Raw genomic sequence first — 72,089 nt, 5'->3', positions numbered from 1 at the left:
GTTTTTTGAGCAACTCGATTTTACTGACTCTCTCGCTTCAGAGCTACTGCCTTTTGCTTTTCCATCCCCACCCAACGCCACGCTGTATGTCTTGCTATTCTTGCCCTTCGGTAGTATATCTCTTTCGTCACTGCTTTCCCAGCTCAGCCTTTCCTCCAGATTTATGCATACCTCTTTCTCCTTATCTCTTGTTGTAGTGGCCTCTCCTCTGCCACTGCTCCCTACTGCTGCTCCTTTTTTCTTCTGCTTTCTTTTCACCAATACCTTTTTTTTGTTTTTCACCTCTTCTTCAGATTCTATATCCGCCTCCACCCACCCACACTCTACCTCGCTGTTCACATCCTTTATCCTCGAATCCTTCTTCTTCTTTTCTTTGATGTCATCCAGCGCATCTAGTAGGTCTTCTTTCATCTCCTCAAGCTTCCCCAGCCACTTCCGTTCTATCTGCTCCAATTTAGCTTTCATATTTTTGCAGCATTTACAATCACATCCCGCGCATGTCGCTGCTTCCAACTCCTTTAACGCCTTCCCGTCTTCCTCCCATCCCGTTCTTTCCGCCTCCACCCTCTGCCTCTCGTTGACGGGCCCAGTCGTCACAACCTCTCGGAACCAGTTTCCTTCCCCCCCTTGCTCTGCCACTTGTTCTTTTTCTTTTTCCTTTTCATTTTCGTTTTCACTTTCGTTTCCGTTTCTATTATTATTTTTCTCATCCTTTTTTTTTTCATTTCATATTCATTTTTCTTTTTATTTTCTGCCCCGCTTTCTTTTTCAAATTCTTGGTTACCTTTTTCTTCTTCTTCCTTCTCATTTCTCTTCATCTCTTTGCCCGTCGGAGTTCTGCTCAATCTGTCCGCTACCTTGAAGGACTCTCTGTCATCATTGCTTGTCAACAGACCCTCTCCTCTGCCCCTTTGCCCCACTCCAACATTAGTCTGGCTCTTGGTTCTTGTTATTCTCTCCAGCCCCTCCTTCGTAGGTGAACCTGCACTCTCTTTTACCGACAGCTGGAAAAAATTTTTAATATTTTTTGTCTTATCTACCTTCCATTTGACCGCCTTTTTTCCACTTCCTACTGGTCTTCCTCTTTTTTTCACGATTTTTTCCGCTTTCGGCTCGGATTCCGCGCCACCCACTTCGCTTGCTTCACCTTTTCCACTATCTTCCGACTCACTGCACCACTCCTCATCCCACTTGTCGTATTCCTCCTGTGTGATCACGTTATCATTTCCCGCCCATGGGCTGCCGCTTTCTCCCACCTTCCCCCTCGTCTCCACACCTCTCTGGCCCTTCGTTGCACCTGGCGTTCCCCCTTCTAGGTTAGCCGGCTTCTGCATGATACAGCTGTACCCTGATTCTTTTTGTCGACTATTTACACCTTTCCAGTTAAACACCGACTTTATTTGCAAATGATTCTATCTTTTTTAAATTTATGATTCCACCAAACACCACAATTATACCGCAAAAAGTACACACCAATTAACAATACGTCTGCACGCTTTGCTTGCCCAGATGGCGCTCCGTTAAATTTATTATTTAATTCTAATTAGTTTTAATTAATATTAATTTATTTTTAAATAATTTTAATTTACTATATTTAAGTTACTATTTATTTATTGAGATCAAGACTGCATACCGTCGAAGATTGGGGTTGAAGGTAATTATACAATACTTATATTTATTTAATTTTACAGTATATTTAGGAGGACAAAATGGGGTACTTTCAAAATTTTATTTAAAAAAAATTTTTTATTCTAAATGGTTTTTAAACATACAAAAATAACTTTTGTAAATATAATTAAAGGTTATTTAAAATTTTTTTTTTGTTAAACTTTTTAAAAAATCAATTGTCAGAAAAAAATTTGACCGTGTGTAGATTTTTTTTAAAGAATCTCGTGATTGTTCAATGTACAAAATGAATAAGTTCGCATGTTAATAATTGATTTGTCTAATTCAATTTTTGTCTAATTAAATAAACAGTTAAATTTAAATTATATATAATATACAAAAAAAAATGACTTTTTGGCGCAAAAAAAATTTTCTACTATAAAATGAAAAAAAAAAAAAATCTTTCAGGACTCAACTAAATTGTTTCGCGCCAAGAAATATTCTCTCGCCGCGAAAAATTTTTTCTTAACTAAAGAAAACTTTTTCTCGCTCCAAGGAAATTTTGATTTGAAATTTTTTTAGCCTAAAATGTCTTAGGGCAAATAGAAATTATTCACGCCAAAAAATCATTTCTTTCTGTGTAATTTTTGATGTAATATTCAGACAATCATGTCATAACTGTTGGTCGCTCGTTAATATTATTAATATACTTCTGTAATGATACACTGTCAAAAAACAAGAATGAATTCGGATTTAATGTTAATCCGAATTCACTCTGCCACTCGGAGTTCCGGAGTTTTAAAAGAAATCACTTCGTATGCAGAGTGAATTAAAAGTTTTTTTAAACTATTAAGCTGTGTGTGTGCGAGTGCGTGTGTGCGCAAATATGCGCGTGGTTTCGGATCTGTGTGTGTGTGTGTGTGAGTTAGTATGTGCGTGTTCGTAAATATATGCGTTCGTGTGTTCGGATGTGTGAGTGCGAAAGCATGTTTGTACCAATTTGTGCGTGCGTGTTTTCGGATCGGTGTGTGTGTGTGTGTGTGTGTGATTATGTCCGTGTGTGTAAATGTATGCGTTCCTGTGTTCGGATGTGTGTGTGCGAGAGCATGTTTGTACCAATTTTTGCGTGCGTGTTTTCGGATCGGTGTGTGTGTGTGTGTGTGTGTGTGTGTGTGTGTGTGTGTGTGTGTGTGATTATGTCCGTGTGTGTAAATGTATGCGTTCCTGTGTTCGGATGTGTGTGTGCGAGAGCATGTTTGTACCAATTTTTGCGTGCGTGTTTTCGGATCGGTGAGTGTGTGTGTGTGTGTGTGCGTGTGTGTAAATGTATGCGTTCCTGTGTTCGGATGTGTGTGTGCGAGAGCATGTTTGTATCAATTTTTGCGTGCATGTTTTTGGATCGGTGTGTGTGTGTGTGTGTGTGTGTGTGTGTGTCTGTGTGTGTGTGTGTGTGTGATTAATTCCGGAACTTAGAAAACATTTGGTTCTGAAATTGTGCAAGGTCAAAACTCGATTAAATCGTGGTCTTAAGGTAAATGTCTCAATACCGGAACGACGAAGGGTATATGACTGATTTGTATCGTTTTAAAAATATTCAAATAAATTATAAACCAAAATGATTTATTACATCATATAGAATAGACATTTACAAATTTAAAAATAATCAAGTAAGGTCATTTTTCTTTAATTTAATATGAAAAAAAAAATTTTTTCTATGACACTTAAAAGACCCAATACCGGAACGCTGTAATAGCCTTGTCCCAATACGGGAATTCGGTTGTCCTAATACCGGAACAGTAAATTAAACAAGTTATTTTTCGCATTTATTCGTGGTGAAAATATTAATTATTATTAAATAATATTAATGTAAAACGAGTATGAATGTAGCAGACATCAGAGAACTTTAAAATTATAAATAAATAAGTAATTAAAATAATAATATTTACAGAAAAGCACTATTAATTTCAAAATTTTTTGAATTTGCATTTTTTTAAATTTTGTATTATCAATTATTTACTCGATTCATTAAGAATTTTAAATTTGTCTGATGTCTGCTATATCACACCCATAATGTAAAAGGTATTTAAAATTTTGAAATGATTGAATATTAAATGAGAATAAATATTTTGAATTAAAGAATAGAAACAAAATAAATCATTTGAGGTTATACTAGAAAAATCATTAAAAGAAAGAAACTAAGAACAAAAATTTATTCTTTATGATTTAAATTAGAGTTTATCTATACTTAATCTATTTTTTCTAACAATTATACATACTGCATTAAATATTAGGGCTCCAGTAATAATTAATATTGTACTTGATTTAGCCAGTCAATTAAACTCACCGTTAATGTCTATCGATAATATGATCGGCTGTTCCGGTACTGGGCACGGGTTCATTCCCAGGTAGGAAATTACGACGGGCCCAGCCTAGGCATGAGCTTGGCACTAAGCTGTTTTACCTTGGTCCAAGCTTGTAAACCAATCTTGGACCGTTTCCAGCGTTACTAGGGAATGATAACTGGGGACCTGGCTTGGCTATCAAGACTGGGCCATGCTTGGAATACAAGACTGGGCCAAGCTTGAAATACAAGATTGGACCAAGCTTGAAATACCAGACTGGACCAGTCGTGTCTCTGAGACTTAGTCCCCAATTATCGTTCCCTAGTTCTACCAAGGCAACCCAAGGCTTAGATTATCGTTATCTAGTACCACCATAGACCAAGGTTGAATCATACTCTCGGAGTATGAGACTGGACTCTGTTAAAAAAGATTAATGATAGGATCGAACATAGATATACGTAATAGTTTGTTATGAATCCATTTTTTTATTATGAATCTATAAATATAAATTCCATTTAAATATTTATTGCTTGGAACAGTAATGATAATAGTAAGAATAGTAATAGTTATATTAAAAATAATAATAGGAATAGAATAATAATGTAAATAGAATGTTCACGTATCATAGGCTAAGTAATAGGGTATTTAAATATTATCAAATAATTTCTGGTTGATTATTTTGCGGTTTCCTTTCGCGCTGTGCTCGACCATCTTCTCTGTCTTTTGCGCCTGATAAGAAATTACTTACAGCCGTAAGTATTTTTAATTTCTCCCCACTTTTTTCATACTTCTGAATCAGAAAATCTGAAAATATAACGTTAATTCAACTAGAAAATTTTAAAATTGTGTTGCTTAAGATAAAAAAAATTTTCTTTTCATTATCAACATACCGCTCATGAATTTGAATACTCGAGTATTTTGAAAGCTGCGCTTTCCAACTTCCTGAACCTTTCTACCACAACCGCTGTATTTCAGTTGAACATCTTTGGTAATTATTTTTTTTATGATTGCGGCAACATCATTGATATAATTATTCGATCCAACAGTAGCGACTCGAAAAACATCTTTCTATAAATTATACAATAAATGAGTATTTAAATAATACAAAATAAAATAGTTTACTCTTATTCTATAAGTAAAAAATATAGTGCATACCAACGCATTTTGTGTGGATTCATCAGATTCTAAACTTGTCTCAAACTCTAAAAATTCAGTTAAATTGTTAAATGGTAAGTCTGTACCAATGACTTGCCAATAATGCGGTCGGTCAGAGTCATGAGGATGCTGGGTTACAGCTATTGACTTCATTTCATCTAGATTCTGTTTTAATTCATACATGATGCTTTTCTTCATCTTGTTTATCTCTGATTGGAAACATTTTTTTAAATCGTTTAAGGCTTCCAATAAATCTGCTGAATCTATAACAATGTTTCAATGAAATTAATTGTTCTACAAATTAAATTTTAGTTTGTTAATTAAAAATTTTTTAATTAAATTTAATTTTAATAATTTCAGTTTGACGAAAAAAATTCAACAAATAATTTTTTTGCTTACAAGAATAAATTTATTGTATAAAAATTAAATTATCAATAAAATTTCAGTTTCAAATTAGAAATATTGAAGTTAAAATTTGTTTTTAGTTAAAAACTTTAATAAATAACATAAAAAATGCCTATTTTGCTATAAAATAATTTGTTGAATGAACATTTTTTGGTTAAAAAATATAAAATCAAAGATAACTTCATCATCAAATAATTTTTTTATTGAATAACAAAAATTCATCAATAAATAAGATTGTAATTTGAAAATTGGTTATTTTTCAATTTAATGTTTTTTGAATTATAAGTAAAAAATTTTTTTTTTAATTATATTAATAATTTTTTTTTTATAAAAATAAATTTATATAATAAAAGTACTGTATCAATAAATAAAATTTTAGTTTGAGCACCAGAAATTTCTAAACTTAATTTTTTTTAAGTAATATAAATTATTTTTATTTTGATTTAATTATCTTTGAACTTTTTGTTTTTATTTATAAAAATAAATTTTTCTAATTAAATTAATTTTTCAATCAATGAAATTTAAAATCAAGTTCTAGAGGTTTTTATTTTAAACGCTAAAAATTTCTTTAATAAATATTTAATAAATGATGATTTTTTTAATCTAATATTTTTAAATGAAATTATATCTTGATCTATCAAATTATATCTAAATGAAGTGAGGACTGACGATTACCTAATTTTATCCTAAATAATTATAATTTATTGTTCCGTCGATAACGGAAGTCTGATGTTAATTGTCATCTTATTAACGTAAAATTCCAAAACATTTAAAAGAGTCACCACCTGGCGGTACGTAATTTAAATTCACCACCACGTCGAGTCGCACCGCAAACGCGCGCGCTCATTATAGCTTCGGTTTCGCTATGTCTCATCGTCGCACTTATGCCTTCAGCATCTCTCTGTCGCACGGTTGTCTGATTTTTCCGTTTGGTCGAACCAACGCACCGGTGTCACCGCGTTTTTCTGCATCAGTTGACTACGAGTCTTACTACCGAGCGCACACACTGTGAGCATTTTGGCTATAATTCTCAAGCTAACAATTCTAATTTCATTAAATAAATTAATTATCTGTTATAATTTAACTGCATCGTAAAGAGATAAGTATTCCTTGACATCATCCAGGTATTAATTGGACTTATTTCATAAAAATTAACCCATATTTTTGTCAATCTCAAATTTCCGTGGTTACTGCGTCGTATTTAAAACAAGTCGGAACCTGTTACGCGTGGGTCCGACCCATTCAACCCGGGATTCCTTTCGTGTTTCATTGATTAGTCAATTTAATTGTGTTCGGCATTTAATATTAATATTAATATTAATATTAATATTAATATTAATATTAAATAACAACAATACAATTAACAGTGACTAGTTAATAATTATACATCATTCATTATTATTAAACATTTCAGTATATCTTGAGGTGAAATTTCCCGCGTTCGTCATTATTATCATTGTTAATGAATATTCATCCGTGATCAATTACTTAAGTTCAATATACATTCAAGTAACGGCCTAGTCGCCAACTAATAATCGGTCAATTCTAATTGATCAGATTCAATTAACTGCAGTAAATATTCGTCTCTGTCACGAACATAACTAAGTAATCTAATTCAATAGATTTGATCTAGACATCATTCCATTCAACGACTAGTCGCATCACATTGTCCATCGGCAATAACATTGAATTTCCAAATTCTACAAGCTAACTGCAAGCTATCAGCATTCTGCGCGATTCGAATCGTAAGACCGATCTGATCCGTCGGTAATCTCGCCTCTGCGCATACATATATTCAAAGCTTTCATCAATTAAACGGTCTCTAGTACCAAATATTATCCAATTGTTCCCCAGCGGACAATTGGAATTCTTGCTTATATACAGACGTGTATATCTTGCATATAATTCTTACAACGCAATACGACGATCCAGCATCGCGTAATACCTAACTGTATACGTTCATACATACATCTAACACGCATACACTTATACATATACGTTGTTCTTGTGTCAATTGTTCAACGAGTTATCATCATCCTTCTGATATCAATATTTTCATACCGTTCATTGTAACTTCTTCAAAGGGTTTTATGCCGTAGTGCTTTCCCTAACTTTTTGGGTCCAAATATATCCTTCAATTTGATACCCAATCACGACTTTTATTTAATACTACCTAATTCACCCATTCATCCTCCTTACAAATTAACTTAAACTAGAATACCAATTCAATTTTATTTCAGATCATTTAGATAATTAATAAATAAGTTAAACAATAGAAAAAAGGGATTAATTTCCCACTAACATTTTGGTGCCTCCTGTGAGGTAACTCGATTGGACAATTTAAACATACACCAATAAACTTCAATTACCAAGCGTAGCTAACAGATTGATTCAACACATCATTTAGTACCGACCGTTGACACCGCCGCATCTGGAGGATCGTCTGCAGTGATACCGAGCTAAGTTCACATTTTATTTAACACTATTGGTAGTATATCTAATTTTCTGTCAAATAATTATTTAGTTTATTTTATTTATCTTATTCATTTAAATATACTTTGAATTTTATTTTATTATTTGTCCATTTCGAATTGAGTTGTGCAATTCTGAGATTACATCAGTGGTTTGTCGCAAGACTTTCAACTGTTGCGATCGGTGAATTGTTCAAGTCTTCGAAATCTCAATTTAATTGAATTGTTAGCTAAATTTGAAATTTCTGAATCGATTGACTATTCTGATCCTATCAATTATTTAATCTGAGGATCATTGGATTGTCGTGATCATCGAGGTCACTCGATTACAGTAATTAACTATCTTTTAATTTATTCGCGATTAATTGAGGAATTGGATTGTTTGATTCTTGGGATTACTTCAATTGAGTGATCTTGTCGCTCAATTTCGGTGATTTGCGAGTCACTCAGTTGAATTTCTTTCAGTTCTCTTATTGCCGGTTGTGTTACATCTCAATACCCGATACTTCAATTTTATCTAATTATTCAAAATGTCAGAACCACCGATAATAGACGTAAACCTCGCACTGATCGTGAAAAAACGTAATATCTTAACACGGTATTTAAACAAAATAGCCGGTTTGGTGAATGCCCAGCAAATATCTGATCTACAAGCATCATTACGATTCGAACGAGTTAAACCCTTGTTTCGCGAATATGAAGAACTCGTCAATGAATTGATCGAGGCTCAACCGACATCCGACGAGTCCGAACATTTCGATCAAGTATCAAACGCGTATTATGGACTTGAAGAACATCTCACGCCCGATGAGGCAGAAGTTCCAGCACACAACAGCACGACTATAGGGAATACGACTCAAACTGAAAAACAAACTTTACAAAAACTACCAGTCCCACAACTACCTACCTTCTCGGGTGACTATAACGAGTGGATATCTTTTTCAAATCTCTTTCGGGGTATTATTGACAAACGTGACGATATCGCCAATATTGTAAAATTTCAATATTTGAAAACGTGCGTGAAGGGGGAAGCCGCGCAACGGATTATACATTTACAGGCCTCGGATGAAAATTACCAGGTGGCTTGGACCATCCTGAAAGGAACGTATGAATTAAAACGGGTGTTGAGAAACAAACACATCGGTGCAATATTTGAGCTCAAAAAACCGGAAACGGCCAACCCAGCCACCCTTGGACACATATTGAACACAGTCAGACAGAATTTGACATCCCTCGAAACTCTCGGAAGCCAACCAGCTCATGATTGCTTTATCTGGCATCTCGAAAGAATTTTACCCGATTCCGTTTCAGAAAAATGGCAGGATACTCTCAAACCAGACGATTCCCCCACTGTCGAGGATATGTTTAAATTTTTGGAAGCAACAATCTCGCGTATGCACACTAAATCCGCGTCCAACACAAAAAATAGTAATGCTAACAAACGGACCTTTACCGGTTTCCCAAATCAATCGAAGACTTTCAAAAACGCGGATGGAGATCGCGCACTTGTCATTGCTACAAAATTTTTGGGTCCAAATATATCCTTCAATTTGATACCCAATCACGACTTTTATTTAATACTACCTAATTCACCCATTCATCCTCCTTACAAATTAACTTAAACTAGAATACTAATTCAATTTTATTTCAGATCATTTAGATAATTAATAAATAAGTTAAACAATAGAAAAAAGGGATTAATTTCCCACTAACATTTATTGATTAACAATGTTTATGAATTACCTTTATTAGAATTTGTCTGTGATAATGGCTCGGGTGAATTAGCTTCAACATTAATACCGTCATTCTCATCTCTTTTCTCACCGTTGCTACTTCTTTCTTCATCGTGGGACTCATCATCTTCCTCTGACATGAATACTTTCTCTTTCATTTGTCTTAACGTCGTTTTCTTAAATAATGGACGCGACGTTGACAAAGCTTTGGTCACAGCCGAAGATTTCAGTACTATGGGTTCTTTACTTTTCATTGACTGTGATTCACTATCTTCTGAAGTATTAACATTTTTTGTTTTTAATGATCTTTTTAATCGTCTAATTCCTTGATCATAATCATCTGAAAAGTCGAAAAAATTAATGAAAACGTTAATTAAAAATCAAAAGACATATTAATAACAAGATAAATCTAATGAATTAGAAATCCAGTGTATAATAGTAATATAATTCATAACGGATATCAATTATTTTAAGTATAAATTAAAAGTTATATTAGAATTACGTTAAAACGATAATGATTTCTATAATGATAACTTCACTGTTTTGAAACTAAGTTATGTGCTATATTATTTAATTAATTTCAACGGATTTTTATCTATTAACTTGGCATTATTTAAATTTTACGGCATATGACACTGCTTTAAATATTATATTAATAATAAATAATGTATGTTACTACTTACCAGTTGTTGAAAGAATAGAAACCTCATACAATGTCCAATTTTTCTCAGGTGCACGTTGTTGTTGTACCAATTGCTTAATATATTTATAGTTTTTCTTATCAGGATAGTAACACATGTCATCATCACGTAACCATGAAATTGGCACTAATTCCACACATTTTTTGGACTTTACGAGTTCGTCAAGAAACTCTACCACAGCATAATTAGGTTCATAATCCGACATAATTCATAAATTATTCTCAATAAAAATCACAAAGGTACTGTTCACGACAAGTACTCAGACGTGACTGAATACAAAAACTGTTATTTAAGATCAACTTACTTAAACAAAACACTAGAGACAAGTTCACGCAGGTTCAGTTGTATACTAAATAAAACACGTGTCTATAGTTCAAACATAAAGTCGTTATTTTACTAAGCTGACTATTGATGCATAGTATATGGATCGACTTTGTCACTTCACCGGAAATAAAATAACACAAAAAAATATAAAATAATAATTTTTATTTACAGAAATATAAATATTTTTGTATTAATTTAAAATATTTTTTTTTTATTAAGTTAAGTTTCTTAGAAAATATTAAATATTTTTGTATTAAATTAAAAAAATTCAAATAAAATTTTGATTAATGAAAAAAAAATTGATCAGAAAAATAATGAAATTAACGAAATAAAACTAAATTTTTAAGTTAACTTATCAGAACTATAGAATAGGATTATATGTGTAGAACTCGCGTTCTATTATCTACATAAATTTTCTGTCAATAAAAAAAACATTTTATTTAAATGTAATTGCAAATAAAATTATGTTTTGAAGTATATAAACGCTTATGAAAATTTCAAAATTAAAAAATTGATTTATATGTTTCTAATGAAACTTTTTAAGTGTAATTATTCCATAGTTTCTGTTTGTGATAACTAAATTAATGTAGTAGTGTTATTGCGTACTGTCTATTATTTATATGTAATAGCATACATTTTCGTTGCACATCTTCCATTTTTATTATTATATTATCCTGTTTCCATGAAATTATTTCCAATACACCAACATCTATTGATGAAGTGGGAAAATCAAATGCTTCTTTTCTGTGATTTTCTAAGACACCATATATAAACAAATTGTCAATATTTTCTTCTATTAAGCAATTTTTATTCACATTTAATAAGCTATTAATCATAAATATTTTACCACTCTTCAGTTGTATGACATTGTTTGGAGAACAACAAGAAAGTGTAATTCCGCGTAATTGAATTTCTTTAATTCTAAAATATTGTTGCTCATTATACTCAAATAAATCAGTAGATGATTCATACTTGCATTTGCACAAGATTTTTTTTCTTATCTTGATGCTATCATCTGATTCTAACTCGTACAAACGATTTGCTATTTGAGTAAGTGGTTGTTTCGGTGATTTTACTAAATGTTTAAACAATCCAATATAATTTTCGCCCCAAAAAGCAGATATTTCACTTAATGGAGCTTTAAAATAGCGAACGTCATCTGGGATATGAATCATATAGTGCATGCAGAGTACTTGTGAATCATCACCATATTCTGATGGTAATAATTCGAAAAATTCTTTTAACCGATCTTGAGCATAATCCACAAACTCTTCTGCTTTGATATAATCATTTAAGATTCTGCATGGTACATATAATAATAAAAAATGCCTGTATTTATTTTCACTCAAAACATTTTTGAAAGCTAGTGCCCCAATGTATAATAAAAAGAAACGAAATTGCGTCGCTTTCCATTTAGAAACTTGATCAAGGTCATAAATTTTTCTCTCAAATTCACAAGGTATATTTTGATATTATTTAATGACCAACAGCGTAGTTTTTCAACTAATGTCTTTTCAGATGGAACTTCTTCAATAATTTCAACATTTTGTTGTAAATTATTGGAAGAATTGTTTATTATTTCTTCATTATTTTCATCACTTAGTTGAATTGAATTATTTGGAGAATTAATTTGATTATCACTGCCTGAACTGTTACAAACATCACTATTCACTGTTGAGTCATTAAATCTTACATCACTCGAACCAGTATTTTCACTTGAATTATTCTTATCATTATCAGCAGGTTGACTTTCATCGCAAACATTTGAACAATTTTGTTCACGAAAGAGAGCATCAGCTTTCTGTAAAAGACGATGTTTTTTTAATTTACGATAAGCGTTTGACATTGTAATTACAGCAGTAACGAGACATGAAAACAATAACATTCAACAAAATAAACTTTACTATAGTTCAAAAGATATCCTATTGGGTCGCTGTTCACTATATAAGTGACCACTATTATACCAACCACCACTCCACAATTATTAATCAGATGTAATCATTAACAATGATTCAAATTATATTATACAATATAACATAATAATAATAATAATAATAATAATAATAATAACAATAATAATAATAATAATAATAATAATAATAATAATAATAATAATAATAATAATAATGATAATAATAATAATAATGATAATAATAATAATAATAATAATAATAATAATAATAATAATAATAATAATAATAATAATAATAATAATAATAATAATAATACATGTTTCATTTGTATTTGTTAGTAGAAGTTATTCATAGCTGGGTCCTAGCTAGGGTCTACCGTGGAAACCCAGAGCTCGGTGATCTAGTTCTGGTTCAAGCTTGGGCCAATATTGAAGAGCTAGAGCAGGGTTACCCATGACTGGGTCTCGTTTGGGGCCAACAGCGGAGAGCCAGCGCTAGGTTGCCCACGACTGGGGCTTAGCTAGGGCCGACACTAGGAAGCATGAGCTGGGCTTACTAGTTCTGGTTTAATCTCGGGCCAAGATGGAAAGCCAGCGCTAGGTTGCCCACGACTGGACCTAAGCTAGGGACGACATTGGGAAGCCAGAGCTAGGTTGCCCAGGACTGGGCCTTAGCTAGGGCCGACACTAGGAAGCCAGAGCTGGGCTTACTAGTTCTGGTTTAATCTCGGGCCAAGGATGAAAAGCCAGCGCTAGGTTGCCCACGACTGGACCTAATCTAGGGCCGACATTAGGAAGCCAGAGCTAGGTTGCCCAGTCCTGGGCCTTAGCTAGGGCCGACACTGGGGAGCCAGAGCTGGGTTACCCAGTCCTGGTTCGTGCTTAGCCCCGTTGTCAGAGCTTGTAAGTTCCTACATGGGTTTTGGTGTACCAATGGACGAACAGAAAAATTAATATAATCATACTATTTTTTTCATATTTTTAATATGTTTTCTTAAATTTTATGTCATTCAAGATGAATATACAAAAAAAAAATTATTGAAAAGTAATTCTATGCATTTTCTACAAGCTTAAGACCATTGACTGATTTTTTAGCAAAACCATTAAGAGACGTGAAAAAGTCATGAATCCGGGACTATTGCTCTAATTAACATTTTTTTTTTCATATTTTCTAAAATCTATTTTATATCTTATTTTTTAACTGAAAAATTAAGGTTTCAAATAAAAAAAGTATTCTAAGATCTAGAATGAATTTTTTTTTGTTTACTATTTACTTAGTGTCTTTTGTTTAAAAATGTCGACAGTTAATGATTATTTGAGAGCTATATTTTTTAGTTGTCTTGATAGAATATAAATAATATTTAACGTAAGTAGTCAAATTGCCGTTAAAATCTCAACAAAAATTTCTTCAATTCACTGGATAAAGTCGAAAAATATTTAGACATTCAAAACCGTATCAAAATATTCCTCTGTGATATTGTAATACGAAATAGCGACAGCGCGTTTTAAATATCAAAAAAATTTAAATAATCCTCTATATCTAGATGCTCCTGAATCACTTTCCATGAGCAGTAAGTTTGATTGAACTTTATTCATTCTTGTTATTTTTAATAAATCATGTAGTAATTAATTTTGTCCATAAATGGAAATATTAATTTCTTTTTTTATTAGTTTTTGAATTCAAATTTATTGCTTTCATATAACACTTTTATTGAAGCAAAGAATTGAAAAAAAATTTGTCACGTAATTTTTTTTTTTTAAATTAAGATTACTCAGTGTCGCACAGTCTTTGAGTTTCTTAGAATAATTCATCCATTAATGGCAAAGTCTTTCACCATTTATTCTTTAAATTAAGATTCTCTTTTATTTTGAATATAAACTTATAATAATAAATTTCTGTATTTATAAAAATATCTAACAGATGATGATAAGGAACTGAATGAATTGAAGGTAGAAGCCAGAGGAAAATAATTGATTTTTCTCAGAATGTATGTTCAAAACAGTCTCAGTTACTAGGATGCACTATCAGGAGAAAAGAAGGAGGATGAAATTAAATTTTTCTTAAGTGATGTCTATATGTTAATTGAATCTAATTTATTTATTAAATAAATATTATTTTATATCAATGTGTAAAAAAAATCAAACTTTCATTAATTTTTTGTTTTTTTATTTATCATTATAATTATAAAAAAAAAATTTTAATCTTTTTTTGATCGAATATTGATCAAAATCAGACTAAAAATAATTGACAGAAAAAAATGGATTTTGAAGTAAATAAGAATAAAAACAGACTAAAAATGATTGAAAATAAGTCTGAAAATAGTCTAAATAAGGAATAGTAAGGAAAAAACTAGATTAAAATTTACATATTAATTCAATATAAATATGTTCAGTCACGAGCTTGATTAATTTGAATCAAGCTTCGTGCATTTCCGCTCGGTTCGGGAGTTGCCGAGCTCGCTACTGACTGAAGGTCAGAATAGTGCCGGGTCACTCGCTATTTGGGCCCGGCACATACAATTTCTAGCCCAGGATCGTGTCAAGACGTCCTGAGAACCCGCTACAAGCTGACTAATCACAAAATTCGTGTTATATTGGTCAGCCTATGAGAGAGCTCGCTATCAACTGATACCTGTTGGCGCGCTTTTAAGCCAATAGAAAAATTCGTTTTATGCAGCAAGGCTGCCACGTCGACACCAAGCTCCTCGACGATTCAACGACGCTACCAATATTATTCTACAACGTGTCTTTGCTACTTGCAACCTCGTGCTTGAACCGCTTCAGTAAATAATTTGTGTAAAATTATAACTAAATCGCTACGCTAAATTATCCTCAAATTTTAGACAGTACATCAAGGCTGCTATTTATTGAGAAACAATAAATTGTTCTTGTGACAATAATTAATTGTTAATTAATTATCATTGAATTAACCGCTATTGACCACGTGTCAATTTTATACGTGAATAAAATAACTGTGAGTATGCATTCGCTATCGCGTATAAATTAACTAGTCGCATTTGCTATTAATCATAATTCTCATAATTTTTAAGTGTAAATAAGTGTAAATAAATCTATAATTTATTTGTGATGATATCTGAGTAATTTTTAGTTGTTTAACCAACCTCGCCTAAACCACATCCATTTAGTTTATTCGCTCATTTTACAAAATAAAAAATAAAATTCAATAAAGATAACTTAAAATTTTTAGTTTATTAAAAACAGATCAAATCTTTCGACCCGGGATATACCCGTATGTCTGCTGCTTACTCGAGAAAAAAGTACATTGTATTGAAGTACAGGTATAGAACATTTGAGGTAATGACATTTTGAAACCATTAAATATTGGGTACCTTGTTTATATGATATTATCTATTGACCAAAATATATGTATACTTTTACAAAGCACCCTAATGAATAACTTAAGTACTATATCTGTCTGGCGTCTATAGTGAACAATTGGTAACTAAATTAGGATTGAAACGTTTATGGTAATCCATTCCGTGAAAGAATGATTTCACGATACTTTGTACAAACGAGTAAGCTGATAAAATTCCATAAGTATTTGTTGAATTTAAAAAAATTTTAGAGACGGTATTTATTGTTGAAAAAAATTGTTAGATTGAAAAAAAAAGTCGATCGAATATTCTCAGTACTTATCGTATGTGTAATAAGAGATGATGCAATTAATGCTTAGTCTAAATGTTGCTACACATTGCGCTGACCACTCACGTCACGTGAAGTCGCCCCTATGGAAGAATTTCAAAAAAAATATGTCAAAATTTAAAAAGTCTATATTTTACGTATGAAAAAAAATATGTTTCTAATAGCAGACTTTTGGCCGATTTTTGTACTTATATGTTTTGAATATATTCACAATCTATCTTAGAATATATTAAACTAACGTGTATGAAAATATAAAAAAATATATTTAATAATGTATGTATAAAATTATAACAAAGATATTAGTATATGATGGAAAAAAAAAATATATAATATATATATTTTTTCATTTTTATCCTCCTGATTGAAAAAAAAAAATAATTTTATCCACGCTAGGTGTATATCTATATGTAAGTTCCCATTCAACTTTTTTTAAATCATTTCATATCATTTTTTTTTAATCAGGAATATTTTTTTTTTATGTATCCTAAGATATATTTTAAATATATTCATGTTTTTTAATAGAGAGAAAATTTGTAAATTACATCAAATCTATAAATTGAGACTTGATCTTAGACCTAACCATAAAAAAAAAAATTTTTTTCTGTTAAATTTTGAAAGTGGTCTTTCGTGCCGTGGATGAGCCATCTGGCTCCAGTCTTCCCTACTAGTTATTCCTATGCGTACACATATGTAAGCCCGCATCAAAAAACTTTATGCAAAAAAATATGATTTAAAATATATGGATGTTATAATGTGATATGTTGAACAATATATAAAATAGTATTTATAGTTTTGCCGCATTTATGTATAATAATATATAGAAAAAATATATACATTGCTGCAATATATTAATTATATATTTATCAATACAACTTTTTTTAGGTATGTTTAACATATGGGGCACTTTACGCCAAATCAATCACTTGTGAACCCGGCCACTTTAGATTTGGCTCAAAATTTTTACGCTTTTTCTACCTCATCAAAAACGTTTCTCATAATTTTTTGAAACTTTTCCACTTAATCAATAAAAAAAGCTATAAATTTTCAGTAAAAATTGTTTTTTTGTATTTTAAATAGCTATAACTTTTTCAAAATTTGACTGATGGGATCTTTTGATCAAAAATTTTTTTTGTTGAATGTACTTTTCGAAAAAAAATACAAAAAAATTATCGCGACCTATCTTGTTAAATTCCTTTTATAGATTTTAGAAAAAAATCAAAAATTTTTCGATGTTTACCATTTTTGATTTTTGATTTTTTTTTCATTATATAAAACTTTGACTTTTCCTGCAAATGCTTAAGTTTTTTCAAAGTGTTTTTTTTTTTTGGATTGTATTTTTCCTTTCCAAAAAATACAAAAAAATTATTCAGAACGTTCTTCTATATCTTGACTTGATTAAAAGAAAAATTCAAATTTTTCCGACGACTACTATCTAAAATTATTGTTTTTATTTTTTTGTCGAAATTTAGAAGTTATCTGAGCACCTTCCAAAATTGCCAAAATGGTGTTATAAGACATAATGCTAGTTTAAAATTTTTTTTTTATTTGGAAAAAAAAATCTAATTCGGAAAAATATCACTTTGGAATAATTTGAGGATTTGCAGTAAATGTCAAGGTTTTACATAACAAGCAAAAATCAGAAATGGTAAATATTGAAAAATTTTTGATTTTCCAAAAATCTAAAAAAAAAAACAAAGAAGATAGGTTGCAATAATTTTTTCATTTTTTTTTTTCGAAATGCACATTTAAAAATAAAAATTTTGAGAAAAACGATCCCAATCGGTCAAATTTTGAAAAAATTATAGCTATTTAAAATAAAGAAAGCAATTTTTATCAAAAATTTATAACTTTTTTATTGGTTCAGTGAAAAAATTTCAAAAAATTATGAGAAACGTTTCTGATGGGGTAAAAAGACCAAAATTTTTTAAAATCTACTAAAAACTTATGGAATTCCATCAACGCAATTGTTGTACAAAATATTATAAATTGTTCACTATAGACGCCAGACAGATGTACTACTTAAGTTATTTATTAGGGCGATTTGTATAAGTATAGATGTGTTTTGGTAAAAGGTGATATTATATAAATAATGTACCCAATATTAAATGATTTTAAAATGTCATTACCTCTAATGTTCTATACTTGTACCTAAATAAAATGTACTTTTTTCGAGAGAAAGCATTAGACATACGCATGTATAATTATGTCGCCGGGTAATCCGTTTTCTTTTCAGCACAAATTCTTGGGATTAATATTAAAATAGGTCTAAATGAGAACGTAATGGACGACGTAGAGCATCCATTACTGATGATTCGGTGCAAATATCCCATTAGATCCGACCCCCACCCCCTTCCCGGAAGTATTGCAGTCTAGTTAAACATCGGTCCTTAAAATTTTAACATCATTCAGTTTCAAACTCGAACCAAGTTGTTTCTGAATATAACCTAAATCTTAAACTCCAAGCTTTCGTTAACGTAACGATCATTCAAGTTTATATCAAATCATTATGGGTGACATCAAGTATATTTCTTCAAGTCTACAATCTGCATCCAAACGGTCCGCCGATATTTTTGATATTGAGCATGATGCTCAATACAAAAAAATCAAAATCGAGGAATCCAGTGAAGTGACTCCGTCCAACACGTTTTAGCCGACACGTGAAATCGACGGAAATCTCATTTTTCGTCCAGTGAACGTTGAACGGGTTAAAACGACCATTACCGTCAATATAAAGACGAAAATGGTGCCCAGGAAGAAGGTGGTCCCGGTGCCTGAACCAGTCGTGGAGAAGGAGGTGGAACTGATCAAGGTTCCTAAGCGTGTTAAGCCAAATCTTCAGCAGGCACCATTGTGGGTGATGCCGCCAGTTTCAAAAAGCCACGAGAAGTCTGGGCTCTGTTCCATCATGTAAAGGAACCCTATGCACTCACATAGTGCTAAATTGTAAATATCTTATATATTTTTTTTTTACTAATGGTGATTATGTATATATTTAAAAATTCTTATTAATTAACTTAAAATAAGGACACATATACGTGCAATTATTTTTTTTTTATTTTTTGCTCATATTTTTTCATTATTTAAATAATTTTTATACATTGTTTGACGTTTTTTTTTTTTTTTGTAAATAAATAATGAAAGCGAGCATTTTTTAAAAATTATTATATTCAATAGTATATTAGCAATAAATATAAGTATCATTTTAATTTTTTTTTATTATATATTTTTTTTTTTTCAATTTTGTATATAATTTTTCGGTAATATATTTTCTATTTTTTAATAAAAAATTTATTTATTCTAAAAAAATTTTTTTAATTTAAAAATAGTTTTACGATTCCCCGAATCTCATTGCTTTCAAATAATATTAATTATTCTCTTTAAGAATAATAATTACAGTTAAATTTATTGTTTAATTTTTATTAGTTTTAATTAATATTAATTTATTTTTAAATAATTTTAATTTACTACATTTCAGTTACTATTTATTTATTAAGATTAAGACTGAATACCGTCGAAAATTGGGGTTGAAGGTAATTATACAATACTTATATTTATTTAATTTTACAGTATATTTAGGAGGACGAAATGGGGTACTTTCAAAATTTTATTAAAAAAAAATTTTGTATTCTAAATGGTTTTTAAACATTCAAAATAACTCTTGTAAATATAATTAAATGTTATTTAAAATTTTTTCTTTGTTTAACTTTTTTAAAAATTAATTGTCAGAAAAAAATTTGACCAGGTGTAGATTTTTAACTTCCCGCTAAGAAAATCGACGATTTTCAGAAATTTCGGGAAGTTATTGTTTTCACCCCGATTTTCGAAAATCGAGTTTTCATCAGATGTCGACGTTTTGAGGTCCTAGGAAGCTATTCTGACTATTTTTAGAATGTTGTCCGAGTGTGTGTATGTGTGTGTGTGTGTGTGTGTGTGTGTGTGTGTGTGTGTGTGTGTGTGTGTATGTATGTATGTATGTAAACTCTTTGTAACTTTTGAACTAATGAATCGATTTGGATGGTTGAGGTTGCAATCGAAGAAGCTTGTTGGCCTTCAACTTTCCTAAAAATTTCAGATTATTTGATCGAATAGACTCGAAAATATTGACGAATTACGAAAAAAAAAAAATTTTTTTTTTAGTTTTTTATTGATTTCTCAAAACGACTTATACGATCGACTTCAGAATCTAATCAGCTCTAGTACTCAATAAAACGCGTCGATTGCCACCTCAAACATCAAAATCGGATAATTCGTTCGAGAGTTATCGCCGGAGAAAGAAATGGTGAAAAACGGTTTTTTCTAATATTTTCAAAACGACTGACGCGATCGATTTCAAATTTTAATCAGCTCTAGAATTCAATAGAACGCGCCGATTGCCAGGTCAACTATCAAAATCGATTGATTAGTTCAAAAGATATCGGCGTTGAAAAGTTAAAAAAATAACATTTTATGTTATTTCTTCCGGATAAATCATAATATAACGTACTAAAATGTGGCTGATATCATACTAACTCATCTTTTTTATGGTTTCTTTCGATCATATCATGTCATCGAACTTGGTTTTCAGTTTAAATCATATTATCAACAAAAAAATCGATAAAACGTAGTTTTTAATATTTTTATCGGATATTTCATATTTTCTTGTTTCTTACATGAGTCAAAATTTATTTAAGTCTTGATTTTGATCCCCGACATTGATTTCTGCCTCAATACACTTATTTCACTGAACAAAATCAGGAACTAAATTTTAAAAACCGCTTCATTGATGATTTTCGATTCTTAAATTTTCAAACTTCAGCATAACAGGTAACTTGTTAGAGCTTGAAAAGATCGTAAAAAAACAATTGCATGAGATAGCATTTTCGAGCTCGAAGAGCTCGAAAATATATCTGCACTAATGTTTTCGAGCTCTTTGAGGTTGAAAACAGCGGGAAGTATTGGGGCTGGCCCGCAGGGTCAACCGACAGACCGATTTTTTTTAAAGAATTTCGTGTTCATTCAATGAACAGAATCAATAAGTTCGCGAGTTAATAATTGATTTGTACAATTAAATTTTCATAGTATTAATCAAAGCAAGCAAAATATTCTAGAGTAGATTTTTGAGTAGAAATTTTAATAAACAGTCAAATTTAAATTATATATAATATACAAAAAAAAATGACTTTTTGGCGCAAAAAAAATTTTTTACTATAGAATGAAAAGAAAAAAAAAATTCTTTTAGGACTCGAAAAATTGTTTCGCGCCAAGAAATATTCTCTCGCCGCAAAAAATTTTTTCTTGGCTAAAGAAAACTTTTTCTCGCTCCAAGGAAATTTTGATTTAAAATTTTTAAAGCATAAAATGTCTTAGGGCAAATAAAAATTATTTACGCCAAAAAATCATTTCTTTCTGTGTAGTTTTTGATGTAATATTCAGACAATCACGTCATAACTGTAGGTCGCTCGTTAATATTATTAATATACTTCTGTAATGATACACTGTCAAAAAACAAGAATAAATTCGGATTTAATGTTAATCCGAATTCACTTTGCCACTCGGAGTTCCGGAATTTTTAAAAATCACTCCGTATGCGGACTGAATTAAAAGTTTTTTTAAGCTATTAAGCTGTGTGTGTGCGAGTGCGTGTTTGCGCGAATATGCGCTTGGTTTCAGATCTGTGTGTGTGTGTGTGTGTGTGTGTGTTAGTATGTGCGTGTGTGTAAATATATGCGTTCGTGTGTTCGGATGTGTGTGTGCGAAAGCATGTTTGTGTCACGATTGGAAATCGTGATGGGCGTAGGTACGATATTCGTATAAAGTATAGTGAATAAAAAGGTACTTACATTGATCAAGGACCGATCCTATGACCTGGGCTCACGTGACCAAATGCTCAGTTTATTCTATTTTATATTTAATTCGCGCCCACACAATATTGTTGAAGACAATATTGATAAAACCAAAAACGATTTCCAATTTATTATGTGACTGATCTAATTTCACAATCAAACGTCGAGCGGTAAACGTAAGATTGTGTATCCCCTACTGTGAACTATCGTTCTGAGCGGCTAGACAGGTAGTAAAATAAGGGATAAAGGAAGGCGGGTTGCCGAAAAGCCTCGTGAAGCTATTATCTCGTTGTTAAAGTAAAATTGTCTGATAAATAATGTTTTTCAAATGTTTTATGTTAACGAGTATTTATTTATTAAATGACTCAATATTCTCAAAATACAAAAGGGGTTACAAATGGCAATACTAAGAATAGTAAATATAAAAGCAAATGTTTCATGCATATGGGTTACAATTATTTCAGAGTATATAAAAATAAAAATACCAAACAATATTCAAAAACTTACCCTAAACAGGTTTTGGTGAGGTGTCAAGACTGTCAGCAGTTACACAGGACACTTATTCACGACGCGTTCTCGCGGTCAATTAATGTGATTTTAAATTTATCGAATTATTTATTTATTTAGTCTACCTTGTTGTATAAGCTTCAATGGTTATGCGTTTTTAAATCTCTGTAGGTTAAATTAAAATGAAGGTCTTCGCGCTTTTCGCGGTAAAATAATTTCAATGTATTCAAATTCTTCGCGTCTTCGCGGTAATATAAATTTATAAAATCTTCGCGTATTTTTCGCGGAAAAAAAATATTTCTAAATATTATTCAAATTCTTCGCGTCTTCGCGGTAATATAAATTTATAAAATCTTCGCGTATTTTTCGCGGAAAAAAAATATTTCTAAATATTATTCAAATTCTTCGCCTTTTCGCGGTAAAATATTCTTTAAAATCTTCGCCTTTATCGCGGTAAAATATTCTTTGATTCTCCACGTTTTTCGTGGTATATTTCAATATAAAAATAATAAAATGAATGAAATTAAATGGATTATAATAAGATGAAGATAATCAATGCTCTACCGGTGCTAAACGGTTGATATTAGTTCACGACTTACAACGATCAAGGACCAATCGTACGATCTGGGCTCACGTGATCGGATGCTATACGCTAATATCGCGTTGATTATGCTTCTGAAGCTAGTAGAAAATAATATACCGATTATACGAGTGCTTACGACGATCAAGGACCGATCCAATGATCTGGGCTCACGTGACCGAATGCTCAATCGGGATATCAATCCTCTAGCCACGAACACCGTCAAGTGTCCGGAGTTCGGTAAGGTTCAGAGTTTGATTCCCAAAAGAACTGATGAGCTAAAGTCCATGGTCTTTTTATATGATCCTCGCATATGAAAAGTGGTGGTAACCAGTTTCCCATACGAGAGGACTCGGACTCGCCCGAAAGTTCTAGGCCCATGCACACGTGTGATCCCTGGGAAACAGATTTTGACTATTAAAGTAGGCTGATGACCTGGCGCCACTCTGTCGCTGAGCATGCTCGTGTAGGAAACCATAAATTTAGAGGTTTCCATTAGCTTTCTCTAATTTCCAAGAATCACATGCAGGTGCGCATGAGTTGGGCGGTCTATAGGTTTAAGATGAAAAATCAAAGAAGACTACCGCTTCTATGCTTAGATTAGTTAAATGGGAACGGATACATAAATTTTAAAAGTACGTTAAGTAAAAATGATGAAATTTCCAGAAAGAGAAATATATAATACGCGTGGTCCATTAGTACAATACGACTTAATTGTAAAGCGTTGACAACGCTCAGGTAGGTATATTTGTCCGGTACGACTTCTGGCGTCAGTAAGTTGGCGTTATACATAAAAAGGTTTACGTACAGGAGGTTTTAGTGTGTACTTATCTTGGAAGAGAGAGAAAAAAAAAAATTAAAAATTTTTGAATGTAGCAGCCGTGACATTTGTGACAATTTGTGCGTGCGTGTTTTCGGATCGGTGTGTGTGTGTGTGTGTGTGTGATTACCGGATATACCGGACCGACGAAGGGTATATGACTGATTTGTATCGTTTTAAAAATATTCAAATAAATTATAAACCAAAATGATTTATTACATCATATAGAATAGACATTTATTAATTTGAAAATAATCAAATAAGGTCATTTTTCTTAAATTTAATATAAAAAAACAATTTTTTTCTATGACACCTAAAAGACCCAATACCGGAACGCTGAAATAGCCTTGTCCCAATACGGGAATTCGGTTGTCCTAATACCGGAACAGTAAATTAAACAAGTTATTTTTCGCATTTATTCGTGGTGAAAATATTAATTATTATTAAATAATATTAATGTAAAACGAGTATGAATGTAGCAGACATCAGAGAACTTTAAAATTATAAATAAATAAGTAATTAAAATAATAATATTTAAGGAAAGCACTATTAATTTCAAAATTTTTTGAATTTGCATTTTTTTTAATTTTGTATCATCAATTATTTACTCGATTTATTAAGAATTTTAAGTTTGTCTGATGTCTGCTATATCACACCCATAATGTAAAAGGTATTTAAAATTTTGAAATGATTGAATATTAAATGAGAATAAATATTTTGAATTAAAGAATAGAAACAAAATAAATCATTTGAGGTTATACTAGAAAAATCATTAAAAAAAAAAAACTAAGAACAAAAATTTTTTTCTTTATGATTTAAATTAGAGTTTATCTATACTTAATCTATTTTTTTTTAACAATTATACATACTGCATTAAATATTAGGGCTCCAGTAATAATTAATATTGTACTTGATTTAGCCAGTCAATTAAACTCACCGTTAATGTCTATCGATAACATTAATATAATTGGCTGTTCCGGTACTGGGCACGGGTTCATTTTGGTGTACCAATAGACGAACAGTAAAATTAATATAATAATACTATTTTTTTTATATTTTTAGTATGTTTCCTTGAATTTTCTGTCATTCAAGATGAATATACGAAAAAAAATTATTGGAAAGTAATTCTATGCATTTCCTATAAGCTTAAGACCATTGACTGATTTTTTAGCAAAACCATTAAGAGACGTGAAAAAGTCATGAATCCGAGACTATTGCTCTAATTAACATTTTTTTTCCTATTTTCTAAAATCTATTTTATATCTTATTTTTTAACTGAAAGATTAAGGTTTCACATAAAAAAAAATTTTCTAAGATCTAGAATGAATTTTTTTTTGTTTACTATTTACTTAGTATCTTTTGTTTAAAAATGTCGACAGTTAATGATTATTTGAGAGCTACATTTTTTAGTGGTCTTGATAGAATATTAATAATATTTAATGAAAGTAGTCAAATTACCGTTAAAATCTCAACAAAAATTTCTTCAATTCACTGGATAAAGTCGAAAAATATTTAGACATTCAAAACCGTATCAAAATATTCCTCTGTGATATTGTAATACAAAATAGCGACAGCACGTTTTAAATATCAAGAAAATTTCAATAATCGTCTATATCTAGATGCTCCTGAATCGCTTTCCATGAGCAGTAAGTTTAATTGAACTTTATTCATTCTTGTTATTTTTGATAAATCATGTAGTAATCAATTTTGTCTATAAATGGAAATATTAATTTCTTTTTTTGTAATTTTTTGAATTGAAATTCATTGCTTTTATATAACACTTTTAATGAAGCAAAGAATTGAAAAAAAATTTTGTCACGTAATGTTTTTTTTTAAATTAAGATTACTCAGTGTCGCACAATCTTTGAGTTTCTTAGAATAATTCATATTTTTAAGGCAAAGTTTTTCACCAATTATCCTATAAATTAAGATTCTCTTTCATTTTGAATATAAACTTATAATAATAAATTTCTGTATTTATAAAAATATCTATCAGATGATGATAAGGAACTGAACGAATTGAAGGTAGAAGCCAGAGGAAAATAGTTGATTTTTCTCAGAATGTATGTTCTAAAAAGTCTCAGTTACTTGGATGCATTATCAGAAGAAACGGAGGAGGATGAAGTTAATTTTTTTTTTAATAATGTCTATATGTTAATTGAGGCTAATTTATTTATTAAATAAATATTATTTAATATCAATGTGTAAAAAAATATCGAACTTTCATTAATTTTTTGTTTTTATTATTTATCATTATCATTATAAAAAAAAAATTTTAATCTTTTTTTGAACGAATATTGATCAAAATCAGACTAAAAATAATTGACAGTAAAAGTCGGATTTTGAACTAAATAAGAATAAAAACAGACTAAAAATGATTGAAAATAACTCTGAAAATAGTCTAAATAAGGAATAGTAAGGGCAAAACTAGATTAAAATTCACATATTAATTAAATACAGTCGAGTCTCGTTATGAACCCGCATAAAGGGGTGTTGGGGAATATAATTCTAAGAATTTGTTTACCCCCACTCTGTCAGCGCAGGCGACAGTCGTGAGTTGAACTTCCCCTACTTTTTTAGCCCGTGAGTGTGTACGTGATTGTTTCCAGTATCTTGTTATGAGTCCGTTTGACTTGAGTGTTATGTTTCTTATAGTAATACAGCTATACAGTGTCTTGCTTATAAACAAATAATAGGACTTATATGATAAATTAACTCTTAATTTCTTTTTATGAATATACTGTCTCATATCGAGACTTTGAAATTAATTTTTTTTTCACGTTATGGAGGAGGAAGGTCTTCCGTGGAAAGCCTGGTTCACGGACTCATAACGAGGGGACTCATAACAAGACTCGACTGTATAAATAAGAAATAAAATTTAATAAAAATAACTTAAAATTTTTAGTTGATTAATAACAGATCAAATTTTTCGACCCGGGTATACCCGTATGTCTGCTGCTTACTCGAGAAAAAAGTACATTGTATTGAAGTACAGGTATAGAACATTTGAAGTAATGATATTTTGAAACCATTAAATATTGGGTACCTTGTTTATATGATATTATCTATTGACAAAATATATGTATACTTTTACAAAGCACCCTAATGAATAACTTAAGTACTATATCTGTCTGGCGTCTATAGTGATTAATTGGTAACTAAGTTAGGATTAAAACGTTTATTGTAATCAATTCCGTGAAGGGATGATGCATTTAATGCTTCGTCTAAATGTTGCTACTCACGTCACGTGAAGTCACCCGTATGGGAAAATTTAAAAAGAAATATGTCAAAATATAAAAAGTCTATATTTTACGGATGAAAAAAAATATGTTTCTAATAGCAAACTTTTGGCTGATTTTTGTACTCATATGTTTGAAATATATTCACAATCTATCTTAGAATATATTAAACTAACGTGTATGAAAATTGAAAATAAATATATTTAATAATTGTATACACAAAATTACAACAAAGATATCAGTATATGATGAAGAAAAAAAAATATAATATGTATATTCTTACATTTTTATCCTCCTGATAGAAAAAAATGATTTTATTCAAGCTAGGTGTATATTTATATTTTAGTCCGCATCCAACTTATCTTAAATCATTTCGAATTGTGTCGAATAATTTCATATCATTTTTTCTTAATCAGGAATATTTTTTTTTTATGTATCCTAAGATATATTTTAAATATATTCATGTTTTTCAATAGAGAGAAAATTTGTAAATTACATCAAATCTATAAATTGAGACTTGATCTTAGACCTAACCATGAAAAAAAAAATTTTTTTCTGTTAAATTTTGAAAGTGGTCTTTCGTGCCGTGGATGAGCCATCTGGCTCCAGTCTTCCCTACTAGTTATTCCTATGCGTACACATATGTAAGCCCGCATCAAAAAACTTTATGCAAAAAAATATGATTTAAAATATATGGATGTTATAATGTGATATGTTGAACAATATATAAAATAGTATTTATAGTTTTGCCGCATTTATGTATAATAATATATAGAAAAAATATATACATTGCTGCAATATATTAATTATATATTTATCAATACAACTTTTTTTTGGTATGTTTAACATATGGGGCACTTCACCCCAAATCGATCCCTTTTGAACCCGACCACTTTAGATTTGGCTCAAAATTTTTACTCTTTTTCTACCTCATCAAAAACGCTTCTCATAATTTTTTGAAAATTTTTCACTTAATTAATAAAAAAACGAAAAATATTCAATAAAAGTTGTTTTTTGTATTTTAAATAGCTTTAACTTTTTCAAAATTTGACGGATGGGATCTTTTGATTAAAAATTTTTTTGTTCAATGTACTTTTCGAAAAATAATATGTTCAAGCGCTAATTAATAAAATTATGCTTTCTTTTTTTTTATTTATTTTTTAATGTACTTTATATCACTTTAATTTAAACATACGATTTTTGTGTTAGATTTAAATTCCTAAATTTATTGCCCATCGTTAAATAATCCCTTGGGACTTTTACACTTAAATATTTTAGTTATATTTCTATATGTTTAATTTTATTCTTAAGAATTTTTGTTTTTTCTAACACGTTGCTAGCAGATGTTCAAGTCAGTAAAATCTTTCACGAGCCTTAGGTTTATTTTATATACTCATTTTTTTTTGTACATATTTGTTTGTGAGTTACAATGCATTTCGTCCTAAGCCTCTAGTAGACTCTTTTTTTATAAATTGTATGTTAGTTATTTGAAAATATTGTACTCATATTTTTAAGCTCACCCTCTTAATTTTATTGCCTATTGTTCTCTAAAACCCTACCATACTTGGCGACCCTTGAGTCCGGCATTCGCCATTTCCAAATTTCCTACGTCTAGTGACGTCATTTCCTTTCTCTTTCGTCCTGCTTATGCTGCACCCACGCTCAGGCTCATTCTCCGTAATGCCCCTTATCCCTTCTCTTCCTTCCGCATTACCAATCACTTCCGAATTTTTCGTTACTACCGCTAAAATGTACACCCTTTTTCCCACTCTTTTCTCTTATGAAATTTGTACCTAGATTTTTAAGTTAGTAATTTTAAGTTAGTTATACATCGAATTTTGTACGAGACAGCTCGGTCTCCATGCATTCAATAAAATCAACTCAAGTTTTACTGCAAAACTTTGTACTTTTTTGGTCATTATATTACTGCAATTTTTGACGATATTCTCACGGCAAAGCAGTCGTGCGAAAAAACATTGGTCCTTCGAGCCGGATATTATTAAAAAATTAATAATTTCTTTTATTACTATTCGGAAATTATTGAAATTTCATTTATTGCAAGTATCACTATAATTGCATAGTGTTTTCAAGTCATTATAAAGTTCGTGAGTGTACGACAGCCGCAAGTACGCGCATTTATTTATACGCAGTCATTTTAAACGAGTCATATATTCAATTAAACTCGCGAGTGCGTGCACAGTTACTACCTTTGTTTCAAAGTGAATAAAATTCGATTGTCATTCGATTTGCATCCAGTTCCGGACATACGACGACGATTCTTCACTCAGCTACGATCCAACTTATTGCCTGTAGTCAGGGACAACGAGTCAGCTTCAATTGTGGTCTGATAGCAGCAGAATACCATCAACTACATCGGTTCTTCTCAACAGACAAGTAAGTCAGTTGGAGCCACCAAAATTATCCTTTCTATCATATGTCATTTGCAATTTTTTATATCGCTTTTATTTTGTGACGCATTGTCTCTTGTTGATTTTTCCAAAATTTCGGCATATTAATTACCTAGTTACGTCTACAAAATGTCTGAAGATCAAATAAGAGTTTTTACGAATAAACGCGCGGGTGCTAAAAGATCTTTGACCTCGTATTCAAATTTTCTTAAATCATTTAATCCCGCGACCGATTTTCCTACTCTGGAAAAGAGATATAAAGAGGCGGAGGTAAATAGAGAAAAATTCGAGGTCGCTCAAACGGAGCTAGAAAAGCTTCTTGACGAAAGTGACGAGCTTGATAATTATCGGGCTGAATTTGAAGAATTATATTTCGAGTCATATTCGATTGCTACAAATCTTTTATCTAGCCGAGTTCGTGTCTCTAACCCTTCATCAAACTTCAAGTTGTTTGAAATGCATGGAGCCAATGAGCGCGAGAGCTCTCCCAATTCTAATGCAAATAGTGTGGTAATAGAAAACCAAACAATCGAGCAACTTAATGCCGCAGCACTATCTAATACTGCGCCAACGCCTCCGCAAACTATTTTGGAGCCATCTCCTCAGCCTACTGCGCAACCTTCGGAGACCCAGCAAGGTGGCATTCAGCCGTCAAGTGCATCTTCAATGGGTCCCCAACAATTGAATCCTCTTTAAACAGCGTTTCAGCCATCGTATTCTCTACCATCCAGTTTTCCCCATCAGAACATGACGCATATGTCGCTGCCTCCGCAATTCAGCTCAAGTTTCCCAACCATTGGGTTACCTAAATTCAACGGGTCGGTCGATACCTGGCTAGATTTCCGTAATCTATTTACATCGTTGGTCCACCATGATCCAAGCATACCACCCGTCCGCAAATTATTTTATTTAAAGGATTGTCTATACGGCGATGCAGCGCGCGTCGTAGCCTCGATAGACTTATCTGATTCGAATTATCAAATAGCGTGGAATTTACTTAAAGAACGGTACGACGATCGAAAATTTATTCGCGACAGCTACGTAGACATGTTGCTAGACTTACCTAGCATATCCAAAGAATTTTCGGTGCAAGACTTTGTGGACTGCGTCCAAAAGGATATTCGTGTCCTTCAGTCATTGGGAGAACCAGTTGATTCTTGGAACTCCATTCTAATCGCAACACTCCGCAGAAAGTTCAGCGGCAGTCTTCGAGAAAGGTGGGAAGATTATAGCAACGACATTCCTAACCCAACTCTTCAGCAAATGCTTGCTTTCCTCAACCGACGGGCCCACTTAGAAAAAACCAGAAATCAGACTTTATCTTCTAAGTCTTCTGGCGCTCAGGAAAGGTCCAAACATCCTAATCAACAAGCTAACTCGCGCCCTCAAAAGGCGTATATGGCAACAACCTCGCAAAACCGGTGTCTTTTCTGCGAGGGTGATCATTATACTAGCAACTGCTCTAAGTTCCTCGCGTTAACGCCACATCAGCGTTACGAAGCTGCCAGGAAGGGCAGTTGGTGCAACAACTGCCTTCGTAAAGGTCATCGCACTTCTCAGTGTTCCTCTAGTAATTGCCGCAATTGCCAGCAGAAACATCACACCCTTTTGTATTTTGATAAGCAAAATAACATAGGGTTAAAGGTACCAGAGGTTCCGGCTTCGTCTTCCCCAGTGTCATCTACGGTAGCTTTACATGCTCGCTCATCTTCTGAAGCTGTACTAGCCACAGCTCTTGTAGACTTAATGAACAATCATGGGAAAATCAAAACTTGCAGAGTCTTTCTGGACGCAGGCTCTCAAGCTCATTAAATCGCGTCACAATAAATTTCAAAAGACAGTCGAATTTCTAGTTGTACCTCAAATCAGTACATCTATTCCGTCTTTTACCATCAATCATTCTTCGCTTGAACTTCCGAAAAATATTCGCTTAGCCGATCCAGAGTTTTACAGACCTTCGGCAATCGATGCACTAATTGGAGTGAAACTCTTTTATAAACTTTTAAGTGTGGGTCAGATAATTTTTAAAAATCATCCCAATGCTGTACTTCAAAAAACCCAGTTGGGATGGATTGTAGCAGGGGAGCTGAGTCATCAGCCTCCTTCTCAAAGCATTGTCTGCCACCTGGGTCTTCGCGCCTCTGCTTCTGAGAAAGACTTCACCCGATTCTGGGAAATTGAAGAAGTTCCATCTTCTGAAAGCCTTTCCCCCGAGGAAAGGGCTTGTGAGGAGCATTATATGCTTCACACTACGCGCGACAGTTCAGGCAGGTACATAGTAAGATTACCCTTTAATGACAAAATTAAAAATTTGGGATCATCTTACTCAACTGCCCTCAGACGCTTCCACTCTTTGGAAAACAAGTTCGCCAGAAATTCGGAGCTTCATCGCGATTATTCGGCGTTTCTAACCGAATACGAAGAGCTCCATCATATGTCTCTAGCCCCAGAAGAGGAGAATACCTCTGCTGGCTTTTACCTTCCTCATCATGCCGTCATCAAACAGGATAGTCTGACCACAAAAATTAGAGTGGTTTTCGACGGTTCGGCAAAAACCTCGACGGGTATCTCGTTAAATGACACCTTAATGGTTGGTCCTAAACTACAGGACGACCTGTTTGTTATTCTCACTCGTTTCCGGTCCCATATTCATGCTCTTACCGCAGATATTGAAAAAATGTATCGGCAGATTCGTGTCCACCCGGTCGACACTAAATATCAAAAAATTATTTATCGAAATGGCCCTCAAGCATCGATAAATACGTACACGCTCGACACCGTTACTTATGGTACGGCTTCTGCCTCTCACTTGGCTGTTCGATCGCTACATCAGCTAGCTAAAGACGAGGGTCACTTATATCCTTTAGCAGCCACCGTTTTAATGAGAGACTTTTATGTTGATGACGTCCTCACAGGGGCTAATAGCCTTACCGAGGCTGCCCTACTTCGGGATCAACTTAACGAATTACTGAAAAAAGGTGGGTTCAATCTACGAAAATGGGCTTCCAGCTCTCCCGCTCTGATTTCTAATTACCCCGAGCATCCTACGTCCACTCACATGTCTCTCAACCTAGAGGCCACTGTGAAGACTCTAGGTATTCACTGGAACTCTCGGGAAGATACATTATTCTATAGCGTAAACCTCTCTAAATTCAAATCATTCACGAAAAGAACTATTTTATCTCAAATAGCCAAGTTGTTTGACCCACTGGGTTTCCTAGGTCCAGTCATCGTCTATGCTAAAATCATCATCCAGCTTTGCTGGAAATCTGGGGTCAGCTGGGATGAATCCATTCCCCAGAACATCCATGAGATGTGGGTCGCCTATCAGGAACAATTATCTCTGCTTGAAAAACTACGTTTTCCTCGATGTCTTATATGTCCTGGTGTCTTAAATATCCAAATTCATGGCTTTTGCGATGCAAGCGAGAAAGCCTACGGCGCATGTCTTTACTTACGCTCTACAACTTGCGAAGGCGCCGTGCAAGTACAATTAATTTGCTCAAAATCTCGCGTTGCACCCGCCAGTACAGTAAGCCTGCCTCGTTTAGAGCTCTGCGGTGCAGTGCTCTTGGCAAATCTATATACGACCGTACGTGAGTCACTTTTACTGGCCATTGATGACGTATATCTATGGTCAGACTCGACCATCGCTTTACATTGGCTGAAAACTCCTCCTCATCGTCTCAAAACCTTTGTAGCAAACCGAGTAGTTGAAGTGCAGAGGATGACTCCCCATTGTCATTGGCGTCATTTGTCATCCCAAGATAACCCTGCTGATTTCATTTCACAAGGCCAGCTTCCTTCCGAGTTCATTAAAAATACCCTCTGGCCTCGGGGTCCAGCTTGGTTGACGTTCAACTCAGATTTTTGGCCCCAAAGAGTCTTGCAGACAATCGATATCCCTGAGATCAAACCAAATATTGAAGAACTGATTGCCTGCCTTGCACTGAACTTCAAAGGCATAAATGTCCTTGAAAGGTACAGTTCTTTCGGTAAACTTCAGCGAGTAATCGCTTACGTGTTACGTTTTATTCATAACATTAAAAATACAGCCCAGCGACGTGCTGGCGCGCTAACTCCTCTAGAAAACTCAGGGTCTCATTCTCTCATAATGAGGCTTACTCAATATTCAGCCTTTTTGAAGGAAATTTAATGCCTTCAGAAGAAAGAGAACCTTCCTGAATCTAGCAGGTTGATTCCGTTAACCCCGTATCTTGATGAAGCTGGTCTGCTGAGGGTTGGTGGACGGCTTCAGCACTCGGAATTGGCTGAAGGCACTCGCCATCCTATCCTATTGCCTAGCTCTCATCACATTACGGGCATAATTATACGTGGTGAGCATAAGCGTCTCATGCACGCTGGTATTCAGGCCACACTATATTCTCTGCGACAAACTTATTGGTTTGCCAATGGGCGAAGCACCGTACGCAAGGTTCTACATCGCTGCTTGCCGTGTTTTCGGGCCAAGCCTAGGTTAGCAGATCACGGCTCCGGCCTACTACCTGGAGCTCGCGTGACGGCCTCTCGCGCCTTTCTTAAAACTGGAGTTGACTACTGTGGTCATCTCTACATAAAAGAGAAGCGGTTTCGCAATCAAAAAAAGATAAAGGTTTATGTAGCAATATATGTGTGCATGGTCACTAAGGCCGTGCACTTAGAGCTAGTATGCGATCTCACTACTGAAGCTTTTTTAGCAAGTCTCCGTCGTCTATTTTCCAGAAGAGGCAAATCAGTCGAGATATATTCAGACAACGCAACCAATTTTGTGGGAGCTAATCGTGAGCTTCAAAGCCTCTTTGACTCAATAGACTATAAAAACTCAGTAAGAGAATTTCTTGATGAAAACAAGATCGTTTGGCACTTTATACCTCCCAGGGCACCGCATTTCGGCGGGCTTTGGGAGGCGACCGTGAAATCGTTTAAAACTCATTTGGTTCGATCCGTTGGGGATACGTTATTAACATATCATCAATTGGAAACTTATGTCATTGAAATAGAAGCGATATTAAACTCCCGATATTAAACTTTCTCCTATGTCCTCTGACCCCAATGACTTGCTTCCTCTAACCGCCGGTCATTTCCTAACTGGTGGTCCACTGACAAGCTTTCCCGAAGAGGACTTCATAGACATTGCCGCTAACCGCCTATCGGCGTGGCAACATGCTCAGAAGCTGAAGCAGCATTTTTGGAACCGCTGGCATCGTGAGTACCTGAACAACATCATCAGCCTCCATCATCGATCCCCGGATCCCAATCTACAAGTAGGAAATCTTGTTCTGCTCTACGAGGACAATCTTCCACCACTTGCTTGGGCTGTAGGCCGCATCATCGCAACACACCCTGGACCAGATGGCATCGTGCGGGTGGCTACTGTGAAGACCCGCAGCGGCGAATATAAGCGGTGCACCAAGAAAATGTGTCCACTACCTTTGGAGTGAGCGATCGCGCAACTTTTTCCTCTTTTTGAACTTTGATAGTTCAAGGGGGGCGGCATGTTCAAGCGCTAATTAATAAAATTATGCTTTCTTTTTTTTTATTTATTTTTTAATGTACTTTGTAAATTCACTTTAATTTAAACATACGATTTTTGTGTTAGATTTAAATTCCTAAATTTATTGCCCATCGTTAAATAATCCCTTGGGACTTTTACACTTAAATATTTTAGTTATATTTCTATATGTTTAATTTTATTCTTAAGAATTTTTGTTTTTTCTAACACGTTGCTAGCAGATGTTCAAGTCAGTAAAATCTTTCACGAGCCTTAGGTTTATTTTATATACTCATTTTTTTTTGTACATATTTGTTTGTGAGTTACAATGCATTTCGTCCTAAGCCTCTAGTAGACTCTTTTTTTATAAATTGTATGTTAGTTATTTGAAAATATTGTACTCATATTTTTAAGCTCACCCTCTTAATTTTATTGCCTATTGTTCTCTAAAACCTTACCATACTTGGCGACCCTTGAGTCCGGCATTCGCCATTTCCAAATTTCCTACGTCTAGTGACGTCATTTCCTTTCTCTTTCGTCCTGCTTATGCTGCACCCACGCTCAGGCTCATTCTCCGTAATGCCCCTTATCCCTTCTCTTCCTTCCGCATTACCAATCACTTCCGAATTTTTCGTTACTACCGCTAAAATGTACACCCTTTTTCCCACTCTTTTCTCTTATGAAATTTGTACCTAGATTTTTAAGTTAGTAATTTTAAGTTAGTTATACATCGAATTTTGTACGAGACAGCTCGGTCTCCATGCATTAAATAAAATCAACTCAAGTTTTACTGCAAAACTTTGTACTTTTTTGGTCATTGTATTACTGCAATTTTTGACGATATTCTCACGGCAAAACAGTCGTGCGACAAAACAAAATACAAAAAAATCATTGTGTCCTATCTTCTTTGTTTTCTTTTATAGATTTTTGAAAGAAATCAAATATTTTTCGGTTTATAATTTTTTCCAAATGCTCAAGTTTTTTCAGAGTGATTTTTTTTTGGATTGTATTTTTTTTTTTCCAAAAAATACAAAAAAATTATTCAGAACGTTCTTCTATTTTTTGACTTGATTTAAAAAAAAAATTCAAAATTTTTTGACGACTACTATTTGAAATTATTGTTTTCATTTTTTTTTTTCGAAATTTAGAAGTTATCTGAGCACTTTCAAAAATTGCCAGAATGGTGTTATAAGAAATAATGCTAGTTTTCAAATTTTTTTTTTATTTGGAAAAGAAAATCTAATTCGAAAAAATATCACTTTAAAATAATTTGATGATTTGCAGTAAATGTCAAGGTTTTACATAACAAAAAAAAAATCAGAAATGGTAAATATTGAAAATTTTTTTATTTTTTCCAAAAATCTAAAAAAAAAAAACAAAGAAGATAGGTTACAATAATTTTTTCGTATTTTTTTTCAAAATGTACATTTGAAAAAGAAAATTTTGAGAAAAAAGATTTTAATTAGTCAAATTTAGAAAAAATTATAGCTATTTATAATAAAAAAAGCAATTTTTATCAAAAATTTATAATTTTTTTATTGGTTCACTGAAAAAATTTCATAAAATTATAAGAAACGTTTTTTAAGGGGTGAAAAGACAAAAATTTTTAGAATCCAATAAAAACTTATGGAATTCCATCGACGCATTTGTTGTACAAAATATTCTAAAATCATTCTTTCACAAAATGGATATTCATAAACGTTTTAATCCTAACTTATTTACCAATTGATCACTATAGACGCTAGACAGATGTACTACTCAAGTTATTTAGTAGGATGATTTGTATAAGTATAGATGTGTTTTGGTCAAAGGTGATATTATATAAATAATGTACCCAGTATTAAATGGTTTCAAAATGTCATTACCTCTAATGTTCTATACCTGTACCTAAATAAACTGTACTTTTTTCTAGAGAAAGCATTAGACATACGCATGTATAATTATGTCGCCGGGTAATCCGTTTTCTTTTCAGCACAAATTCTTGGGATTAATATTAAAATAGGTCTAAATGAGAACGTAATGGACGACGTAGAGCATCCATTACTGATGATTCGGTGCAAATATCCCATTAGATCCGACCCCCACCCCCTTCCCGGAAGTATTGCAGTCTAGTTAAACATCGGTCCTTAAAATTTTAACATCATTCAGTTTCAAACTCGAACCAAGTTGTTTCTGAATATAACCTAAATCTTAAACTCCAAGCTTTCGTTAACGTAACGATCATTCAAGTTTATATCAAATCATTATGGGTGACATGAAGTGTATTTCTTCAAGTCTACAATCTGCATCCAAACGGTCCGCCGATATTTTTGATATTGAGCATGATGCTCAATACAAAAAAATCAAAATCGAGGAATCCAGTGAAGTGACTCCGTCCGACACGTTTTAGCCGACATGTGAAATCGACGGTAATCTCATTTTTCGTCCAGTGAACGTTGAACGGGTTAAAACGACCATTACCGTCAATATAAAGACGAAAATGGTGCCCAGGAAGAAGGTGGTCCCGGTGCCTGAACCAGTCGTGGAGAAGGAGGTGGAACTGATCAAGGTTCCTAAGCGTGTTAAGCCAAATCTTCAGCAGACACCATTGTGGGTGATGCCGCCAGATTCAAAAAGCCACGAAAAGTCTGGGCTCTGTTCCATCATGTAAAGGAACCCCATGCACTCATATAGTGCTAAATTGTAAATATCTTATATATTTTTTTTTACTAATGGTGATCATGTATATATTTAAAAATTCTTATTAATTAACTTAAAATAAGGACACATATACGTGCAATTATTTTTTTTTTATTTTTTGCTCATATTTTTTCATTATTTAAATGATTTCTATAGATTTTTTGACGTTTTGTTTTTTTTAAATAAATAATAAAAACGAGCATTTTTTTTAAATAATTATATTCATTAGTATATTAGCAATAAATATAAGTATCATGTTAATTTTTTTTTATTATATATTTTTTTTTTTTTTCAATTTTGTATATAATTTCATAAATATTTTTTCTATTTTTTAATAAAAAATTTATTTATTCTAAAAAAATTTTTTTAATTTAAAAATAGTTATAAGATTCCTTGAATCCCATTGCTTTCAATTAATATTAATTAGTCTCTTTAAGAATAATAATTTTTTTTGACTCGCGGTTGGTTTACAGCAAGTGATTAATGTTACGTGCAAGACTTGCAATAAATCTTGCACCAAAAAAATATACTCAAAATTTAAGTCAATCAGTCGTTTATTCTATGCGACTGTGCGCTATGATATATTTGAAGCAACTAGTATTACAAAAATTTACAAAGTTCAAAGGTAGCTTGACCCAGGGCGGAGGTCATTACAATATTTAGTAGTGGGAATCAGCAAATAGGAAGTAGGATGAGTTTTCAACGAATGGCAAGTAGGTCAGGTGACCAGAGGTAGGAGTAATTAAAAGATGACAGTTTTTGGGAAGGTGTGGGTGGCGAGAGAGGCCAGGTGCAAAGTTTGACGTCGTTGGGTCCAACAACATACCTGAGGATAATTAAGGTAACGGCATGGCTGGACCCTAATGGCAATGTTTACCAAAAATATTAGCACGTCTACTGAATTTTATAATATGCAGACTACAAAAAACCCGGAGGATTGTTAAAAGATTACAAAAAAAAAATGCCCAAATGTAAATTTTATGACTATAAGAGGTCGAGCGAGAATACCCGTCTCTTTTGGTATAAATATTTGAATATTTTCTATAAATTATAATATTTTAATGACTGGGAAAAAATCCAGTTATTTAGTAACAACTCAATATAATTTTTAAGCCGAAGGCTGCAATAAACAAATAAGCAGTTTAAAATCTTAAGTAAAACTAAAATTTAAGTGTATCTTTAAACATACATTTAGACTATAACTTTAAGCAAATGAATTTAAATTATAAAGTCTAGGTGAAATAATTATTTTAAAAATATAATGAAAATATGTAAATTTAAAGATATAGTTATAATAAATTTATAATAAAATTTATAAATGCGCGACTGAACATGCCGCCCCCCTTGAACGGCCTGGTTCAATCAGCTGGAGTGAAGTCGTCATCTTCTTCATCTATGCGAAGAGGGCAGAGCTTCTTAACACATCGCTGGTATTTGCCGGTTTTGGTTTTGAGTGTAAGTACTCTAACAATTTCATCCTGGCCAGGATGTACAGTGACAATGCGTCCTAGAGCCCATTTTAAAGGAGGCAAATTCTCCCCAAAAATGAGAACTAAGGATCTGACCTTGAGATTAGGTGGTTGAGATCGGGATCCGCTGAATTTGATGAGCTGCTGAAGATACCCTTTATCCCAGCGTGTCCAGAAGTACTGCTTGAGCTGCTGAGCATGCTGCCAGGCTGACAAGCGATTGGATGGTGTGCTTGAAAAGTCAATCTCGGAAAAGAAGTCAATGGACTACCTATAAGGAAATGGGCAGGAGACAATGGGAGAAGATCGTTAGGATCAGAGGACATAGGAGATATCAGTCGAGAATTTAGTATTGCCTCTCTTTCAATTATATAAGTCTCTAATTGCTCAAAAGTAAGCAAGACATTACCTACAGTACGGACGAGGTGATGTTTAAATGATTTGACTGCAGCCTCCCAAATCCCTTCAAAATGAGGAGACCTGGGAGGAATAAAATGCCAAGAGATTTTTTCTTCATTTCAAAAGTTTACTATAGCGCTCCGATGCGCTTCAGAATTGAACATATTATAGAGCTCGTTTAACTCGTTTTTAGCTCCAACAAAATTAGTGGCATTGTCGGAGTGAATTTCTGCTGATTTTCCCCTTCTCGCAAAAAGGCGCCTCAGGCTTGCAATAAAAGCCTCTGTTGTGAGGTCACTGACGAGTTCTAAATGCACAGCTTTTGTGCACATGCATATATATACCGCTACATAAACTTTTATACGACCGCGATTACGATGACGCTTTTCCTTTATATAAAAGGGACCACAATAGTCCACACCAACGCGAAGGAAAGGCCTCGATGAGGTCACACGTTGAGCAGGTAAAATTCCCATACGATGATCCAAAAGGCGCGGCTTAGCCCGATAACAGGGCACACATTTGTGAATTACGCTCCTCGCGGTGCTCCGGCCGTTCATAGGCCAATACCTGACGCACAGAATATAGAGTCGACTGTATTCCAGCATGCTTAAACCTTATGTGCTCTGCTCTTATAATTATCTTGGTAATGTGATGCTGGCTTGGCAATAAAATCGGATGGAGCTGGTCCGAAGCTATAGAAGCACGTGCGATCCTGCCTCCAACACGCAAGATACCACAGTCATCCAAAATTGGGTTCAATGGAATTAATTTGCTAGTAGCAGGAAGCTGTTCCCCTCTCTTTATTAATTCAATATCTTTTTTAAATAATGATAATTGAACCATTTGAATAATTAAGTCATGAGATTGCAAAAGTTCATCAGCACTTAATGGACCAAATTTGCGCTGATTAGTTGATTTAGCGTTGTGGATAAAACGCCTTATGTATGCAATAACTTTCTGGAGCTTGCTGAATGAGCTATATCTTTCAATAAGATTATACTCTTTGAGTTCAATTTTCATACAAGCAATTTTGGGAATTATTGGTTTCAACTCAGGAATGTCGATAGAATTGAGTTCTTCGTTAGGCCATAATGAGCTTTTTTGTAATAGCCAAGATGGACCCTCAAACCAAATGGAGCTCGCCATGAATTCCGATGGAAGTAGACCACGTGATATAAGATCCGCGGGGTTGTCTTGTGAAGAGACATGACGCCAGTAGCAAGACGCTGCAACTTCTTGTATTTCTGCTACACGATTAGATACGAACGTTTTCAGGCGGTAAGCTGGAGTATTTATCCAATGCAGCACGATTGTAGAGTCGGACCAAAGATAAGACTCATTAATTTCTTTTAATATAGCCGGCTTTACAGTACGATAAAGTCGAGCAAGCAGTAGTGAGGCACAGAGCTCTAATCTGGGCAACGTTAGAAGCTTGACAGGTGCAACGCGTGATTTAGAGCAAATTAGGCGCATATGGACTCGTCCATGAGTGTCAGTCGAGCGCAAATATAAACAGGCGCCATACGCTTTCTCACTGGCATCGCAGAACCCATGCAGCTGTACATTAACGGCGTTAGGTATTGTCACTCCTCGATGAAAACGTAATTTTCCAATCAATGATAGCTGGTCCTGATACGCAAACCACGATGAATGAATTTCAAGCGGAATTGATTCATCCCAAGCAACACCAGCCTTTCACAGTAGCTGGATGAGAATTTTGGCGTACACAATAATGGGACCAAGCAGTCCAAGAGGATCAAAAAGTTTAGCTATTTGAGACAATATAGTCCTTTTAGTTATGGTCTCACGAGGCGTAATATTCACGGAATAAAAGAAATAGTCCTCGCGGGAATTCCAACGGATGCCCAAAGCCTTAATGGATGAATCAGGATCCAAAGACATATGGGTGCTATCAGGATGCTCCTGATTCTTGATAAGCATTGACGGGTGATTTGAAGCCCATTTTCTTAGACAAAATCCACCTTTTTTTAACATCGCGATGAGTTCATCACGTAAAATGATTGCTTCAGAAATCGTATCTGCACCTGAGAGTCAATCATCCACGTAAAAGTCTCTGCGCAGCACTTGAGCTGCGATAGGAAAATTATTTTGCTCATCTTCAGCTAATTTAAATAAAGTTTTAATAGCTAAATACGAAGCGCTAGTAGTGCCATATGTTGCTGTATTAAGCACATATGTCTGAATAGGCTCAATTGAATATGCGCGATACAGAATTTTTTGATATTGGGCATCGTCGTAATTAACACGCACTTGCCGATACATTTTTTCAGCGTCTGCAGTAAGCACATAAGTATGAGAACGAAAGCGCATGAGAATAATAAATAAATCATCTTGTAGTTTAGGTCCAAACATGAGAGTATCGTTTAATGAAACCCCGGTAGAAGTTCGAGCAGAACCATCAAAAACAACGCGAACTTTTGTAGTTACGTTGTCTTCCTTTAAAACAGCATGATGAGGAAGGAAGAATCCTTTATTTTTTGCTTCTTGATCATTGGCCAGTGACATATGTCCCAAAGATATATACTCGTTCAAAAAAGTCACATAATCATCTCGAACATCAGGCTTCTGCTGAAACTTTCGCTCCAATGCATAGAAACGTCTTAGCGCAGACGAGTAAGACTCACCCAAAGCCGACTTCTTATTGTTGAATGGCAATCTAACTTCATACCTTCCATCAGCATTTCTCTTGGTATAGCGAGAATAATGTTCTTCACAAGTCTTTTCTTCTGGTGACAGGACCACAGCATCTGAAAGCTCCTCAAGCTCCCAAAAACGAGTTAAGTTTACATCTGGAGGGTCTGACTGAACAGCCATATGACAAGATACACTTGCAGCCTGAGGAAATTGATTGAACTCACCGGCAACTATCCAACCCAATTGTGTTTTTTGAAGTACCGCCTCAGGGTGGTTTTTTAATAATATTTGCCCAACGCTGAGCAATTTATAAAATAATTTAACTCCAATCAATGCATCTACCTTGGAAGGCCTGAAGAAGTCAGGATCTGCTAGCTGGATATTTTTTGGTATGTCGAGCGCAGCCTGATTAATAGTAATAGAAGGCATCGTTTGGCTGATCTGAGGTATAATTAAAAAATCAGTCGTTTTTTCATATTTGCTGACACGAGAACGCAATGTAACACGTGCAGAGAAGTTAACATTAGTAGAAGTATTATCGATGCCTGTGACAAAAATGTTAGTAGGCTTTTTAACTAAATTTAAAAAGTTTGCAACGTCCTCAGTTATAAAATGTGCCTGAGAACCCGCGTCTAAAAATACACGACAAGGTTTAGTTTTACCTTGACTATTAACAAAATCAACGATAGCAGTGGCTAATACCGCTTGTGACGATGATTGAGTATGCATGCTCGTAGTACTCGTAGCAAAATGTGACGAAACTTGAAGTCCATTAGTTTGATCAGAAGGATTATTACCTTTCTCAAAATGCAAAAGCGTATGGTGCCTTTGCTTACAATTGCGGCACGGTTGAGACGTGCACTTGGACGATCGGTGGCTCCTTTTTAAACAATTAGTACACCAACCACCATTTCTTGATGCTTCGTACCGAGCGTAAGGAGTTAAGGCAGCGAACTTGCTGCAAGTGTACACCTGATGATTTTCATTACAGTATACACATCGCTGCTCCTGTGTGGCAGCCATGAATGATTGTTGCGATTTATTATTATTATTATTATTATTATTATTATTATTATTATTATTATTATTATTATTATTATTATTATTATTATTATTATTATGCCGAGAACTCTGCTTTTCCTGCGAATGCTTTGAAGCTGAAGTCTGCGCTCTAACGCCTTCTAACTGCGCGCGCCGCTTAAGAAACTCGAGGAAATTTTTAATAGTAGAGCGACCTGCACCAGTACTGAGATCCTCCCACAGTTCGCGGGCAGAAGAGTTAAGCTTTTCACGAAGTATAACAATTAATATGGAGTCCCATGAAGCTATAGGCTCCTTCAAAGCCTTCAGAGTACGTAAGTGCTTCTGTAAGCTATCCAGGAAAGATCGCACTGACAATTCCTTGGATAAAGACGGCATATCTATAATAGCTTTAATATGACAATCCCATATGTAATTACGATCATCATATCTTTCTTTCAAAAGCTCCCATGCCACTTCGTAATTTTCATCAGACGCCTCAATTATCTCAGCTGCTTCACCTTTCAAACAACCCTTTAAATAAAATAGCTTACGAACAGGTGGGATATTTAAATCCTTATGAACAAGGGAGTTAAACAAATCATGGAAACCCAACCAAGTGTCGTAAGTCCCCTTGAAAGTTGGCAGCGAAATAGTCGGCAATCCGGATGCAGTATTAGCATAAGGATCATAAGAAAAGCTTTGCGAAACTTGAGGTATCAACTGCGGTTGATTGCGAGAATTTAAATTATGAGAAACTCCAATCTGCTGACCAGGGTCAGCGCACGTCGGAAAAACTGGCTCATGGATTGCTGAAATCTCTGCAGACGGATCAGGAACTTGATTGTTGATATGAAGCGTCACATTACTGGTGTTTGCTCCCGTATCATTAGTATTGATTTCTTGTGGCTATGGCGCGATATTTTGAGATAACTCTTGCGAAGGAGCTGCAGATGTCGTAAATTTTTCGAATACTGCGCTAAAAGTTTGGTAGCGATACCATACTCATTAAAATACATTTCATCAAATTCAATACGATGTGCAAAAAGCTCATCAGATTCATCCTGTAAGCCTTCAAGATCTTCTTGAAAAGCGAGGAATTTATTACGCACTTCCTCTATTTCGCAAAACCTTTTTTCGAGAACCGAGACATCACTTTCTGGTCCAAATTTAGCCAAAAAATTAGAATAAGCGATCAAAGATCTCTTGGTACCAGCCCGTTTGCTGGTCAACGATTCAATAAGAGCTTCCGTCATAGTGAGATAGCGAATTTGATATAGCAATAATATAAAAAACGCGAAGAAATCAAAATAAAGGCAATAACCAAAAACAATATTCGAGGAATGGAATAATATAACTGAGAAATGTAAGGAAATTGGTAGTCAATTGACTTACTTTATCAACTGGATGCTGATCACAGAAGTTGGTGAGAAAGCACGGCCGACTCTGGGTACCAGAAGTTGAACAGGAACAGCCGATGTCGCTTCCACTGGATAACAGTTGTTGGGCAGGAACAGACGATGCAGATGTGTTCACTGGTCGATGCTTGATAATGTAAACTGATTGCACTTAAACTTTGTTGAGCACGCACTGACTCGATATTAACAAAATTGCGCGATTGCAACGTAATAATAACACAAAAAATAGAAAATGCCACTGGAAAGTTAATTAATTTTAACTAACCGGCTCGAAGGACCAATGTTTTAACTCGCGGTTGGTTTACAGCAAGTGATTAATGTTACGTGCAAGACTTGCAATAAATCTTGCACCAAAAAAATATACTCAAAATTTAAGTCAATCAGTCGTTTATTTTATGCGACTGTGCGCTATGATATATTTGAAGCAACTAGTATTACAAAAATTTACAAAGTTCAAAGGTAGCTTGACCCAGGGCGGAGGTCATTACAATATTTAGTAGTGGGAATCAGCAAATAGGAAGTAGGATAAGTTTTCAACGAATGGCAAGTAGGTCAGGTGACCAGAGGTAGGAGTAATTAAAAGATGACAGTTTTTGGGAAGGTGTGGGTGGCGAGAGAGGCCAGGTGCAAAGTTTGACGTCGTTGGGTCCAACAACATACCTGAGGATAATTAAGGTAACGGCATGGCTGGACCCTAATGGCAATGTTTACCAAAATATTATTAGCACGTCTACTGAATTTTATAATATGCAGACTACAAAAAACCCGGAGGATTGTTAAAAGATTACAAAAAAAAAAATGCCCAAATGTAAACTTTATGAATTTAAGAGGATGAGCGAGAATACCCATCTCTTTTGGTATAAATATTTGAATATTTTCTAAAAATTATAATATTTTAATGACTGGGAAAAAATCCAGTTATTTAGTAACAACTCAATATAATTTTTAAGCCGAAGGCTGCAATAAACAAATAAGCAGCTTAAAATCTTAAGTAAAACTGAAATTTAAGTGTATCTTTAAACATACATTTAGACTATAATTTTAAGCAAATGAATTTAAATTATAAAGTCTAGGTGAAATAATTATTTTAAAAATATAATAAACATATGTAAATTTAAAGATATAGTTATAATAAATTTATAATAAAATTTATAAATGCGCGACTGAACATAATTTTAGTTAGATTTATTATTTAATTTAAATTAGTTTTAATTGATATTAATTTATTTTTAAATAATTTTAATTTACTATATTTAAGTTACTATTTATTTATTGAGATCAAGACTGCATACCGTCGAAGATTGGGGTTGAAGGTAATTATAGAATACTCATATTTATTTAATTTTACAGTATATTTAGGAGGACGAAATGGGGTACTTTCAAAATTTTATTAAAAAAAAATTATTTATTCTAAATGGTTTTTAAACATTCAAAAATAACTTTTGTAAATATAATTAAAAGTTATTTATAATTTTTTTTTTGTTAAACTTTTTTAAAAATCAATTGTCAGAAAAAAATTTGACCGTGTGTAGATTTTTTTTAAAGAATCTCGTGATTGTTCAATGTACTAAATGAATAAGTTCGCAAGTTGATAATTGATTTGTCTAATTAAATTTTTATAGTGTTAATCAAAAAAAGCAAAATATTCTAGAGTCAATTTTTGAGTAGAAATTTTAATAAACAGTTAAATTTAAATTATATATATTATACAAAAAAAATGACTTTTTGGCGCAAAAAAAATTTTCTACTATAAAATGAAAAAAAAAAAAAAAAAGTCTTTTAGGACTCGAAAAATTGTTTCGCGCCAAGAAATAATCTCTCGCCGCGGAAAATTTTTTCTTGGCTGAAGAAAACTTTTTCTCGCTCAAAGGAAATTTTAATTTTGAATTTTTGAGGCATAAAATGTCTTAGGGAAAATAGAAATTATTCACTCCAAAAACTCATTTCTTTCTGTGTAATTTTTGATGTAATATTCAGACAATCACGTCATAACTGTAGGTCGCTCGTTAATATTATTAATATACTTCTGTAATGATACACTGTCAAAAAACAAGAATGAATTCGGATTAAATGTTAATTCGAATTCACTCTGCCACTCGGAGTTCCGGAGTTTTAAAAGAAATCACTCCGTATGCGGAGTGAATTAAAAGTTTTTTTAAACTATTAAACTGTGTGTGTGCGAGTGCGTGTGTGCGCAAATATGCGCATGGTTTCGGATCTGTGTGTGTGTGTGTGTTAGTATGTGCGTGTGTGTAAATATATGAGTTCGTGTGTTCGGATGTGTGTGTGCGAAAGCAAGTTTGTACCAATTTTTGCGTGCGTGTTTTCGGATCGGTGTGTGTGTGTGTGTGTGTGTGTGTGTGTGTGTGTGTGTGTGTGTGTGTGTGTGTGTGTGTGTGTGTGTGTGTGTGTGTGTGTGTGTGTATGTGTGTGTGTGAGTGTGTGATTAATTCTAGAATTTAGAAAAATTTTGGTTCTGAAATTGTGCAAGGTCAAAACTCGATTAAGTCGTAGACTTAAGGTAAATGTCTCAATACCGGAACGACGAACGGTATATGACTGATTTGTATCGTTTTAAAAATGTTCAAATAAATTATAAACCAAAATGATTTATTACATCATATAGAATAGACATTTACCAATTTAAGAATAATCAAATAAGGTCATTTTTCTTAAATTTAATATAAAAAAAAAATTTTTTTCTATGACACCTAAAAGACCCAATACCGGAACGCTGAAATAGCCTTGTTCCAATACGGGAATTCGGTTGTCCTAATACTGGAACAGTAAATGAAATAAGTTATTTTTCGCATTTATTCGTGGTGAAAATATTAATTATTATTGAATAATATTAATGTAAAACGAGTATGAATGTAGCAAACATCAGAGAACTTTAAAATTATGAATAAATAAGATAAATAATTAAAAAAATAATATTTACAGAAAAAGCACTATTAATATCAAAATTTTTTGAATTTGCGTTTTTTTAAATTTTGTATTATTAATTATTTACTCGATTTATTAAGAATTTTTAATTTGTCTGATGTCTGCTATATCACACCCATAATGTAAAATGTATTTAAAATTTTAAAATGATTGAATATTAAATGAAAATAAATATTTTGAAATAAAAAATAGAAACAGAATAAATTATTTGAGGTTATACTAGGGAAATATCTATACTTAATCTATTTTTTATAACAATTATACATACTGCATTAAATATTAGGGCTCCAGTAATAATTGATATTGTACTTGATTTAGCCAGTCAATTAAACTGACCGTTAATTTCTATCGATAACATTAATATGATTGGCTGTTCCAGTACTGGGCACGGGTCCATTTTCGTGTAACAATAGACGAACAGTAAAATTAATATAATAATACTATTTTTTTCATGTTTTTAATATGTTTTCTTAAATTTTATGTCATTCAAGATGCATATACAGAAAAAAAATTATTGAAAAGTAATTCTATGCATTTTCTATAAGCTTGACCAGTGACTGATTTTTTAGCAAAACCATAAAGAGACGTGAAAAAGTCATGAATCCGAGACTATTGCTCTCATTAACATTTTTTTTTTCATATTTTCTAAATCTATTTTTCATCTTATTTTTTAAATGAAAAATTAAGGTTTCACATAAAAAAAATTTTTCTAAGATCTAGAATGAATTTTTTTTTGTTTACTATTTGCTTAGTGTCTTTTGTTTAAAAATGTCGACAGAAAATGATTATTTGAGAGCTACATTTTTTAGTTGTCTTGATAGAATATTAATAATATTTAACGAAAGTAGTCAAATTGCCGTTAAAATCTCAACAAAAATTTCTTAAATTTACTGAATAAAGTCGAAAAATATTTAGACATTCAAAACCGTATCAAAATATCTCTCTGTGATATTGTAATACGAAATAGCGACAGCACGTTTTAAATATCAAGAAAATTTGAATAATCCTCTATATCTAGATGCTCCTGAATTACTTTCCGTGAGCAGTAAGTTTAAGTGAACTTTATTCATTCTTGTTATTTTTAATAAATCATGTAGTAATTAACTTTGTCCATAAATATAAATATTAATTCCTTTTTTTATTAGTTTTTGAATTAAAATTTATTGCTTTTATATATCACTTTTAATGAAGCAAAGAATTGAAAAAAAATTTTGTCACGTAATGTATTTTTTTAAATTAAGATTACTCAGTGTCGCACAATCTTTGAGTTTCTCAGAATAATTCATTTTTTTAAGGCAAAGTTTTTCACCAATTATCCTATAAATTAAGATTCTCTTTCATTTTGAATATAAACTTATAATAATAAATTTCTGTATTTATAAAAATATCTAACAGATGATGATAAGGAACTGAATGAATTGAAGGTAGAAGCCAGAGGAAAATAGTTGATTTTTCTCAGAATGTATGTTCAAAAAAGTCTCAGTTACTAGGATGCACTATCAGAAGAAACGGAGGAGCATGAAGTTAATTTTTTTTTAAGTAATGTCTATATGTTAATTGAGGCTAATTTATTTATTAAATAAATATTATTTTATATCAATGTGTAAAAAAATATCGAACTTTCATTAATTTTTTGTTTTTATTATTTATCATTATAATTATAAAAAAAAAATTTTAATCTTTTTTTGATCGAATATTGATCAAAATCAGACTAAAAATAATTGACAGTAAAAGTCGGATTTTGAACTAAATAAGAATAAAAACAGACTAAAAATGATTGAAAATAAGTCTGAAAATAGTCTAAATAAGGAATAGTAAGGGCAAAACTAGATTGAAATTCACATATTAATTAAATACAGTCGAGTCTCGTTATGAACCCGCATAAAGGGGTGTAGGGGAATATAATTTTAGGAATTTGTGTACCCCCACTCTGTCAGCGCAGGCGGCAGTCGTGAGTTGAACTTCCCCTACTTTTTAAGCGTGTGAGTGTGTACGTGATTGTTTCCAGTATCTCGTTATAAGTCCGTTTGACTTGAGTGTTATGTTTCTTATAGTAATACAGCTATACAGTGTCTTGCTTAAAAACAAATAATAGGACTAGTATGATAAATAAACTCTTAATTTCTTTTTATGAATATACGGTCTCATATCGAGACTCTGAAATTAATTTTTTTTTCACGTTGTGGAGGGGGAAGGTCTTCTGTGGAAATCCTGGTTCTCGGACTCATAACGAGGGGACTCATAACGAGACTCGACTGTATAAATAAAGAATAAAATTTAATAAAAATAACTTAAAATTTTTAGTTGATTAATAACAGATCAAATTTTTCGACCCGGGTATACCCGTATGTCTGCTGCTTACTCGAGAAAAAAGTACATTGTATTGAAGTACAGGTATAGAACATTTAAAGTAATGAAATTTGGAAAGAATGATTTCACAATACTTTGTACAAACGAATGAGCTGATGAAATTCCATAAGTTTTTATTGAATTTCAAAAAATTTTAGAGACGGTTATTATTGTTGAAAAAAATTGTTAGATTAAAAAAAAAGTCGATCGAATATTCCGAGTACTTATTGTATGTGTTATATGGGATGATGCATTTAATGCTTTGTCTAAATGTTGCTACTCACTGCGCTGACCACTCACGTCACGTGACGTCACCACTATGGGAAAATTAAAAAAAAAATATGTTAAAATATACAAAGTCTATATTTTACGTATGAAAAAAAATATGTTTCTAATAGCAAACTTTTAGCCAATTTTTGTACTCATATGTTTTAAATATATTCACAATCTATCTTAGAATATATTAAACTTACATGTATGAAAATCAAAAATAAATATATTTAATAATTGTATATATAAAATTATAACAAAGATATCAGTATATGATGAAGAAGAAAAAATATAATATACATATTTTTACATTTTTATCCTCCTGATTGAAAAAAAATGATTTTATTCAAGCTAGGTGTATATTTATATTTTAGTCCGCATTCAACTTATCTTAAATCATTTCGAATTGTGTCGAATCATTTCATATCACTTTTTTTTTAATCAGGAATATTTTTTTTTTATGTATCCCAAGATATATTTTGAATATATTTATGTTTTTTAATAGAGAGAAAATTTGTAAATTACATCAAATCCATGAATTGAGACTTGATCTTAGACTCAACCATGGAAAAAAATATTTTCTTCTGTTAAATTTTCAAAGTGGTCTCTCGTGCCGTGGATGAGCCATCTTGTTCCGGTCTTCCCTACTATTTATTCCTATGCGTACACATATGTAGGCCCGCATCAAAATCTTTATGCCAAAAAATATGATTTAAAATATATGGATGTTATAATGTGATATGTTGAACAATATATAAAATAGTATTTATAGTTTTGCCGCATTAATGTATGATAATATATAGATAAATATATATTGCTGCAAAATATTAATTATATATTTATCAATACAACTTTTTTTTGGTATGTTTAACATATGGGGCACTTTACGCCAAATTAATCACTTGTAAACCCGGCCACTTTAGATTTAGCTCAAAATTTTTACTCTTTTTCTACCTCATCAAAAACGTTTTTCATAATTTTAAGAAACTTTTTCACTTAATCAATAAAAAAGCTATAAATTTTCAGTAAAAATTGTTTTTTTTTGTATTTTAAATAGCTATAAATTTTTCAAAATTTGACTGATGGGATCTTTTGATCAAAAATTTTTTTTGTTGAATGTACTTTTCGAAAAAAAAATACAAAAAAATTATTGCGTCCTATCTTCTTTTTTTTCTTTTATTGATTTTTGAAAGAAATCAAAAATTTTTCGGTTTATCATTTTTGATTTTTGATTTTTTTTTTTTAATGTAAAACTTTGACATTTCCTGCAAATGATCAAGTTTTTTCAGAGTGATTTTTTTTTAATTGTATTTTTTTTTTCAAAAAATACGAAAAAACTATTTAGAACGTTCTTCTATTTTTTTTCGGAATGTACATTTGAAAACAAAAATTTTGAGAAAAAGATCTCATTCAGTCAAATTTTGGAGAAATTATAGCTATTTAACATAAAAAAAGCCATTTTTATCAAAAATTAATAATTTTTTTATTGGTTTAGTGAAAAAATTTCAAAAAATTATAAGAAACGTTTTTGATGGGTTGGAAAGACAAAAATTTATTAGAATCCAATGAAAACTTATGGAATTCCATCGACGCATTTGTTGTACAAAATATTATAAATTCATTCTTTCACAAAATGGATATTCATAAACGTTTTAATCCTCACTTATTTACCAATTGTTCACTATAGACGCTAGACAGATGTTCTACTTAAGTTATTTATTAGGGCGATTTGTATAAGTATAGATGTGTTTTGGTCAATGATGATATTATATGAATAATGTACCCAATATTAAATGGTTTCAAAATGTCATTACTTCTAATGTTCTATACCTGTACCTAAATAAAATGTACTTTTTCCTAGAGAAAGCAGCAGATATACGCATGTATAATTATGTCGCCGGGTAATCCGTTTTTTTTTCAGCACAAATTCTTGGGATTAATATTAAAATAGGTCTAAATGAGAAGGTAATCGACGACGTAAAGCATCCATTACTGATGTTTAGGTGCAAATATCCCATTAGATCCGACCCCCCCCCTTCCCGGAAGTATTGCAGTCTAGTTAAACATCGGTCCTTAAAATTTTAACATCATTCAGTTTCAAACTCGAACCAAGTTGTTTCTGAATATAACCTAAATCTTAAACTCCAAGCTTTTGTTAACGTAACGGTCATTTAAGTTTATACCAAATCATTATGGGTGACATCAAGTGTATTTCTTCAAGTCCACAATCTGCATCGCAACGGTCCGCCGATATTTTTGATATTGAGCATGATGCTCAATACAAAAAAATCAAAATCGAGGAATCCAGTGAAGTGACTTCATCCGACACGTTTTTGCCGACATGTGAAATCGACGGTAATCTTATTTTTCGTCCAGTGAACGTTGAACGGGTTAAAACGACCATTACCGTCAATATAAAGACAAAAATGGTGCCCAGGAAGAAGGTGGTCCCGGTGCCCGAACCAGTCGTGGAGAAGAAGGTGGAACTGATCAAGGTTCCTAAGCGTGTGAAGCCAAATCTTCAGCAGACACCATTGTGGGTGATGCCGCCAGATTCAAAAAGCTACGAGAAGTCTAGGCTCTGTTCCATCATGTAAAGGAACCCCATGCACTCGTATAGTGCTAAATTGTAAATATCTTATATATTTTTTTTACCAATGGTGATCATGTATATATTTAAAAATTCTTATTAATTAACTTGAAATAAGGACAAATATACGTGCAATTATTTTTTTTTTATTTTTCGCTCATATTTTTTCATTATTTAAATAATTTTTATACATTTTTTGACGTTTTTTTTTTTTTTTTAAATAAATAATAAAAGCGAGCATTTTTTTTAAATTATAATATTCATTAGTATATTAGCAATAAATATAAGTATCATGTCAATTTTTTTTTATTAAATATTTTTTTTTTCCAATTTTGTATATAATTTTTCGTCAATATTTTTTCTATTTTTTAATAAAAAATTTATTTATTCTAAAAAAATTTTTTTAATTTAAAAATAGTTTTAAGATTCCCCGAATCTTATTGCTTTCAAATAATATTAATTAGTCTCTTTGAGAATAATAATTTTAGCTAAATTTATTATTTAATTTTAATTAAATTTAATTAATATTAATTTATTTTTAAATAATTTTGATTTACTACATTTAAGTAACTATTTATTTAGTGAGATCAAAACTGAATATCGTCGAAAATTGGTGTTGAAGCTAATGAAACAAAACTTATATTTATTTAATTTAACAGTATATTTAGGAGGACAAAATCGGGTACTTTCAAAATTTTATTAAAAAAAAATTATTTATTCTAAATGGTTTTTAAACATTCAAAAATAACTTTTGTAAATATAATTAAAAGTTATTTAAAATTTTTTTTTTGTTAAACTTTTTTAAAAATCAATTGTCAGAAAAAAATTTGACCGTGTGTAGATTTTTTTTAAAGAATCTCGTGATTGTTCAATGTACAAAATGAATAAGTTCGCAAGTTAATAATTGATTTGTCTAATTAAATTTTTATAGTGTTAATCAAAAAAAGCAAAATATTCTAGAGTCAATTTTTGAGTAGAAATTTTAATAAACAGTTAAATTTAAATTATATATATTATACAAAAAAAATGACTTTTTGGCGCAAAAAAAATTTTCTACTATAAAATGAAAAAAAAAAAAAAAAAAAAGTCTTTTAGGACTCGAAAAATTGTTTCGCGCCAAGAAATATTCTCTCGCCGCAAAAAATTTTTTCTTGGCTAAAGAAAACTTTTTCTCGCTCCAAGGAAATTTTGATTTAAAATTTTTAAAGCATAAAATGTCTTAGGGCAAATAGAAATTATTCACGCCAAAAAATCATTTCTTTCTGTGTAATTTTTGGTATAATATTCAGACAATCACGTCATAACTGTAGGTCGCTCGTTAATATTATCAATATACTTCTGTAAAAATACACTGTCAAAAAACAAGAATGAATTCGGATTTAGCGTTAATCCGAATTCACTCTGCCACTCGGAGTTCCGGAGTTTTAAAAGAAATCACTCTGTATGCGGAGTGAATTAAAAGTTTTTCTAAATTATTAAGCTGTGTGTGTGCGAGTGCGTGTGTGCGCAAATATGCGCGTGGCTTTGGATCTGTGTGTGTGTGTGTGTGTTAGTATGTGCGTGTGTGTAAATATATGCGTTCGTGTGTTCGGATGTGTGTGTGCGAAAGCATGTTTGTACCAATTTGTGCGTGCGTGTTTTCGGATGTGTGTGTGTGTGTGTGTGTGATTATGTGCGTGTGTGTAAATGTATGCGTTCGTGTGTTCGGATGTGTGTGTGCGAGAGCATGTTTGTACCAATTTGTGCGTGCGTGTTTTCGGATCGGTGTGTGTGTGTGTGTGTGTGTGATTATGTGCGTGTGTGTAAATGTATGTGTTTCTGTGTTCATATGTGTGTCTCCAAGAGCATGTTTGTACCAATTTGTGCGTGCGTGTTTTCGGATGTACGTGTGTGTGATTATGTGCGTGTGTGTGTGTGTGTGTGATTATGTGTGTGTGTGTAATTATGTGCGTGCGTGTTTTCGGATCCGTGTGTGTGTGTGTGTGTGTGTATGTGTGTGTGTGTGTGTGTGGGTGTGTGTGTGTGTGTGTGTGTAAGTGTGTGATTAATTCTGGAACTTAGAAAAATTTTGGTTCTGAAATTGTGCAAGGTCAAAACTTGATTAAATCTCGGACTTAAAGTAAATGTCTCAATACCGGAAAGACGAAGGGTATGTGACTGATTTGTATTGTTTTAAAAATGTTCAAATAAATTATAAACTAAAATGATTCATTACATCGTATAGAATAGACATTGACTAATTGAGAAATAATCAAATAAGGTAATTTTTCTCAAATTTAATAGAAAAAAAAAATTTTTTTCTATGACACCTCAAAGACCTAATACTGGAACGCTGAAATAGCCTTGTCCCAATACGGGAATTCGGTTCTCCTAATACCGGAACAGTAAATTAAACAAGTTATTTTTCGCATTTATTCGTGGTGAAAATATGAATTATTATTAAATAATATTAATGTAAAACGAGTATGAATGTAGCAGACATCAGAGAACTTTAAAATTATAAATAAATAAGATAAATAATTAAAATAATAATATTTACAGGATTTACGATTGCAAATACATTTTAAGCCGATTTTTTATATTACTAGGGCACACTTGGTAATTCCCAAGCACTTAGTCCTGCTTCCTAGACCTTAACATCCCAATGTTACTATTTTAAGAGTATTCTTAAAAGCATCTGCTCCATAAAAATGGCTGCTGTACAGCTAATTTTTTCTTGTATAATTGCAATCCCGTCTCCTTTACAAAGTTTCCTCTACGGTTAAAATATTATGGCTCTAATACCTTAAGCCCCTCATAAATCATAACTTCCTTGTTCTCAAGTACCCGCATTGCTCAACTCTGACCTCCCTACCTAAACTCCATCGGTCCCAGTTAAATGCCCACCTCCAAACCTAGCCAAGTACCAATGGCAAGACACATTATCCCTCTTTCTACCTTCTTGCCCTTAGCTGCCCAATGATTTCCTCGCATTTTTCCTTGGTCACTTTTCGCCACTAAAATAAATCCGCCTCCAAAAAACTTGAATTATTTTTAAATATAATTTTTCGTATCAGTAACTCACCAGACTTGTAAAGAGCAGCAAGATCAGTTAAATAAAGTACCTAAGATCATTGTATTTTTTTTGGTTTTCATTACTCGAGCCAGACTCGCATTTATGTTTTTGTATTTACTATAAATCATCGCATTAACCATTATCAAATTACTGCCATTACTGCGGTAAACTAATCACGGTACAGAACATTGGTCCTTCGAGCCGGATAACGTGAAAATAAAAAATAATTTATTTTACTGTAATTGCACAGTCGTTTCCGACTTTTACGTAAGTGCGTTTTTTCATGATGAGAGTTTAAGTGTTAACCATACTCATTAAGTTTGTGATCATAACTTCATCAAGCAGTTACTCATCTCAAAAGTAAAAGTTTTATATGCAATAAATTATTTTGCATATTTTATCTCGAGCATCAGACCTTGTAATCGAGATTTCATCATCAGCAGATTTACGGCAGAGTCAAACTCATCCAAGGGACAGTGAGCAACCGGCCTGAGGTCCATAATCATCAGCTTTTACAATTATCATCGGATTTTCAACGCCATTGTGACGCATTGTCATAAATCAACTTCTCAACTATCGACAAGTAAGTCAGTTGAATCACCAATATTTCCTACCATTAGTGTATTTTCCATACCATTCATATTTTGCTTCCTGCAATCGCGAGAATTTACATTTGTGCTCTGCTTTCGATCTTTTTTATCATTTATTTGCATTTATTACTGATCAAACATGGCTGAAGCACAAATTAAGGCTTTATAATGTAAGCGAGGTGCAGCAAAGCGTTCATTAACTATGTTCGAAAATTTCTTAAAACGGTTTAATCCGGAGGAAGACTTTCCAGTCTTAAATAAAAGGTTCTCTGAATAAAAGAAAACCCCCGAAATCTTTCTAGAATTCCAAAATGAATTAGAATTATTAGAAGGAGGAAAGGACGAACAAAAACTGGCTGAAGTTCATCAGCATAAAGTTCAATTCGAGGAAGCCTATTTCGAAGCATACAAGATCGCGCATAAGCATTTGTTTCCAGGACCTACAAGTTCTGCTCGAACCGCATCCTCCATTCCGGAAATTTCTATTCTTAATCCACCAATTATATCTGCTAATTTAAATCAATTGCCAGCAAATATCAATCCTGGATCGCCGGGTGATCACGAACAAATTTCAACACGATCTCAGACGCGTGAATTAGCTTCTCCGGGCATTCATGAACAAATCGCACATCAAAATCAAGCGCGTGAATCCTTTCCTCTGCCCGCTACTGAGCAAATTTCACATCACAATCAAACACGCGAATCATCTGCTCCGCATTCAGACCACTCCGTCATCGCCACACCAAGTTATTATAACCCCAACTACTTCGGTTTGCCTTCTGTGGAACTGCCTAAATTTGGTGGGGCCTTCGACGAATGGATAGGTTTTCATGATTTATGGTAGGAGAAGCGGCTAGTGTAATCTCTTCCATTGAAGCCTCAGCTCAAAATTATGAGCTGGCTTGGAATTTACTAAAAGATCGTTATGATAACAGAAAACTAATGCGGGAAAAATATATTCAAGCAATACTGGATATTTCTCAAATATCAAAAGAGTTTTCAACGCAAGCTTTCGTGGATCATTTACAAAAAAATTTGCGTGCGCTCAAAACTTTAGGAGAGCTTATTGATGGGTGGAACTCCATTCTGGTGGTTATTCTTCGTAATAAATTACCAAATTCGCTTCGTGATCGATGGGAAGAACATAGCAATAGCTATCCTAATCCCACCATCGATCAATTTATTGCTTTTTTAGCACGGCGTCCTCAATTCGAAGCCACGCGTGCTCAGGCGTATAGTTGGAAGCCAGATAGCCAAAAATCTAACTCTCGAGCTCCGTCACAGCCAAAACAAGCTTTCGCGTTAGAGGTATCTCCTGGCCGTTGCCTTCACTGTTTAGACGATAATCATTACATTAATTCCTGCGCCAAATTTACCGTTTTAACTCCATTCGCCAGGTATGAAACTGCCAAAAGGAACGGTTGGTGCACTAACTGTTTGCGTAATACGCACCAATCGTCTCAATGTACTGCTAGCAAATGTCGCATCTGTGGCCAGCGTAATAATACGCTTCTGCATTTTGAAAAGCTCAACGCTTCCTCTCAAAAAAATAGCGGAAATAACTATAACAATAATAATTATAACAATGGTAACCATAACAATCATAATAATCACAATAGCATCAATCAAATTAATACAGCCAGTCAGAGTGAATCAAGTGCGCAGGCGCAGACTTCTCGCGTCAACTTGCACGCGCTTGTATCCTCCGAGGCCCTACTGGCCACCACCATAGTGGATATCATGAATCCACAAGGAATTTCAAAGGCATGCTGTTTTTTTGGATGCCGGTTCCCAGGCTCATTTTATTACTGAAGCTACAGCTAACTTTCGAAAGCTTGACCGAACTGAAGTTAACATATCGGTCAGTGGTGTCGACGATCTAAGTACAAATATCAAGCACGCCACTCGCGCTATCATAAAATCGCGATTCAATAAATTTTCTACAAATATTGAGTTTTTGATAATTCCGCAAATTAGCAAAGCAATGCCGTCGGCTTCTATTGATCTCGCTGGGCTAGAAATACCGAAAAATATCGTTTTAGCTGATCCAGAGTTTTGTAAACCTTCCTCAGTAGATGCACTTATAGGAGTCAATCTTTTTTACAAGCTTTTAAGTGACGGACAAATTAAATTGAAAAATCACCCGGAGGCCATTTTGCAAAAAACTCAGCTTGGCTGGGTAATCGCTGGTGGTTTAAATTCTTCGTTTAAGAAACCAAATTTATCATGCCATCTTATTTTCAACAACCAAGTTAATGATACTAATCTCACCCGATTTTGGGAAATAGAAGAGCTTCCCGCGGCAAAAGTTCTGTCCCCTGAAGAGCAGTTGTGTGAGGAGCATTTTCTTCGCAATACTACCAGAGAATCATGGTTCGGCTGCCATTTAATGATAATGTAAACAAACTTGGTGCTTCATACCCTTCAGCCTTGCGGCGTTTTCAATCACTTGAGAAACGTTTGGTGCAAGATAAAGAAATTGGAAATGAGTACACTGCCTTTTTGCAAGAATATCTAGATTTGGGTCACATGTCGCTTGCAACCGAGTCAAATGTTAAGGACTCGGACTTTTATCTTCCTCACCACACTGTAGTTAAAAAAGACAGCCTGACTACCAAAACTCGGGTCGTCTTTTACGCTTCTGCTAAAACTTCTAGCGGAATATCCCTAAATGACGCTCTCATGGTCAGCCCTAAGCTGCAGGACGACTTATTTATTTTGCTTATTAGATATCGGTCTTATACTATTGTTCTTACTGCAGATATAAAGAAAATGTACCGTCAAATTCGGGTACATCCTGACGATACCAAATATCAAAAGATATTATTTCGAGGCAATTTTTCTAAACCTATTTCTACGTACATACTTAATACCATCAATTACGGCACAGCATGCGCTTCTCATCTTGCCATTCGTTCTCAGCAGCAGCTCGCTAGCGACGAGGGTTACGCTTATCCTCACGCTGCCGTAGCCCTAAAGCGCGATTTCTACGTTGACGACCTTCTTACTGGCACAAATACTATTCCGGAAGCCGAAGTGTTACGCGATGAGCTAAACGAAATTTTGAAAAAAGGTGGCTTCAACTTACGAAAGTGGGCTTCAAATGAGCCCTTTCTCTTATATAAGTGCTACGAGCACCCAGTCACGACTCATATGTCACTTGACCCAGGCACGTCTATCAAAACTCTAGGCATTCATTGGAACGCCAGAGAGGACAGCATATTTTATAGCGTAAATGTCTGTAAGCTAAAAACAGCCACTAAACGCTCCATTTTATCTCAGATAGCCAAACTGTTCGATCCTTTGGGCTTGCTAGGTCCCGTCATATTACATGCAAAAATGATTATGCAATCCTTATGGAAAACTGGCGTCGCGTGGGACGAATCAGTTCCAGTCAACTTGCACACGTCATGGACTGCTTAGGTGGAGCAGCTTCCATTGATTTCTGATCTACGTTTCGTTCGTTGCATTACCATTGCTGACTCAATTAACGTTCAAATTCATGGTTTCTGTGATGCCAGCGAAAAGGCGTACGGTGCCTGCCTTTACTTACGATCGATGGATCAAGATGAAAAGATTCACGTGAAATTAATTTGTTCTAAATCTCCAGTGGCTCCGGTAAGCTCGATTTCATTGCCTCGCCTAGAGCTTTGCGGTGCTCTTTTTTTTGCTCGCTTATTCCATACCGTACAACAAGCAATCTTAATTAACATCGATGAGATTTTTTTGTGGTCTGATTCTACAATAGCCTTGCATTGGCTAAACGCGCCCCCGCATCGCTTAAAAACATTTGTCTCAAATCGCGTTGCTGAAATTCAGAGACTAAGAAGCGCTTGCCATTGGCGTCATGTTGCCTCACTTGATAACCCCGCGGATCTTGTATCTCGTGGCCAACTCCCATCTGAGTTCGTCCAAGGAGAGATCTTGCAACGATGTCCTTCCTGGCTTTGGAAGGAGCAAGTATTGTGGCCTAAGACTATTTTAGCTCATATCGATCTGCCTGACTTAAAACCTGATATCTCCATCGACACTTGCATGAAGCTAGAATTACGCGGTCATAATTTGATTGAGCGATACGAATCATTTGAAGAGCCAACTCGCCTCGTCGTTCACCTTCTTCGCTTTATTAATAACTTAAGATGCACGGAGCCACAGCGTATCCGCGACCACTTAACTCCTGTAGAAATGAAGGCTGCCCGCGATACCATAGTCAAAATGGTCCAGATGGCTTCTTTTGCTACCGAAATAAATTGTTTGAAAAAGGGTATTCCTATCCGCGATGGTAGTAAATTAATTCCCTTAAATCCCTTCCTTGACTCCAATGGCCTTCTACGGGTAAGCAGCAGACTTGCTTTATCGGAGTTACCTGAGGGGCAGCGTCATCCAATGGTACTTCCCAGTGATCACCACATCACACGCACTATCATACGCGAAGAACACGTACGCCTGAATCACGCCGGGACTCAAACTACTTTGTACTCTTTGCGCCAAGTTTACTGGCCTCTAAACAGTCGTAACATTACTCGGAAAATCATATATAAATGTTTAAAATGTTTTCGAACCAAACCTAAGCTCGCTGATCACATAACGGGTGATTTACCTTCCTATCGGGTATCCCAATCACGTCCTTTCCTGCACGTTGGAGTTGATTATTGTCGGCCGCTATATATGAAAGAACGAAAGCATCGTAATCGTCAAAAACTCAAGGTCTATGTCGCTGTTTATGTATGTATGTCTACGAAAGCGGTTCACCTCGAATTAGTCACCGATCTTACTACGGAGGCATTTATAGCCAGCCTCAAGCGCCTTTTTGCAAGGCGTGGAAAGTCTACCGATATTTATTCAGACAATGGCACCTATTTTGTAGGTGCCAGTCGTGAGCTCAATGAGCTATACGCTTTGCTTCATTCCTCAGAACATAAAACTCCAATGCAGCATTTTATGCATCAACGAAAGATTAATTGGCATTTTATCCCCCCCAGGGCACCTCATTTTGAAGGGCTCCGAGAGGCTGCAGTTAAATCCTTTAAAAAACATTTTATAAGAACTGTAGGAGATACTCTGTTAACCTACGATCAGTTGGAAACGTATCTTATAAAAATAGAGGCAATACTAAATTCTCGTCCGATTTCCCCATTATCATCCGATCCTAACGACCTCCTGCCTTTAACACCTGGCCATTTCCTTATTGGTGGTCCACTGACAACTTTTCCACAGGTTGATTTCACTGACACCCAGTCTAACTGGTTGTCTGCGTGGCAGCATGCTCAACAAATGAAGCAACACTTTTGGAAGCGATGGTACAAGGAGTACCTGCATCAGCTCATCATGCGTCCGTCTCATTGCCAATAATCATCCAATTTAAAAGTAGGCACGCTGGTTTTGATTTCAGAAGACTATCTGCCACCGCTTCAATTGCCCGTAGGTCGCATTATTGCAGTTCATCCCGGTCGAGACGGTGTCGTACGAGCCGCGACGATCAAAACCGCTAAAGGAGAATACGAGCGCTGCACCAAGAAGCTGTGCCCGCTACCATTCGAAGACGACTCCACAGCTCATCAAGATTGAACTAAATAGTTCAAGGGGGGCAGCATGTTTCGTCGCAACCTTGCCATATAATTTAATTTAAAACCTTATTTTTATATTGATTCATTTACATATTTTTAACTTTACTCATGCAAACAGAATTTATTATATTTAAGAAAAAATGATAGTTTATTACTCTGGGAAATATTTTTAATCTTACTAAGTTATATTTTACAACACTTCCATGTTTTGTCACTGAAATTTCTTATCGTAAGGAAACGATTGCAAATACATTTAAAGCCGATTTTTTATATTACTAGGGCACACTTGGGAATTTCCAAGCACTTAGTCCTGCTTTCCAGACCTTAACATCCCAATGTTACTATTTTAAAAGTATTATTAAAGGCATCTGCTCCATAAAAATGGCTGCTGTACGGCTAATTTTTTTTTTGTATAATTGCAATCCCGTTTCCTTTCCAAAGTTCTCTCTACGGTCAAAATATTATGGCTCTAATCCCTTAAGCCCCTCATGCAAAGTTTTTTACCAGTTATACTATAAATTAAGATTCTCTTTCATTTTGAATATAAACTTATAATAATAAATTTCTGTATTTATAAAAATATCTAACAGATGATGATAAGAAACTGAATGAATTGAAGGTAGAAGCCAGAGGATAATAATTGATTTTTCTCAGAATGTTTGTTCAAAAAAGTCTCAGTTACTTAGATGCATTATCAGAAGGAAAGGAGGAGGATGAAGTTAAATTTTTTTTAAGTAATATCTATATGTTAATTGAGGCTAATTTATTTATTAAATAAATATTATTTTATATCAATGTGTAAAAAAATATCAAACTTTCATTAATTTTTTGTTTTTATTGTTTATCATTATAATTATAAAAAAAAATTTCAATCTTTTTTTGATCGAATATTGATCAAAATCAGACTAAAAATAATTGACAGAAAAAGTCGGATTGTGAAGTGAATAAGAATAAAAACAGACTGAAAATGATTGAAAATAAGTCTGAAAATAGTCTAACCAAGGAATAGTAAGGGTAAAACTAGATTAAAATTTACATATTAATTAAATATCAATAAAAAATAAAATTTAAGAAAAATAACTTAAAATTTTTAGTTTATTGAAAACAGATTAAATTTTCCGACGCCGGTATACCCGTATGACTGCTGCCTACTCGAGGAAAAAGTACATTGTATTGAAGTACAGGTATAGAACATTTGAGGTAATGATATTTTGAAACCATTAAATATTGGATACATTGTTTATATGATATTATCTATTGACCAAAATATATGTTTACTTGTACAAAGCACCCTAATAAATAACTTAAGTACTATATCTGTCTGGCTTCTATAGTGAACAATTGGTAACTAAGTTAGGATTGAAACGTTTATGGTAATCACTTCCGTGGCAGAATGATTTCACAATACTTCGTACAAACGAATAAGCTGATGAAATTCCATAAGTATTTGTTGAATTTCAAAAAATTTTAGAGACGGTATTTATTGTTGAAAAAAATTGTTAGATTGAAAAAAAAAGTCGATCGAATATTCTGAGTACTTATCGTATGTTTTATAAGGGATGATGCATTTAATGCTTCATCTAAATGTTGCTACTCACTGCGCTGACCACTCACGTCACGTGAAGTCACCCCTATTCAAAAAGTTCAAAAAAAATATGTCAAAATATAAAAAGTCTATATTTTAAGTATGAAAATAAATATGTTTCTAATAGCAGACTTTTGGCAGATTTTTGTACTTATATGTTTCAAATATATTCACAATCTATCTTAGAATATATTCAACTCATATGTATGAAAATATAAAAAAAATATATTTAATAATGTATGTATAAAATTATAACAAAGATATTAGTATATGATGGAAAAAAAAATATATAATATATATTTTTGAATTTTTATCCTCCTGATTGAAAAAAAAAATAATTTTATCCACGCTAGGTGTATATCTATATGTAAGTCCCCATTTAACTTTTGTTTAATTATTTCATATCATTTTTTCTTAATTAGGAATATTTTTAACTTCCCGCTAAGAAAATCGACGATTTTCAAAATTTCGGGAAGTTATTGTTTTCACCCCGATTTTCGAAAATCGAGTTTTCATCAGATGTCGACATTTTGAGGTCCTAGGAAGCTATTCTGACTATTTTCAGAATGATGCCCGAGTGTGTGTATGTGTGTGTGTGTGTGTGTGTAAACTCTTTGTAACTTTTGAACTAATGCATCGATTTGGATGGTTGCGGTGGCAATCGAAAGAGCTTGTTAGCTATTAACTTTCCTGGAAATTTCAGATTATTTGATAGAATAGACTCGAAAATATTTACGAATTACAAAAAAAAAAAGGTTTTTTTTAGTTTTTTATTGATTTCTCAAAAACGACTCATACGATCGACTTTAAAATTTAGTCAGCTCTAGAAGTCAATAAAACGCGTCGATTGCCACCTCAAACATCAAAATCAGATGATTCGTTCGAGAGTTATCGCGGGAGGAAGAAATGGTGAAAAACGGTTTTTTCTAAATATTTTCGAAACGACTGACGCGATCGATTTCAAATTTTGATCAGCTCTAGAATTTAATAGAACGCGCCGATTGCCACGTTAACTATCAAAATCAATTGATTAGTTCGAAAGATATCGGCGTTGAAAAGTTAAAAAAATAACATTTTATGTTATTTTTTCCGGATAAATCATAATATAACGTACTAAAATGTGCCTGATATCATACCAACTCATCTTCTTTATGGTTTTTTTTGATCATATAATGTCATCAAACTTGGTTTTTATTTTAAATCATATTATCAACAAAAAAATCGATAAAACGTAGTTTTTAATATTTTTATCGGATATTTCATATTTTATTGTTTCTTACATGAGTCAAAATTTATTTAAATCTTGATTTTGATCCCCGACATTGATTTCTGCCTCAATACACTTATTTGACTGAACAAAATCAGGAACTAAATTTTAAAAACCGCTTCATTGACGATTTTCGATTCTTAAATGTTCAAACTTCAGCATAACAGGTAACTTGTTAGAGCTTAAAAAGATCGTAAAAAAACATTTGCATGTGATAGCATTTTCGAGCTCAAAGAGCTCAAAAATATATCTACACTAATGTTTTCGAGCTCTTTGAGGTCGAAAACAGCGTGAAGTTTTGGGGCTGGCCCGCAGGGTCAACCGACAGACCGATTTTTTTTATGTATCCTAAGATATACTTTGAATATATTCATGTTTTTTAATAAAGAGGGAATTTGTAAATTACATTAAATCCATAAATCGAGACTTTATCTTAGACCTAACCATGAAAAAAAAAATCGGTCTGTCGGTTGACCCTGCGGGCTAGCCCCAAAACTTCCCGCCTATTTCGAGCTCCTTGAGCTCAGAAAATTGTTGTAGATACATTTTCTCTTCGAGCTCGAAAATAATTTTGTATGAAAGAAAACGTTTTTTACGATTTTTTTTCAAACGATATCTCTCGACCGAATAAACCGATTAAGACGTTCAAGGCGACAATCGACATGTTTTATTGAGTTCTATAACTGATCAGATTTTTGAATTGATTCATCAATTCGTTTTTGAAATACTTTCAAAATACAAAAAAAAAAAATTTGGAATTAATCGGGTCAGTCATTTCGAAAATATTTGGAAAAAACCATTATCCACCATTTCTTTCTCCCGCGATATCTCTCGAACAAATTAACCGATTGAGATGTCTGAGGAGGCAATTGGCGCGTTTTATAAAATTCTAGAGCTGATCAAAATTTGAAATCGATCACGTCAGTCGTTTCAAAAATATTTAGAAAAAACCATTTTTCACCATTCCTTTCTCCCGCGATAACTCTCGAACGAATTATCTGATTTTTATGTTTGAGGTGGCAATCGACGCGTTTTATTGAGTACTAGAGCTGATTAGATTTTGAAGTAGATCGTATAAGTCGTTTTTGAGAAATCAATAAAAAACTAAAAAAAAATTTTTTTTTTTTCGTAATTCGCAAATACTTTCGAGTCTATTGGATCAAATAATCTAAAATTTTCAGGAAAGTTGATGGCCAACAAGCTCTTTCGATGGCGACCTCAACCATCCAAATCGATTCATTAGTTCAAACGTTACAAAGAGTTTACATACATACACACACACACACATCCGAAAACACGCACGCACAAGTTGGTACAAACATGCTCTCCAACACACACATTCACACACACGCACACACACATACATACACACACTCGGACATCATTCTGAAAATAGTCAGAATAGCTTCCTAGGACCTCAAAACGTCGACATCTGATGAAAACTCGATTTTCGAAAATCGGGGTGAAAACAATAACTTCCCTAAATTTTCGAAAATCGTCGATTTTCTTAGCGGGAAGTTAAAAAGCCATTTTCATGGAATTTCATCAGCCCATTTGTCATACAAAATATTATAAAATCGTTTTCTCACGAAATGGATTTTCATAAACGTTTTAATGCTAACTTTGTTACCAATTATTCATTATAGTCGCCAGACAAGTAAAGTACTCAAGTTATTTATAAGGGTACTGTGTATAAGTATACATGTATTTTGGTTAATAGATAATATCGTATAAACAATGTATCAAATATTTAATGCTTTAAAAATGTCATTACTTGGAATATTCTATACCCGTACCTAAATAAAATGTATTTTTTCCTAGAGAAAGCAGCAGACATACACAGGTATAATTATGTCGCCGGATATTCCCTTACCTTATCTGCACAAATCCTTAGGATTAATATTAAAATAAGTCTAAATGGGAAAGTAATGAACGATGTAAAGTAGCTATTAACCCTTACCATAAAGATCTAATTACTGATGTTACGGTGCAAATGTCCCATTGGATTCAACATCCCCTCCCTGAAATATTGCAGTGCATTTAAACGTCGGTCCTTAAAATTTCAACATCATTGAGTTTCAAAGTCTAGCCAAGTTGTCTCTGGGTATAACTGAAATTTCATACTCCAAATTTTCATAATTGAATTATCATGAGTGATGTGAAGTGTTTAGTGTCGTCAAGTCCACAATCTGCAACTGGGTTCAAACGGTGCGCCGATATTTTTGATGTTGAGCATGATACTCAATACAAAAAACCTAAAATTGAAGAATTCAGCGGAGTGACTCCATCCAACACTTCTTTGCTATCATGTGGACTGGACGGTAATTTAAACTTTCGTCCAGTGAACGTTCAACGAGTTAAAACGACCATTAGCGTCATAATAAAGACAAAAATGTTGCCCAAGAAGAAGATGGTTCGGATGCCTCAACCAGTCGTTGTCGAGAAGGAAGTAGATCTGATCACTGTTCCCAAGCAAGTGAAGCCAGATCTTCAGCGGAGACAATTGCGAGTGATGCAGCCCGTTTCTAAAAGCCACGAGATGTCTGGGCTTTGTTTCATCATGCGAAGAAACGACGTGCACAGATATCGTGTTAATTTGTAAATATCTTTTTTTACATATATATTTTTTTCACGTGTGTGCGTGTGTTCTGGTGTGTGTGTGTACGTGTGTGCAAATATGTGCGTACATGTGTTCAGATGTTCGTGAGTGTGTGTGCGAATGTGTGAGTATGTGTCCATGTGTTCGGGTGTGTGCGTGTGTGTTTGCCTATGAGCTGAACAGTAACGTAATACGCGAGTTTTTACTTCGATTTAATTTAGTTATTTTTTTTTTTTTTTAATAATATTTTTAAAATTTTTCTCCGGAGGGAGTGAATAATTAAAAATCCATTCACTCCAGATTCAATCCGGATTTACTCCGCGAATCTTCACAGTGTAAATGTAATTTTTAATGTATTAATCATTCAAATTACATTTTATCAAGTTGGTCCTTATCACCACCACTAATCTTAAGGTATTAAATACATAAAATCTTAATTCATTAAATTTTTTTACGGTGTCGCGCACTGATTTGAACGACAATCGATTAGGGAGTTTTTTAATAATCAAGGATTGTTAATTATTTTAAATCTAAATAATTTTGGATTTTTAACACAATGTTTAATGCTATTAAATCTCTTTATTTATGACAATAACTATTAATGAAATTTACGATGGTTTACAATGTATAAAAAGATTATTGATTTGAATTTTTTGGGAGCAAGACGTTCGCGTTTGAGTTTTGATTTCTAACTGACTTGTGTGTATTTTTAAAAACTGATTCTTCCCTTTTTTGACGCTAGAATACAAGAATTTCTTTTGCGTCAAGAAGGGATGTTTTAGATATTCAAGAGTGTAATTGGTTAAGACATTTTAAGTAGGAGTAACTGGGTGTGGACTAATAGATGACGTAGGTTGTAACGTATTAGAGAAAAATAAAATAGAGAGAGAGCGAGAGTAAGCGCAAGACCCAAAGGGTCCACGAGCGTGGGACGTAAGCAAAAAAAAAGGGTCTATAGCTTACTTCGCGTAGTGAGGTCATAAATAATATTTTATTACCATCCGAAGGATATTTGAGTTGGTTTAAAATAAGGATTACATATAAAAAAAAAGAAAAAGTTTCAAAAGATAAATTTCTAGTAAACTCATAAAAATTTGGAAAATAAGGTATTTTAATATGAGAGTAAACGCACAGTAAACTCATAAAATTTAGAAAGCGTGTGACTGAAAACTAAAATTTTGGCTAGCAGATGTTGAAGGATAAGATTTTGGAAAATTATGTTTTAAATTTTGCGTTTTATGATTATTTTTTGTGAGAAAATAATTTTGTGTAGTTACGTGTGTTTTGGTACGGAACATACGGAAACGGTCTATGATCACGATCATTTGTAATATGATCATTAACAATTAACAGTGAGCGTATATTAGTCGGTTGGGATTTATTATCTATGTATTTCTTAATCCTTGATATTTTTCTACACGGTCAGAAATAGTTTTATAAACCACAAAATTTTTTTTAATGACAATGATCAATTTATTTTCTATTATATTCAGTAAGGATTGATCCTGTCTTATGAAAAGTATATACAGATAAATGATGTTTAAAAATAGCTGATGTGATATTTTCATTGCTATGAATATAGTTGGGTGGCCGATGGTGTACCAGCCATAAGCTGATCATAGTGTACAGCGACACTCGACCGAGCATTGGTAGCCGAGCCTCGGTTGATCGTAGATTTTTTTTGAGCATCGGTGACTTTGTATGAAATATTGATTCATAAATTTTTCATTGAGAAAGTTTCTTTCTTATCCTGACCAATCCCTTCCTATCCTAATTTTCCTTTCTCATTTTACAGAAGTGACTAACGCTTCACGTATATAGTTCCGTATGTGCGTGTATGGAAACATACTTTTTTGCTTAACAGCATTATTAAAAATATTTAAAAACGCTACCGTACGATAAACAGTCTGGCTCAATAAATAATAGATAAATTGATCGAAATATGCCATAGGCTCGGATAACTCAACTAGAAGAGCACTCGGCGCGAGAGTTACATGATCCATATTTTCCTGTTCTAAACTATGCATGTTCTGTAATTAATCAATAATGATTTTGGTGTCAACCAATGTCGATTTAATCTTAACGCAATGAGATCAAGATGAAAAATATGGTATCATAAAAATATATATCCATGGATAAGTGTATGTACGTGTGTGCAAATATGTGCGTACGTGTGTTCGAATGTTCGTGAGTGTGTGTGCGAATGTGTGAGTATGTGTCCACGTGTTCGAGTGTGTGCGTGTGCGTTTTTACTTCGATTTAATTTAGTTGTTTTTTTTTTTTAATAATATTTTCAAAATTTTTCTCCGGAGTGAATTTCACTCAGGAGTGCCATGTGCCAGGGCAGCAATGGTTACTATTTTTTTTCTCTGTGTGTAAAAACACATTCTGAAAAGCTTGCTTGTTTCTCACGTATAAGGTAAATGTCCCAATACCGGAACGACGAAGAGTATATGACTGTTTTTTATCGTTTTAAAAATATTCAAATAAATTATAAACCAAAATAATTTATTACATCATATAGAATAGACATTTACCAATTCAAAAATAATCAAATTAGTTCATTTTTCTTAAATTTAATATAAAAAAAAATTTTTTTTCTATGACACCGAAAAGACCCAATACCGGAACGCTGAAATAGCCGTATCCCAACACGGGAATTCGGTTGTCCTAATACCGGAACAGTAAATGAAATAAGTTATTTTTTGCATTTATTCATGGTGAAAATATTAATAATTATTAAATAATATTAATGTAAAACGAGTATGAATGTAGCAGGCGTCAGAGAACTTTTAAATTATAAATAAATAAGAAAAATAATTAAAAAAATAATATTTACAAAAAAAGCACTATTAATTTCAAGATTTTTTGAATTAGCATTTTTTAAAATTTTATATTATTAATTATTTACTCGATTTATTAATAATTTTGAACTTGTCTGATGTCTGCTATATCAAACCCATAATGTAAAATGTATTTAAAATTTTAAAATGATTGAATATTAAATTAAAATAAATATTTTGAACTAAAGAATAGAAACAAAATAAATCATTTGAGGTTATACTAGAAAAATCATTAAAAAAAAAAACTAAGAACAAAAATTTATTCTTTATAATTCAAATTAGCGTTTATCAATGCTTAATCTATTTCTTATAACAATCATACATACTGCATTAAATATTAGGGCTCCAGTAATAATTAATGTTGTACTTGATTTAGCCAGTCAATTGAACTCACCGTTAATGTCTGTCGATAACATTAATATGATTGGCTGTTCCGGTACTGGGCACGGGTTCATTTTGGTGTACCAATAGACGAACAGTAAAATTAAAATAATAATACTATTTTTTTCATATTTTTAATATGTTTTCTTGAATTTTATGTCATTCAAGATGCATATACAAAAAAAAAAATTATTGAAAAGTAATTCTATGCTTTTTCTATAAGCTCAAGACCATTGACTGATTTCTTAGCAAAACCATTAAGAGACATGAAAAAGTCATGAATCCGATACTATTGCTCTAATTTACATTTTTTTTTTTATATTTTAATTATTTTCGAAAATCTATTTTATATCTTATTTTTTAACTGAAAGATTAAGGTTCCAAATAAAGAAAGTTTTATTTAGTTTCATCGCGTAAGAGTTGAAATATAATATAATGATTATCAAATCGTTCCGTTATTGGGTCTTGTTCCGGTATAGGGACATTTACCTTACGAGTCCAATTTTCTCGATCTGTTGATTCAAGCACTGTCCGATGATAAAAGGAATATACGCTTCTGTAGTCACTTTGATCTTAGTAATTGCCCTTTTTGGATAACATAAATATAATGACTCTAATCAACTCAGCTTGTGTTTCATCGGTTATCGAACAAAATCTAACTAAAAAGATTCAAAGTGTATAGTTATCATGAGTTTAAAAAGAATGAAAAAAGGGTACTTGCAACAAGTATGTGGGCAAGAAGTATAAGTTCTTTGATATTACTAGGAACGTTGTTTAATTAAAGAAGTAATATGAGCAAATTTGTGAAATAAAGGTTAACTGAGTTCAAAACTTACTTCTAAAAACGAAATTTGGACTTATTTTTTGACAGGGAAGTTGGCTTGGATGTTGCGGTTCAAAAGCTATTTCATTTCATCTAAATCTGAAGTAAGAGTATAAGAATAATCATTTTTCTTGTTTCGAAGTATAGATCGCTATTTATAATTGAATTGAGTTTTTCTTTTTAAAAATTATTAAGCTGAGCTACATTTTTTCACGTGAAAATCATATTGATATTACAAAATTGAGTTTAAAATCCGCTATCCATGCCTTCATACGTCCAAAGACACACATATACACACAATAAATTTGTATGCAAACACATATGCTTTAATCTACATATGAATTCTCTGCTCACACAAACATATACGAGCTCATTCACGCTTATCGGAATTCAAATAAATTTT

General features: G+C 33.0%; 6 protein-coding genes across 6 annotated transcripts; 3 read left to right on the top strand and 3 right to left on the bottom strand.

Moving 5' to 3' along the window:
• Positions 1-4,602: 4,602 nt before the first annotated feature.
• Positions 4,603-10,617, bottom strand: LOC103576268 (uncharacterized). Its single transcript, XM_008556419.1, has 5 exons — positions 10,395-10,617; positions 9,722-10,051; positions 5,103-5,365; positions 4,838-5,015; positions 4,603-4,751 (listed from the first exon to the last, which is right to left on the bottom strand). The coding sequence occupies exons 1-5, from the start codon at positions 10,615-10,617 to the stop codon at positions 4,603-4,605; spliced, it is 1,143 nt and encodes a 380-aa protein (XP_008554641.1).
• Positions 10,618-30,434: 19,817 nt separating this feature from the next.
• On the top strand, positions 30,435-31,499 carry LOC128668442 (uncharacterized). The gene has a single exon (XM_053741506.1). It carries the CDS (start codon positions 30,435-30,437, stop codon positions 31,497-31,499), a length of 1,065 nt encoding a protein of 354 aa, XP_053597481.1.
• Positions 31,500-32,274: 775 nt separating this feature from the next.
• On the top strand, positions 32,275-33,843 carry LOC128668441 (uncharacterized). The gene has a single exon (XM_053741505.1). It carries the CDS (start codon positions 32,275-32,277, stop codon positions 33,841-33,843), a length of 1,569 nt encoding a protein of 522 aa, XP_053597480.1.
• Positions 33,844-40,223: 6,380 nt separating this feature from the next.
• LOC103572001 (uncharacterized) lies at positions 40,224-41,201 on the bottom strand. Its single transcript, XM_008550381.3, has 2 exons — positions 40,569-41,201; positions 40,224-40,526 (listed from the first exon to the last, which is right to left on the bottom strand). The coding sequence occupies exons 1-2, from the start codon at positions 41,199-41,201 to the stop codon at positions 40,224-40,226; spliced, it is 936 nt and encodes a 311-aa protein (XP_008548603.3).
• Positions 41,202-41,780: 579 nt separating this feature from the next.
• LOC106693143 (uncharacterized) lies at positions 41,781-43,406 on the bottom strand. Its single transcript, XM_014439439.2, has one exon. It carries the CDS (start codon positions 43,404-43,406, stop codon positions 41,781-41,783), a length of 1,626 nt encoding a protein of 541 aa, XP_014294925.2.
• A 15,585-nt stretch (positions 43,407-58,991) lies between these two features.
• On the top strand, positions 58,992-60,044 carry LOC128668429 (uncharacterized). The gene has a single exon (XM_053741379.1). The coding sequence runs from the start codon at positions 58,992-58,994 to the stop codon at positions 60,042-60,044; it is 1,053 nt and encodes a 350-aa protein (XP_053597354.1).
• The last annotated feature ends 12,045 nt before the right edge of the window (positions 60,045-72,089 follow it).

The sequence above is a fragment of the Microplitis demolitor genome, chromosome 8 (genome assembly GCF_026212275.2).
Source record: "Microplitis demolitor isolate Queensland-Clemson2020A chromosome 8, iyMicDemo2.1a, whole genome shotgun sequence".
Lineage (NCBI taxonomy): Eukaryota > Metazoa > Arthropoda > Insecta > Hymenoptera > Braconidae > Microplitis > Microplitis demolitor.
This window is presented reverse-complemented; position numbering and strand designations above follow the sequence as displayed.

What these genes read in the sequence shown, in the direction of transcription:
- LOC103576268 (XM_008556419.1), bottom strand. Translation starts at nt 10,617, where the DNA reads ATGTCGGATTATGAACCTAATTATGCTGTGGTAGAGTTTCTTGACGAA. An exon ending in ACAGACAAATTCTAATAAAG is followed by an intron (nt 5,366 to 9,721) that starts GTAATTCATAAA and finishes ACATTGTTATAG; the next exon opens with ATTCAGCAGATTTATTGGAA. An exon ending in AGTATTCAAATTCATGAGCG is followed by an intron (nt 4,752 to 4,837) that starts GTATGTTGATAA and finishes TTATATTTTCAG; the next exon opens with ATTTTCTGATTCAGAAGTAT.
- LOC128668442 (XM_053741506.1), top strand. Translation starts at nt 30,435, where the DNA reads ATGACGCATATGTCGCTGCCTCCGCAATTCAGCTCAAGTTTCCCAACC.
- LOC128668441 (XM_053741505.1), top strand. Translation starts at nt 32,275, where the DNA reads ATGGTTGGTCCTAAACTACAGGACGACCTGTTTGTTATTCTCACTCGT.
- LOC103572001 (XM_008550381.3), bottom strand. Translation starts at nt 41,201, where the DNA reads ATGCGCCTAATTTGCTCTAAATCACGCGTTGCACCTGTCAAGCTTCTA. An exon ending in ATGACTTAATTATTCAAATG is followed by an intron (nt 40,527 to 40,568) that starts GTTCAATTATCA and finishes GAATTAATAAAG; the next exon opens with AGAGGGGAACAGCTTCCTGC.
- LOC106693143 (XM_014439439.2), bottom strand. Translation starts at nt 43,406, where the DNA reads ATGGCTGCCACACAGGAGCAGCGATGTGTATACTGTAATGAAAATCAT.
- LOC128668429 (XM_053741379.1), top strand. Translation starts at nt 58,992, where the DNA reads ATGGTTCGGCTGCCATTTAATGATAATGTAAACAAACTTGGTGCTTCA.